A 69,884-nucleotide genomic window follows, 5' to 3' on the forward strand; every position below is an offset into this window, starting at 1 on the left:
CTGGGCAGCTGCAGGACTCTGATACCCCTGAGGTGAGATGGCACGCTTACCTGATCTCAAAGGTTTAACCCATTAAAAATGTTGTGCTTGAAGTTTGTGTGATAGTTAAACTTGGAAATGTAGTACATTGCCCTATATTTTAAGCATTTAGACTAATGTTTGTTTTGTTTGTTTGTTTGTTTTTGTTCCTTTACTGGGCAGGCTAAGAAGCTAGCAAGCTGCTTCCCTCGGCCTGCAACGCCCAAGGGTAGGAACCTTCGCTCCACGTCCAACAATTCTGAGAACATCCCAGCCTCTTCAGTAAGTATCCATTATCATCCCTCTGCCAGTCAGTCCATGTAAATGTATGTAGTGGATTGCATAAATGTACTTTGATCTGGATGCTTTCCAGAGCAGGATTATGGGATGGTTTGCCTTTACTGACAGTGATCACTTGTGTTAACAACTGGGGAAAATGGAGGGAGGGCTGTAGGGCGGGTCTTGGTCTTGATTTTTCTTCTCTACTTTTGTCTAGTCTGATCGCAGGCAGTCCATGGCGTTTGTGATTGATAACACCCCTAAGAAATCTGGTCGAGGTGACAGCAGGCTACAGAGGGGCATCAACAAACTCCGCAGCAGTACCCGCAAGTCCCCCGCCTCCGGCATCCGCCTAGCAAGAGCTGGCACCCGTGCCACAAACGGCAGGTCCCCCCTAGTGAGCCGCCCGCAGGCCAAATCTCCCCGCGTCGCCAGCACGAAGTCACCAAAGATCCCCACCAGCACAAAAAAGGTACATACAACTCTAGGCCATAGGTCAGTGCATTTAGTGTGATCTGGGGACTTTGTGGGCTTCACTTATCACAGTCATAGGAAGCCGTGCTGTCCGCAGGCCAGTGTTTCTAATGCTCTAGTGCAGAAGATTCAGCTCCCCAGATAAATATAATGTCCTTCACGAGCAGAACTCTGCAGAGTGGTGGGTCCCCATGACTGTGATTCAACAGCATTAGTCTGGTTGGTAATCAGTCAAATCTTAACCAGAGCTTTGTGTTCAAACAGAATCTGGCCTTTGGAGGTCTGCTTTAAAAGATGCAGGTAAAAGGGTTTTCTTTGTACTGATTTGAGACAACCTCCCACGCTGCAAAAAATAAAATGCAGGGGGCTGATCAGGGGGCAGCACTAAAGAGATCATGTTATCAAGCGCCATAAACACTTGGTGGGAATGCTTACTTATGCAATATAACGGTCATGCCTGAGTTGTGCACACTTGGATCCATGGTCAGAGTGAAGGGATTTGACTTGAAAACCTGAAATGGAGCCTGCACTTTGAGGAAAATAATGCACTGCTTGGTGTCCTGGGGGTACAATGTGCGGAACAAAACAGACACCCTTGACTAATTCACCAAGACAAGGATGAATCTGTTTTACTTTTTTTTTATTAGCAGTTGTCATTACCATCACTGTATATCAGTGGAGGTGAACACTACTGTGAAGGTTGACTACAGGGTAAGTCACTTGTATCCAAGTGAGCTACACATTATAGTTGCTCTACCTTGGTTGCACATAGGTATGTAGTATGCCAGCTTTTTTAGCCTGAGAAAGTGTGTACATTCTGCTTCCTTCTTTTGCAGTTAGTTTGATTGAATAACCCTCTTTAGTGTAAGGCACCTGGAGGAGTAAATCAACTGTAGGTCTTTCTTACTGGGTATGACTAGAAGAATCCACAGTTTCACTCAGTTTTTATTTATTTACCCTCTGAAGATGAGCAGAGGAGATGCAAAGATGTTTACCAAACAGTCAATCTTGCTCACAGCACTTTAAAATGACAGCACTTATTGATGACTAAATTCCACAGACTTGTAACACTTTTTACAGTAATAATTAAAACAAACTCTTCCATGTAGGGCTCTCCTGGGTTTCTAGAAGCCTTTATCCTCACTCTTTGATTCCACTGAACTTTTAAAGAACTGATGCATCTTTGATGGCAAACTTTGAATTTTGGGATTGCGAGCTAAAGGATGTAGAACTAAGGATTTGTAGAAGAGAATTGAGAAGAATCTCCTTAGATATGTATTTAATAACCAGTTTGAATCATAAACCAATTTTAAAAAATGCAAGTTAGGTTGTAAGAGCTGCTGAATTACAGATTATTGAAGATTGGTATATATTTCAGAAAATGTGAACTTGTGGTTGATCTATATGGGTTTTTAAGGGCCAGGGCCAATGTCAATATTTAGCGAGCAGGGCAAACAATGGCTAACATGTATAGGGCCAATATCACAACTGATAAAAAACAATAACATAATTTAAAATGATCACTAAATCAATATCCACAGCTGCTGATGTAATTAAGTGTCAACCAAATCAAAGCTAAATAGCCAGTCTAAGTGATGGAGGATATATGCAGGCTGTGCAGGGTTGTTTTTTGTTTTTTTTTGTTTAATTTGTTCTAACAAGTGGTGACAACAATGGTAGAGCAGTGATAACTGTCCCACACATAGTTAAGCTGATTTATTCAAAGCTGGTGTACGCACATGCAGAAACTGTAACTGTTAGCTAGAAGCCCATAACATTTTTGTTACCAAAAATGTTATTAAGTTGGTAACATTAATGCTAGATTTCAGAATTCTGTTACCGTAAACCAACAAATTAAATCTGCCATTAGCAAATGCAAGCGACTGCAACTTGCGCTGGGTATCTTCTAACTATCAAATCAATTGCTTATGATGGGCCTGCCAGCCGATACATTGGTCAACCACTAATGTGATCTATAAATACACATTTTGAGCTGAAATTTGAGAACATGAAGGCAATTTGAATAGCAATCCAATGTTCTTCATATGTTTGTTATATACTTTTGTGTTCAGCCCTATTGCTTCTCCATATTATTAATAATGGAGTGACTAGTTAAAATTGAAATTCAGTTTATTTAATTTAAATTTTCCAGTTGACTTCTCTTTTCTTTTTCTCTCTGACAGTTGATGAAATTCAGGATGAAGATGTGACTTGATCTTCTGACATATATTAAATAATGTGCAATATAAACATCCATGTTAATGTTTGTACTTTTGGGGATTAGGAATATTTAGTGTCCTCCCCACCTTCACTTATTTTGATGATTTTATAAATATTGTTTTTGGAATTTGATTTTAAAGTTTAATTTGGTTGTAAACAATTTTATAAATGTGTACAACAGTTTGTGTGCATCTCTTGTGCCTCTGTATTTTACTTTTGTTTATCCTCCAGTGTTTTCAAACTCTGCCTCAATTTTCTATATTCCCTTATTTTACAGATGAATATTTTATCTTGTTCACTGAAATTAAACTTTACAAAAAAGTCATTTAATGTTTAGCATTCTTCATTGTTTTTTGGGATGCTTGAATGATTTAGTGAGTTTGTCATGTTGCAACTCTTGCAGGTTGTGAAAAATGTAAAATGTCCTTTTAAAGAAATTTCCCTTCAATGAAGCCTGGAAATACTTCCTATTTTGGGATTTTATTCTCTGAACTGTGACCAAGTGCAATAAAATGAGCATGGGTGAAAAGTTGGTCCTCGGTGAGGAATTTTCAGGCATTTTATTTTCAAAAAAGTGCACAGTTTAAGATTTATCCTGCTTTTTGTAATCCAGATGAATATGAATGAGTGCCGGTTCTGTTTTAGTTTATTTAAAAACTGAAAAGGGGTATTCTGTTTTGTAAGGCATCCAGCAGCCTGTATTTTGGAGGGGAGATGTTGGGATTTAAAAGTAAAACTAAAACTCTGACGCAATGAAACTGCGACAGCTAAAGTTAAGGCGGCGCTTGAGTGGGTAGTAATCGGTCATTGTCGACCTAACTGGTGAGTTTTGCCTTTTCAAAAATGGCAAATGATCTTTGACTTGGAAGCGAAATTAATCGTTAGGGTTCGAAATTGGCTAACTAACTATGCTACTACAGCTATTTTGCTGAGTTGTAAATAATCTGACGCTGAACTAGGCCAAATGAGCTATATCTTGCTAACTATTTCTTGCTAGGTTAAGTAGCTAAAAGTTGTTCAACTTGAAATTCGTGATGACAGTTGTAACCCGCATGCTCTCTCTTTTAAAGAGAAATATGATCATCTGTTTTTCTGCATTGTGAGGGATATTCAACAGCTTCAACATCGGCATGGCAGGGAACGATAGTGACTTAGAGGTGGAAAGGTAAGTAGGTTACCAGTATTTTAAGATTACATTTGTATACTGTCATTTTAGCTACTTAGATGGTTAACTAGTCAACTAACTGTCGTAAACCGTTTGTTTAGCCAACTAGGTAATTATTTGTCTTACATGGGGTTAGGTAGCCTACACGTCGATTTTCGGTTTGCACAAGAGCTTTTATTTTTGCTATACTAACACTAGCTAGCTACATTAGAGGCTTGTGTGTGGTCTTTTATCGAAACTCTGAGGCTTCGTGGACTCGTTTGCACCTCGATGAATTTAACAGGAGCCAAAACCTTGTCTACGTTAATGATGATAATGTTTTAACTTATAATTAAAGGATATTAAAACTCGTAAGACGAATGGAATGGCGTTTGTTGTTTAGTTTGCTCTTAAATTGGCAGAAATATAAATCCTCTTAACTGAACTCTTGGAGGTGATGCTTATTCATGTAACAGAGTCGTGCTTGACCTATGAAAATCAAGCGATTTTGATGCATTACGATAGCTTTGAGAAATAGCCTTTAATGAAGTAACTGTAGCGGCATTCATGTATTGCGGTTTATTCAGAATAATGCAGCGGCCGCCCAGTAGCTACGGCTCAATGCGGAGTGATGACCACGAAGATGATGACGATATGGAAGAATCGGCCGTACCTGCCAGTGAAGTCATCCTGCATATGCCCGCAGTTACTACAGGGTACACACGCATACAAAGCCAATAAGCACTCACGATACTTACATGCGCAAATGCATCATAGTTGTGTGAATGGTTCATTAGTGTGTCTGTATATGCATCACAGGATCAGGCTGCACCGCCCAGACTCACCAGAGACTGGCATTACTTCGATCACTCAAGGACAACAGTCCAGCATCCATAAAGAGGGAACATTCCTTAATCATGTCGGGTAGCTACATGCAAAATCTCTCACACACACAGCGTCTGAACTTACCTTAACAAACTCAAGATAAATAGGTACAGAAATGCAGATATCCTAGCTTTTGTGCATGCATATACAGTTGGAGGCTTTAGGGTATTGTTTATTTATATGATGTACTTTTACTTGAGTGATTATTTGCTTTTCAAAACTTTCTGCTAGCCAATATAGCTTCATCAGAGTTGCACTGCTAACACAATGACTCTCAACATGCTCTTAATAAGTGTAGGAAATGAGGAAAAACACATTTGTTAAAACTAGAGCTTAACGTCACCAAATAATTCTGGTTGGTTCCATAAATGGTTATAAATTGCTCATTTATGTTCAACATGGGGCATTTAAACTGCGGAAATGATTCCTCACAGTGTACTGGACAAACTAGTGCTTCCACTGACACAAAAGGCTGTTCAAAGAGAAAAAGAAAGATGGGCTAGCTGCGTCTGGTTGTATTGGATTACATCATTGGTTCTTGCCCTTTTCTAGTTAGCACTTGTGAACGACAAGGTTGGGTTCCCAAACACCACCCTTTAGTATGCAATAATGGATCCTCTCAAAAATTGTACAAGTTAGTCAGTTTTTACTGGTCAATTTGCTACTTATAAATTAATTAAAGGGATGCAGTTTTACCTTGATGGATAAAATAAAATGTGAAGGCAACTTAATTTTGTGGTAGTGAGATTATTCTAGAAGTTGCTTGTAGAACTAAAATGTATGGTGGTGCACTTTAGACCCTCAACTGGCTGAACTCCAGTGACTGCAGCATGCCTGGGGCTAGGGTGTCTCTATACTGTTGTCCCCTTTCAAATTAAACACTTAGTAAATTAAAGCATTGATTGATTGGCACAATTACATGCATTATTGCCACATGGTCACATTAAAAAACAATTACAAAAATACAGGCATCCTGCAAAAAGTTTGAAAGAAATAGATGTACAGTACTTTTTTAAAAATTTTGCTTTGGACACTTTTTTTGCGACAGTAATATATAACAAATAAAAAATAAATATTTTTATAGAGGACATACGAGGGTTTTCTGAATAGAAGCTTTGTGTGTGTGTGTGGCATTTTTTTTTTAGGCTGGAGCAGAAGCCAGCAGGCATGGAGGAAGTTCCAGACATTGAAATGTGGAAAGAGAAATGGAGAAAGATGCAGCAAAGGATGATAGCAGAGCAGGCCCCCCCTGAACCAGAACAGCCTCCCCTTCCTCCACCAGAGGGTGTTGGCCTGCAATCAGGGATTGTACACCCAAGCCTCAGCCTGCCATATGTATTTAAGGTAAGGGGTGCGAAGAGTTTGTGTAGAGAAGATGCGTGTGCCAGTTAGCTTTCTGTGTTGTACAAGAAAGCAGGATAGTTTAATACTGTTTTGCTAGTTGTTTAATAGCCTGCTCTGAGTGTACAGGCTAGTTGGTAACTTAGTTATCTGGCATAAAAATACAGAATAATGGGTAGGATCACTTCTAATATGAGACTCTATTTAGTTCATTGTGCAGTGAGTGGCTCTGCATTGGGGGAATAAGCTTAACAGCTTTTTCCAGTCTTATGCTGCTGCTGGAGTTCCTTTGCACTGCGCATTTGGAATACATTATGTGCATCCAGCACACCAGATTAAGATGGTTAACAAGCCCTTCATTAGTTGTAAAGTGGTGTGCTGGAACATCCACTTTAAAATTGAACCACAGCTTTTTTCAGTCTATTTTTCAACTGTTAATCTGTCAGTTTTATCTTTAGGTGTAGACATATTAACATTTGTCATTTAGATTCATACACTGTGTGTGTGTTGCAGGCCATGCAGGAGTGCCTCTCCATGCTAAACCATCAGGAGCTGTTCTGGTTTAAGCGTGGTCTATGTAGTCAGTATAAGAAGCTTTTTGAGCCCTCTCTGCTGAAAGACAGCGACGTGCTGGACGTGGTGGACCGCATGCTGGAGCGGCGCAGTAAGGGCGAAGCCGTTCGCATGGCTGTGCGTATCCTGCAGGAAATCCGCAAGCAGGACGTCGCTGACAAACTCGAGCATGCCTGCAGGAGAGGTAGCGTGGACATCATCAGCAGTCTAGTTCTGTATTATAGATCATTGGTAATGGAAAGTTTCTCATTGTTACATACAGGTGACAATACGCATAAAAATGCGTGACACGAATACATTATTGCATCATCAGTGCAACTGGCAGCTATGCGACATTCCAGTGTGTCACTGAATGCATTAATTCCTGCAGATCTCTAGATGTGTTAAGCAGTGGGTTGAGCAATGTATTAAACTAAGATTGCAAGTATAGATGTGTGTGTTGTCCTGCTGTATACAGTAGATAACACACGTGAATACACCCCTGTGCAATATCACTTACAATTTTGAATCTTTTGACATTTATCAGTAATTGCACTACTTGTATATTGAACAGTAGGGTATTTTCTGTTATATTAAAAATACTGGCTGCACATTAGGAACTCCAATGCAACAAAAGTCTGTACACCTTTCATTATGTAAATTACAATCTATTATTTTTCAACACTTTTATATTTGTACACCTTTTGTGGACTCAGTGCTGCTCAGCATTGAGGGTACCCATGTAGCACAAATTTAAGGAGAGATAGTTTGGCTTTTTTCTTGGACACATTTCATACAGGTTGACTATGAAATGTCCTTCAGACTGTCTGAGCCATCACAGAAAGATTAATTTCCATAGTGGGTGACGGACAGAGGCATAATTTACATTGGGCCATGGCCCTACAGCTTTCTGACATGGTTGATTTTGCTCCTGCCACTTTTTTTAGCTAGTGTACTCAAATATTAATATTTCCTGTTCAAGCGATCCTTGTTTCCTTTATTCAGTAATAACATGCTAGATGTTGTCAATAAACAAAAAGTAGGCCATGCAGTTAATTGATATTCTCTCTCTCTCTCTTCCTCCCTCCCTTTGCTCCAGTTCTGGTGCAGTATGAGTTGAGGTTGTGCCATTTGAGGCGTTATTATTACCTGTATGAGGGCACATGTCGACCGGGACAGCAGCGCTTTGTGAGTGACGTCTATGTAGAGCCACCCATATTTATTGGCGGTGACCAAGGCATCAACACGGAGCATGACGTTCACAGGCCTAATTTCATCTGCAACCAGGGGACCCCTATACGAGCCAGTGACATTTTCCGGCCACTAGAGCGGGAAGAACGGGTCCGGACGGTCATGATGACGGGGGTGCCGGCTATCGGGCTCACGGTGGCCGCACAGAAGTTCATCATGGACTGGACGAAGGAGCAGACCAATCAGGACTTTCAGTTTTTATTTTCACTTCCAGGCCGTGAACTCCATCTGGTCAGGGACGGGAAGCAAACCTTCCTGGAGATGCTCAATAGCTTTTACCCAGAGGCAAAGCATGCCGACTTCCTGGAGTGCGAGGATTGTCTCAGCCTGTTCGTCATTGATGCTGTGGAGCTTTGCAATGAACCTCTCAACTTCAGAAACAATTCCACTATCACGGACATCAAGACACCAGCAACCGTGGACGCCCTCCTGACTAGCCTGATCAAGGGCTCTCTCCTGCCTCATGCACGGATCTGGATCACCGGGCACCGGGCTGCTTCCCGCAAGGTCCCCCCCGAGTATGTCAGCAGGTACGTGGACCTCAAGGGCTTCGGGGACGCGCAGAAGGACGAGTACTTCACCAAGAGGATGAAGGATCCGGCGCTGGGGCACCGCGTTCTGGCCCACATCAAGCGCTCGCCGGCCCTCTACAACATCTGCCAGCTGCCACTCCTCTGCTGGATTGTGTCGTTTGTCTTCGAGCGGCGCTTCCATGAAGAGGATTACAGCGAGCACCCTCCGGCACTCACTGCCTTCTACGCCCAGTACATGATCGTGCAGACGAACCGCAAGATCGAGCGCTACGTGGGCACGGGGCTGGAGGCGTCACGCTGGAAAGACTGCGACACAAACTTTCTGCTGAAAATGGGCGAGCTGGCCCTGCGCATGGTACAGGAGGAGAGGGACGTCTTTTACGAGGAAGAGGTCTCCGCCCTGGACCTGGAGGATGTGAGCAATCGCGGCGGGATTTCCACGGAGGTGATGCGTGAGGCAGGGTACCCGCGTGGGCGGGCCTTCAGCTTCGTGCACTACAGCGTGCAGGAGTTCATGGCGGCGGTGTACACGTACGTGAGGTTCCGCACCAAGGGCAAGAGCGTGTTCGAGCAGCACATCAAGAGCAAGATGGCCAAGCTTTTGAAAGACCGCCCTGTCGTCGACCTCTACCGGCAGGCCATCGACCGCGCCCTGGCCAGCCCTAATGGACACCTGGACCTCTACCTGCGCTTCTTGTTTGGCTTCACCACGCCCGGGACAGAGGAACACCTGCAGGGCTACCTGCTGCCCCATTACCATCCCGAGCCCAAGGGCATGGAGGAGGTGCTGAAGTACGTGAAAAAGAAGATAAAAGAGAATGCCTCACCCGACAGGTGCAGGAACCTGCAGCTTTGCCTCATTGAGCTTGAAGAAGGGAAGAAGCGCAGATGAGGGCGAGAGAAGGGAGAGCCCAGCGAAACAGCACTGATGCGTTGGGTCTGTGCTTCGAATATGTTAAATGTATTAATGTGAGCATGTGACTGAGAGACAGAAGAATATATGTGCTAATCCTTATGAGTTGCTTAGTTTCCAGTTGTGAATTCTAAACTCTAAATTGTGAATCCTGCTGCTGAGTATAAGCAAACCTTTCTGCATGTAGCATCTGCGGAAATTAAAGTATAATGAAACAATGTCTAATTACAAATGCACACTGACCAATTAGATAAAAATAAAGATGTGGCCATGGATCAAGTTAATTCCCATAGAGTCAGGATGCAGAAGGAGGGTTTAGCTTTGGTATGGGTGTAAAATCAAGGTCAAAGTATCCTACTATTACTTCTGTCTTACTGTGCATGTGGGTTTGAAGGAGAGGAATTTCATATCTATCTCATTTCTTTCACACATTTTGTGCCTTTTAGTATTTAAACATTTTTGAAAGAGGGATGAGTCATTTTTGTACCAACAAAAATGAGCAAATCATATTTATGAAAGTGATTAATTTTACTTTTTATTTTTTTCTATAAAGTGCAATTCACATGAGATTAGTCCTCAGATGGATTTCTGAAATGTATTTTAGTCCCAAAATTAACCAATTTCAGGGTATCAGTACTGTATTGCCATATGAGCCAGTGGTTCACTGAGAGGAATTTGTTTTAGTTACCGCTCAAACAAACAAACATCCATGTATCTGACCAATCTGGGTTAATGCTGGAGGTGTTCATGTTTAAAATAAATTCAGTACAGAATATCTGAAATGTCCAGGAGAATAAGTGTCAGTATTAGGGTTCTTAGTGTGAAAAGGTATGTTTCATCATGTGAAGAATCATCACTGGAAAAATTACTCATTGTTCCTTTGTTTTCCTATGTATAGTCAATGACTAGGACAATGGGGATTATAAATGTACCAAAAAATAAGAGCGACATCTGTTTCATTGTTACTGCATACACAAATGCATAAAGCAGGATCCGACATGCTTCAGTAGATGTAGGCAAGTTTTGGGTGTGTGTGTGTGTGTGAGAGAGACAGTTGTTTACAGGTGTTACCAAATGGTCACACTGTTTAATGGTGTGAAAATGGAGAAAATTACCTCTCATGCACACTATTGAGTGTAAATCACAGTTAGTTAAAAAAGGTTGATCATACATCCTCTTTTTCCCCAAGACATGCCGTTTTGGGGACTTAAAAAAATGTATGGCCAGGATTTGGCTCTCCTTTCCTGCTGACATTTCCTTTCTACAGTCACCATACACTGTGTGGTTATTTTTGCATTGCTTCAACCATTCCTTTAGGTCCTGCCTTCTTGTAGCGCTACAGTTGGTCAATCATGACATACACACAACCATTGGTCAGATTGCTTCACAGTGTGTGTGAAGCTGCATCACCGTAGTGTATGGCCAGAAAGGGCATGTGAAATTTATCTTCTGTATGGTCTTTTGTTTGGTACCTTAAAGCCTAAAATGCCCAAACAGTGCTGATATACATTTGGCATTGGAAGCATTTGGCTTGTGTTTCTGTGATGCCCATTTTCTATGTACAGAAGACATGACAATATTTTCACAAAAATGAGTCTACTTATGCTCAAATCACTAATCTGTAAATGACTTTTAAGGCTTTTACATCTAATAAAACAAATAAAATAAATCAGAATTATGGATGTGAAGTGGCTAAAGTTTGTGTGGAAGTCTATTAGACGACTCCCACCTGTGGATTGCACATCTGCCTTGGTGAAAATTACATTGTTGCATGTAAAATAGATCTGATCTTTAGGATATGTACTGCAGCACAGCAGATCTACTGAAGTTTCTAGTGAAAAAGTAAATGTTTGTGGCAACTGATTTTCATTCATTCTGTGACTATGAAAATGAATGTTGTTGTTTTTTTTTACATTTTATTTGTAATGAACAGCCAAATGAAGAGGAATAATCGTCTGAGGTTTAAAACCTTCAGATTTGAATAAAATGTTTTTTTTAACGTTTTGCTTTACTATGTAATAAAAGATCTAAAAATGTTAATAGCCAGCTTTCGAATCAGAGTTCAACGCCTGCACTAGGGCTGCACAGTGTCGGCCGAATACTCTCGAATATTCACGAAGCTACGTCAGACAAAAGTTCGCGAAATTTCGCGAATGCTCCCGACAATTTCCGCGAGACATCCCAACGTGAGAATCCGTTGATCGGTGTAGGTATGAGTGGTAAATCTCGTCTGTCTTGTGTATCTTAAGATACCTCAAGAGTAAGTGTGATGTTTGATTACTTGTTTCTGTTTGTAGGTTATATGTCCGGCGTCATCAGCTATGTCTGTTCTGTGTTATAACAAAGGTTGTGGGCAACGTTTTGACCCAGACAACAACCCAGAGGGTAAGTTGCTCTTTTGGGTAGCAACAAGGTAGCAAATGTTAGCTAACCTAACCAGCTGGCTCGCGTAGCTAGTTAGTTAAATGACCGGCTTGTCTGCTACAAAGTAAAAGTGCAGACTTTGAATGACTGTAGGCTATCGTTAGTGTTGGCAAGAACACTAGGCAATAAATATATATCTACTGCTAACTAGATATGTTTAATGTAAGATTTATAGCTAGCTAGCTACCTGTATACCGGTACAGAATTTACTACAACGTAAGATGGCTATCTTCAGGTTACGTAGAGATCACTTTCACTTTTTTGCTTTGCGCATAAGCAAGCTGGGATCTCTAGCTATATCTTAAATTTAATATCTATAACTTATATATGTACATATAACATCCTACCTATGCTTGTTATCTAGCTAATCTAAGTCAGATGGCTTCTTGCCTCATTTCTCATTCATCCGGTGTACCATTGTGTACAGCGTATTGGACTACTATTCTGCTACAAACAAGCCAATGTAAGGTGGAAAAAATGAGTGATGGAAATATTAGTTACTTAACGCTAAGCGCGTTAACAACAAAGAAAGTAGCACACGTTTAACAAGATCTACCCTGTGGGCTAGAGCTGTATTTAGCTAGCTAACCTAACGTTATTTGATATCACCGCTGTTCCCGTAATAAAGGTGTAGCTAATGTTGCCAAGTGGGTTAGACAGCTAGCTAGTTCGCTGCGTTAGAGGTACAGGCTGACCAAACCGCTATACGGTGTCTGCGCTGACCAGATTCTGGAGCTGGCAGAGGACAAGAACGCCATAACATACCCGTCAGTAGTGGCGCTGGTGCTACATCTGTCGACTTGCCGCGTGGTTATTAGTAGATTATAACGTTCCTGACTTTGGGGGTATACCAGGGCTAGTTGGACTTTGATGTCTATCGGTTAAGTTTATGGAAATTATCTTTCTGCAGATGGGTGTACCTACCACCCTGGAGTTCCAGTGTTTCACGACGCTTTGAAGGTAAGCTCCCCTTCCAGGCCTCTTGCCAATGCCTATGGCATATTTTCGCACTGTAGATAGCTATAAAAAACAAAACAAAACACGGTTAAGCACTGTTTGGGTGGAGATTGCATATCCTCTCTTCTTAACCACCCCCCCCCCCCCTTTTAAAAAATTTTTTTTTGTGCCTGGGTGATACAGGGTTGGTCCTGTTGCAAGAGACGCACTACTGACTTCTCGGATTTCCTTAGCATTGCTGTGAGTAGACCCTGTCTCTGAGATGCTTGCAGTGTACCAGCCCTCATCCATAGCACTCATCTTGTATTAGTTTTTGAATATCCGCCCGTTAAACATCAGTCTCTTTCTAAAAGCTAAATGAGAGTCTGGGTCAACTGCAGTGTTAAATGGTTGTGTGGTTATTTCAGGGCTGCACTAAGGGTTGTCATAACAATGAGAAGCCTCCTGAGCCAGTAAAGCTGGAGGTGAAGTCTTCTGGAGAGAAGAAAGAACCGGAAGATCTGAAGCCCCGGTTTGATGAATATGTCATTCAAGCTCCTAAACCACTGGAATTTATCCAGAGACCCAGGTAAGTTGAAATAAACATCACTGTCTTTTCTAAAAATGTTTCTGTCTGTAAAGTGAATAATGCCCTGTTGTTCTTTTTTATTTTACGTACTGTTTCTAAAACACTTAAATTGCTGTTTCATGTTGTCCTTGCTTGTTTTTTCAGTTCTGATGAGCCACTTATGGAACTACAGAAGAAGGTCTCTCTCTCCCTTCGACAGGCACTTGAGAAACTCAAACTGGCAGAGACCAGTCAGAATGCAAAGAAAGGTAAAAATCAAATTGGTAGTTTGAACATTTTGGGATATTAGTGCTGTTTCTGGCATTAAAGTTACACTAAAGTGGTTACAACTGGATACTTTTTAAATGAGTGTTGTTTTGCAGAAGAAGAGGAGGATATTGAGGTAAAAATTGGAACAGCATGCAAAAATGGAGGCTGTTCTAAGGTACTTTATGCTTCCGCAACACCTTTTACTATGAGCTCCCACAATGGTTGAGAATGTTGTTGTGAACTTGCACAATTCATTTGTGTTTGTAACAGTGATGATTTATGCTTAATTTGGTTGTATGTTATAGACTTTCTGTGGACCAGAAAGTGATGAGGAGACATGCATGTATCATGTAGGAGTTCCAATCTTCCATGAGGGGTGAGGGGAGAGCAGAAACCATCATACATACTCACTCACACACATTCTTATACACTCAAGTAAAGTTTGGAGCCCTCTATTGAGCTGTATAGTGTATGTGCATCTGATGGCATAACTAGGTGCCATCTAGGGAAAGGTACGACCACCTGATGAGGCCAGTCCCCTGTATTGGTACACCCCAATGTCAGTATATTGTTACATTGGGCCAAATTCATAAAACCTACCGCCAGATTTAGCATGTTGTTAACAGCAATAGTGCTGTGCTAACATTTCCTCATTCATAAATGTGGATTGCCAGCATATTTTCCTGTTTGTGTGATATATAGTGATGTTGCTTTTTGTACTCATTTACATATTGCATTAGCAAATCATAACAAAACACCACTCCGCAATAATACTACCTGAGTCTGATGGTAAATGTCCCAGTATAAAACCAGTGTGGATTGGATGATCTTTTCTCTGACAGTGTTTGGTCACACATCAAATGACTTGGACTGTTTGGATTGAGCCTGGTGGAAAAATGCAACTGTTATATTAGGAGTATATAAAGAGGAATGTGACTTGCTTGAGCAGAATCTCAGTGCCAGTAGCTTTTGCAATAGGAAATGCAAATTTAGGTGTTCTTGTTTGGAAAAATAACTATACATCGATATAGCTTGAAGAGAGAGAATATTACTGTACTGCCATGATTTAGAAGAAGTGCTGAGATAATCAGTAGTGCACAACCTTGTAGTGCTTGCCCTAACACAAGTTACAAACGCATTACATTTTTATGTAACTGGCAGAACACCACTGGTCTCATGACTGGGGTTAGTCATCTGTCTCTTGGCATGGGTCTTTAAAACTGCACTATATAAGTTTGGGGAATTGGCACCCTTTCTGGTGGAAAATATGTAATTGCATAAAACATGCAGAACAACATTTTGAAATGTGTGTTGTGCTGCATTACATTTCCCAGAGTGGATCTGATGGTTGTGAGCATGTTCACATTGAAAGTATTCAAAGAGAGCTAACTCAGAACTCACTGATGGAAATTTCTTCTAAGTATTAAGTGAATTATCTGCTGTGATCAGATCCTTAGAATAATTTTGCATCTGCATTTTAAGAACAAATGCAGATATGTATGAAAATGCAGATATTTATGAAAATAAATGAAAAGATTCACTTGAGTAGTAGATTAAACTTTATAAGAGTGGCTGGTCAATCTGACAATGTATCTGTTTATCTAAGGTTACCATCATCAGTATCCTGAACAGTTTAGCTAGAAGAAGGTGAAAATCAGCTAGCTAGCTAGCTATATATTTTTTTTCTCACATTTTCAACCAAACACAAAATCAAATAAATATTAAACAAATCTTGCTGCTAAACTAATTACATAACCTTATAGTTTGTCAGGTGGATATGGCAGATTTTTAAATGAGAGTGTTGGCTGACTGATTTATTGTCGAAAATAAATTATTGGATTTTTAACTCAGCAATTATCTCTTATTATTGGGCATGCCACTGGTAGAGGTGTGGCTTTAAGGTGATTATGTCATTAGCAATCAAGTTCTTTATTATAGAATAGTGGTTAGCATGCATGTGTTCTTGTCTTGCAGGATGAAGTACTGGAGCTGCTGTCGTAGGAAGACATCGGATTTTAACACTTTTCTGTCCCAAGAGGGCTGTAGTAAGGGGACTCATCTATGGAAGAATGCTGATGTGAGACAATGTGCACACACGCAAACCTTTTATTAGTGTATTTATTTTACATTCCATTTAATCTTTCTTGTTTTCTGTATTAATTTATTTGGGTTTTGTTTGGATTTCCATAGGGGAAGAAAGTGGTGCCATGTCGGCTTGACTGGCATCAGACTGGAGGTCAGGTGACCATCTCTATCTATGCTAAGAACGCAAACCCTGAGCTATGTTTCGTACAGGCTAATAGCACTATGGTGAGTGAAGGTAATAGTGGCAATAACCAATCTTGGCTTAGAAGACACTAGCAAGATGTCATGGCACGGACTATATTAGGTTACAGAAGGTATCTGCAGACATTCTTGCCCATTTCAACTGCAGCAGACCACTGAGGTTTCTCAGATTGTGTGGTTGTGCATCAGCATGGTGAACCTGGCAGTCCAGGTGTTCCCAGATGTGCTCTACTGGATTGAGATTGAACAAGTTAGTAGGCCAGGGAAGGACACCAAGGACGCTGTCATGCTCCTGAAACCACTCGTGCACCACCCTTGTGTGTGGTGAGGTGGGTTATCCTGTTGATGGGTACCATTATGATCAGGGAAGAATGTCAACATGTACAGGTGCACATGAACTGCTAGGATTCAAGTACCCATTGGCATTCAGACACTCATGCAGTGATATTAGTGGTCCAAGATCATGCCAGGAATACACCCCCTAGACAGACATGAAGACTACACACCACCACCATTTGGCCCACAGTTGTATCCTAGAGGTGGTTCTCATGCGTTTGGCGGCGTATATGCCACCGTCCATCCACCCTATGCAGCACAAACCTGGATTTGACTGACCAGGCAATGTTTTTCCAGTCCTCCAGTGTCCAATTATGGTACTCCCTTGCAAACTGGAGGTGATGTTGACAATGAACCCTAGTTAACATTTGGTGCCTTATATTTACAAAATGTGGAATCACATATATAATTCTGTATCTGTAAAAAAAATAAAAATAATTTAAGAAATTGTCTCTTTGCCAAATGTGGAATTATTCCTATAGTGTGTTTTTCTGATGAGGTGTTTCCCCCCCCCCCCCTCTCCTTTCTCCTTGTGGCAGGTGGGTATCAGTGTGATATTTGAAAGAGAGAAGGAATTTGAGCAGAAGATCAGTCTGTGGGGGGTGAGTCTATTAAACTAAAACTTTAGCCAGACTTTAACTTACAGTTGGAATTTGAATATATCAATCTAGGGTAGTAAGTTTAATACATCAACGTAGACAATACCTGTCTAATGCATATGTTTAAGAATGTAATGTTGCTCTGTGTTAAAGGTAAGATGGTGTCACTTTCTGTGCTAAATCTATTTAATGAGTGATTTTGTATATGGCCTGTTTTCTGGAAGGTGATCGATGCCAACAAGAGTTTTGTTAACATGATGGCTTCCAAAATCGAGATCATCTTGAAGAAGGCGGAACCTATGTCATGGGCTCGGCTAGACCTGCCCCCACTGCCTCCTTCGGGCACCAAAGAGAATGAAGATGCAGTGAAGGAGTCTGTGTAAACACAACAGCAACAAAACCCCCCACCCATAAGAGTGTTATCTTATTCCTTCAAGTTGTATATTATTACAGACCTAAATCGCACTGATGCACCAGACTGGCACCATGTGCAGAGGGTAGTGCCCCACCAAATAGAAGAGGGCGAGAGATCAGTACATCTGTGCAGGCACAGTTCACCTGCTATGAGTCTCTCTCCAGCTATCTCTTAATCTTTCTCATATGTGCTGCTGCTCTTCTCTCGCTCGCTCGCTCTCAATCATTCTTTCGCTTTGACTCTCCATACACCAGCTGAATAAAACCACTTGGAGAAGAAAAAGACGACATCTTAAAGCCTTCATGTGAAGCCTTATGACTGCTACTTTGTAAAGGTTTTATCCAAGTAGGCTTAATCCTTTACAATTAGTTTTTTTCTGTTCCTGTGGAACTTGTAGAGCTCTAGATCATTCTTCTCCTGAACTATTGTCACTTTACAGGAAATATCTGCACACTCCCCCTCTTTGTTATGCTTCCTTCATCTTTATTTATATTTTGTTGTAACATGAATAAGGGTGGTGGTATTTATTTATTTTTTTTTGCTTGCCTTGACTGCCTGTGATGCCCCCTACTCTCAGCTCACGCAAGCTCACACACATTCTCAAAAAGCTCTTTGCCTTAAATAAATCCGTGAATCCTCTGCTGAGCCTGATCCCTCACACATAGCCATGTGTTGATCAGGGCTGGGTTTCCCCAAACACATCACAACACAAAAATTGTTAGAGTGAGTATCCCACTGCACATACTCTCTCTCACTTAAGATCACTCGAGCACTGTAAAGTTTTTGGGAAGTGGGCCTTTGTGTGTTTAGAATCGTCTCTAGCCACCGTTGCAGCCTGGTGGAATTCTGCCAGGACCTAAATTATTTTCTACAAGACTATGATGATGTTTAAAAATCTGACTGGTTGTCAGCACCAACTGTGGATAATGTAGATCATGCTAAAATCTAGACTGTATCATCCACTATTCCTCAGCAAATTGCATTATACCTTTAGTGTATATTCTCATATTGCTTGTGGGGAATGAGCAATATCATAATGACATGCTTGCTGATTGGATAGTAAAACATGTTCCTGACCCCAGCCTACTGATGTATAAAGTGTCTATGGAGAGCAGTGGGATATTTTAATAAGATTAGTGAGCAGTTTGCCATATCTGGTAAAGAGGACAGACTACAATAGTGGTTCCCTAATCAGTTTCTTAAATAATTTGCAAACCCCTCTGCTGAATCCTGTGCGGCAGTCACAGTGTGTTATTGTCTGTTTAGAATTAAATTTAGTACGTAATAATTCACCTCTTTACCTATGTTTTGGTTTTTCATCTAGGAATTCTTTTATTTGCTAATGTTTTTTGTACTATTGATGTTTGCAGTCAAAGCTAACATGACTGGTCTTGTAAAAACATCTGTGGAATGCAGTGGCAGTGGTATGTTTGGAATCTCTATTGTTGATTTCACAACGAAATCCCAACAAACTGAACGTATTTGGGTGTTTTCGTTTATAACGTTCGCTGTAAGACGTCCCTAAAACGTAAATCCCCAAATTAACGTTAATATTGTTACCTTTAGACTACGTTTGAGAAGTAGGCAAGAATCTCGCCGTCCATGACCGGAGCTCACCACCTGTTATTTCAAAATCGTGCTAGTGCTACGATCATATTTGGGCTTAATTTAGCAAACCTGACATTACTTTGGTAACGAAATATTCACTTATTACACCATATATTACAGATTATATGCCCAGGTAAAGTAATGAACGGTACATTTGAACTATTACCAGATTTATCAATGTTTGTCCTAGTTCACAATTTATGAACGCTAAATGATACGTGAAAACGTTATTTGTTTACGCCATCAGCAACGTACGGTGATTTTCTTTTTCCTTATACCAGGTGGACAGCACTTTATCACCTACCACTTTTCATAAAGTTTTCACGTGGATTGAATTTGGATCCAGCGAGGCAGTCACTAAGGAAACCTTAGTGCGAAGACAGCCTCCTTCAGAAGTGGTATTTCGAACATATTCTTGCCCATTCAAGCCTAAATACTGCTGTGGGACCTAAACCACCGCGGTCACGCCATCTGCGCTTCTCAAAATCTCGGCCGTGCTAGCTACACTGACGGTTTGACTGCGCGCCTACATTTTGTATTACGGTAGCCAGTTTGTGAAACGATGTAGGGGGAACGTTTATCGCACTTTTAGTGCAGAAAATCTAAAATGTGTTCTTTAGCTTAATTAAACATATCTTACCGAGGTCTAATGCATCAAAAAGAAAATGTGTTAAAACATATGTAGAAAGGAACTTCAAACCTTCCCAGTAAAATCTATTTTTTCAGTTAAATCCACTATATTTATAAAGATCACTTTCTTAGCTACTCATGATAAGATTTCCTTATGTTTTTACTGTGAGGAGGTTGAGAAAAGATTATAACAATATTGTGCAAATTGCTAATCATTTCACTAGAGTATATTTTCAAATGGCATAAAAATTGTTATCAATTCAGTCCTCTGTATTCTTGGAGAACACTGCAGAATATTCAGACTATGATGTTGAAGTGTTTTTACTGTAGGAATCTTAAATGTCTATTCGATTCACTATATATCACTACCAGAAGCTTTATAAAATCAACAAATTAAATTGTTATCAGATCCCTCTATGAGATTCTTGAAGTACCTGTACCCATGGAATGATTCTCAGTCATTTTTGCTGTAGGAATCTGCCGTAATAGGATGGCAAATTTCTGTAAATTGTCTATTCGGTTCAATATATGCAACATTTGAAGCTCTATAAAGTAGACAAAATTGTTATCAGATCACTCCACTTCTTTAAATACACTTACTCTTATACCCATGGTATAACTTTCAGTACTATTCACTGTAGGAATTTGGAGTTTTGGGATGGGAAAATCATCCTAAATGTGTATTTGGTTCACTATATAATCACTCCTTCAAGCTCTATAAAATAAACTAGTCAAATTGTTATCAGATCGCTGGAAAAGCACTTTCTCATCTACCCATAGTATGACTTTCAAGTGTTTTTACTGAATTTGGAAAATGAGATGGCAAACTTCTGTCAAATGTCTATTTTCTTCACTATATATCACTTTATATCACAAATCAAATTGTTATCAGATCAGTCCAGTACATTCTTAAACATTCAATAGTTGTTCTCATAATTGACTTTCATATGTTTATACTGTAAGAAAAGACTAATGGGGTGGAAAATATATCTGAAACAGGCAGTAATTTTTTACTTGTACAGATAGATTTATTAATTCTCAGTTTCAAAATGAATCAATACCATCACCACTTCCATCACAATCATTACCATGTACAAATGCACACACATAAACAGACTTCAGGACATTTTCTTCCACAAACCTTTTGTTTTTTCACCTGCTGACCTGAAGAAGACTTTGGTGGAGCAAAGTTAAAATGTTAAACTACAGACAACAAGCTTCTAGTATCCACAAAAAATCCCCCACACAACAAATGCAATATATAAAGGTTTCATTCACTGTAAAGCAGCTGAATCATTTAATATTAATATAATAGAAGATAATTTGAAAAGAAATTTCAAGAATGTACTTTAAAAAATGTGTATTTTTTTCTGTTTAAAAATGGTTAACAATGCAAAATGTCTGAGAGCTTGCAGTTAGCTTTCTTACAAGTGATATATAATATAAAAAGTGAAATATAAAGACAACATACACAAATTTGCCATCTCATTACTCCAAACTCCTACAGTATAAATAAATGAAAGTCATAGATGGGTAGATGAGAAAGTATATTTCCAGAATATAGAGGAGTGATCTGATAACAATTTGATTATTTTATTTTATAGAGCTTCAAATGTTGCATATATGGAACCAAATACATATTTGATAGGATTTTGCTACCCTATTATTCCAAATTTCTACAGTAAAAAGGAGTAGTTTGTAGGATGTTCACCAAAAGCCATCAACCATCTCGAAAAGCCTGCAGGACATCACCAGCTACCAAAGGCCACCCCTCCAGACAATGGGTGATCATCTGCTGGGTAACAAGTTTAAACCATTCTACTCCAAGTTCAAAAAGCCTTGCATCACATATCTATTCAACCACAATCCACACCTCATCAACACCCGGCTACCCACTCAGCCTTCCCTGGAGATCCGAGAAGAAGATGTGCAATGACTCTTCAAAAAATAAAAGGTGAAGAAAGCATCTGGCCCTGATATAGTTTCAGCCTCGTCTGTGGGCCTGTGCACACCAGCTTGCACTTGAAATTCCTATTCCAAACTCCTATGCCATCCTATTATTGCAAATTCCTACAGAAAAAAATGACTGAAAGTCATAAATGGATAGATGAGAAAGTACCATTCAAGAATTTTGTGAAGAGATCTGATAACAATTTGATTTGTTTATCTTATACAGCTTCAAAAGTTTGACAGGATTTTGCTACTCCATTACTTCAAATTATTACAGTAAAAACACTTATATGTCATTATAAAGAGTTCGTAAGAAAGTGTCTTTTAAGAATGTAGTGGAGTGATTGATATTAAATTGATTTGTCTATATATTAGAGCTTCAAAAGTTACATATATGTAACCGAATAGACATTTAACAGGATTTTGCTACTTTATTACTCCAAGTTCCTACAGTACAAACACTTGAATGTCATTACAATGAGATAAAGCATATTTCAAGAATATAGTGGAGTAATTTGATAAAAATTTGATTTGTTCATTTTATATGCATTCAAAATTTGCATATATGGTACTGAATGGACTGAAATTTGCTCCAAATTCCAAATGTGCTGTACCATTACTCAAAAATGCTACAGTAAAAATGATTGAAAGTCATACCACAGGCACATAAGATATTGTAAGTGAAGAAAATAGAGGAGTCATTTAATAACAATTTGATCTGAGTATTTTATAGAGACTTCAAATAGTGATATATAGTGAACTGAATAGACATTTACCAGGAATTTGCCATCCCTTTACTCCAAATTCCTACAGTAAAAAAGACTGGATATCATATAATGGGTACATGAGAAAGTGTATTTTCAGAATATAGTGGAATGATTTGATAACAATTTACTTTTGCCATTCCAATAGTCCAAATTGCTAGAGTAAAAATGACTGAAAGTCATACCACAGGTACATAAGAAAGTGTATTTCAAGAATATAATGGAGTGATCTGATAACAATTGGATTTGTTTATTTTATATTGTTTCAAAACGTTTTATATATATATATATATATATATATATATATATATATATATATATATATATACACACACACACATACACACACACACACACACACACACACACACACACACACACACATTTTGCTTTCCCAATACTCCATAGTCCTACAGTAAAATGTAGTGAAAGTCATAACACAGATACATGAGAAAGTGCATCTCAAGTCTTTAATGGACTGCTTTGATAACAGGTTGATTTGATTGTTTTATAAAGCTTAAAAAACTGATGTATAGACAACCAAATAGACATTTTGCCCCCGCCATTACTCCAGATTGCTATGGTAAAAATGATTGAAAGCCATATCATGGGTACATAATAAAGTGTATGGAGTGACCTCATTTTGTCTATTTTATACAACTTCAAATGTTACATATATGGAAATAAATAGACAATTAACAGAAATTTACAATCCCATTATTGCAAATTCCTACAGTAAAAATAACTGAAATTCATACCATGGGTACATGAGTAAGTGTTTTTAAAGAATCAAGTGGAGGGATCTGAGAATAATTTGATTTGCCTAGTTTATTGAGCATTAAATATAACATATATGAACCTAAATTTAACAGGATTTTGCCATTCTACATATGTAGATTTTTGCATATTACAAATTCCTACAGTAAACGCACTAGAAAGTCATTCCATGAGTACAAGAAAAAACATTTAATGGAGTGATCTGATAATTTTATTATTTTATTTTATAGAGCTTTAAATATTGCATATATGGAACCGAATGGAGATTTAAGAGGATTTTTCCATTACATTACTCCAAATTTGTACAGTAAAAATGACTGAGGATTATACAGTGAGTTAAGGAGTAAGTGGCCTTCAAGAATATATTGGAGGGATAGGATAACAATTTGATTTCTGTATCTTATAGAGCTTGAAATATTGCATATATGAAACTGAACAGACCTTTAATAGGATTTTGCTATCCCATTACTCCAAATTCCTACAGTAAAAATGACTGTGAATCATGCCAAGGGTAAAGGAGTAAGTGTACTTCCAGAATCTACTGAAGTGAGCTGATAAAAATTTGATTTGTGTATTTTATAGAGCTTCAAGTAGTGATATATAGTGAACCAAATAGACATTTAAGACGTCCTACAGTAAAAACACTTCGTCATATTCTGAATATGTCGGAAAGTGTTCTCCAAGAATATAGAGGAGTGAATTGATAACAGTTTGATTTCTATATATTATGCGATTTTAAACCATACGTTAGTGAAATGATTAGCCATTTGTACAATATTTCTGCGATATTTCTTAACCTTCTCACAGTATAACCAATGAAATCTTATCATAAGTAGTTAAGAGCGTGATCTTTATCAATCGAGAGAACTTAACTGAAAAGAAATAGATTTTACTGGGAAGGGTTGAATTTTTCTACATATGTTTTAACACATTTTCTTTCGATGCATTAGACCTCGGTAAGATATGTTTAATTAAGCTAAAGAACACATTTTAGATTTTCAATGTCTTCACTAAAAGTGCGATAAATTTTCACCCTACACCTTTGCACAAACTGGCTACCGTAATACAAAATTTAGGCCGCACTTAGGATGTCAGAGTAGATGTCTGACATCCTAAGAGTAGATGTCTGACATCCTAAGTGCGGCCAAAATTTAGGCCGCACTTAGGATGTCAGAGCAGAAAGTGTTGACGGCGGTCCAAAACCGGACGTTCTCAAACGTTGTCGAAAGGTAACAAAATGAAAGTTATATAATATAATAAAAAGCTTATGAAAGCCATGTGTACTACTGCAATTTCTCCAGCTACAAGGAATTTATTCTAACGGGGATCAAAATACAGTTTCTGTTTATCTAGGTTTCTTAGTAACCTGTTTGTCCATAATACATGTGATAGGAGTGTTACTTTGTGTCATTTGCATTTTAAAATGTACTTTTTTTACTAGTCTACAATTTATAGAAGCAGTTGAAGTTACTCTGTCTTTTATTTTATCTTTCAATCCTGCTTATGTTTGTGTGCTAATCCATAATTTAACTCTTAACTGTAAAGAAATAACCAACTAATTCGAGGTTTACAACGATTAACATTTGAACAGGTTAATTATAAGATGTCGATTTCGAAGCAGCAGTTTTCATGACTTTTATAGAACAGGATACCTACCTGCAGTAATTCTGTGTGTACACACAGTACACACAATAAACGCAATTTCGTCTGTACACACAATATCCTCTGTACACGTAATTTCGTCTGTAAACGCAACACTATCTGGACACGTAATGTCATCTGTACACGCAATATCGTCTGGACACGTTATTTCGTCAGCACACATAATTTCATCAGTATACACTAGCTAGCTACATTATTTAAAATAAACCAGTTTAGCCATCTCCACATGGAATAACCAATAAACATTTCAAAGAGTACAGACAACATCTGTGCAGTAAAGTAAGATGAGTAGGTAAAGAACAAGACTAGTAGTTTGTCCTGAACTGAACATTAGGCAGCTCTGATTACCTGCAAGAAGTTACTGTTCACGTTCTCTGGAATCTTCATATAATCTTAATGGAAGAGATTATTACTGCAGGTATTAAATTAAAGATATAAGTATTCATAGAGCCTTTTATAGCAATCAAAATGATTGAGAGCGTAGCCGTAAGTAACATTTTGCAGAGATCAGATCTGAGCTAAAGATTAAACAAACAAACAGACGGGGGACCCCCACAAAAAAAACTATGCAAAATCCTGCCAACCAGGTAATCCCAAATCTTTTTTACTTTGACATGTTTTGTATGTAACACAACATAAACTAATACAACACAATGCCGTAATACCTCAACATATTACTGTAACTGCCATAAGCCTAACGCAACTTGATTTCTCTGACAGCAGTTGCAGAGGTGTTTTACTTTCATACACTCTTAAATGTTATAGAATCAAACTGAATGCCTAGTTTAGTCAAGTCCTTTCTTCACAGTAAACCCAGATGTTAAAAAGCTACGTTTCCATAGCATTTTAAATGCTGGTGCATCAGCTAGTTAGTGGTTGTAATGGTAAAATGCATTACAAATCTTGGAATGGGTGACTTCAGTTCTGAAATTATTTATTTAGCAGCCTTGTTCATTCAGTACATCTCATCGATATCCTCAGATTAAGCCTTGGACACACTAGCACCATCTTGCGGAGAGATGAATTCACTGCAATTCGTCAGTGTCTTCAGACTAAACTGTACCGCTTTTAATCCAGTCCAAAATGCGTAAAACCTACCTTACTACAAGTTATTATATGCTATAATTATATAACCATGATTATAAAGAGATGTTTATGAACTAAAGTTACAGCGGAGCTCCAGTAATCAATAGCCGGTGTTCGGTGCTTCAGTAAAACAAACTTGGATATTGAACTGAGAAATCCTGTGTGCACACACACTCAGCAGTCTGAAATTACATCAACACACACACAGGCATCAGCTTGGCTCCTATATCAACACTCACACAGAGCGGTTTTATACTAAAAAAAACCAGACACACTTTGAATGACTTCATGCAACAGGGTTAAGTGTGTTGCTGGCGGCGTTGACAGTGAAGGCCGCGATGCTGATCTGGCGCTTCACCTCGTCCCAGGCCCTCGCCGGGTCCACTGCGCTCTCGATGTCGAACAACGCGTCGTAAATTCCGGGAAACGACTCACCGGCATATTTGTTGTGGCTGCTTGGAGCGAAGATGATGTGTCTGGCAATGGGAGAGAACACGCGAAAACACAAACGTGACATGATTATGGATTTAAGAAATGGGCAGGAGCACCCTCTCTACACTGTTTCCTTTACTGTTTTTTCATAACCTCGCCCGTAATTCTCTGGTTTGGCGCATCAGCCTTTTTGACTGAGAAAAGTAGCGCTTTTTCGTCAAACATGCGTCTGACTCCCATCTCTGCTCCTAGTGTAAAACGGGCAGCCATGCAATACCCACCCCTACGAACTGAACGTCACCAACTACATAATTGTGCTACAAAAGGAAACAAGAAGCGGGGCTCACAATGTTATGTGGTACGTGAGTGCTCTCCTGAGGCCTTCCAGACATCGCTAGACACAAGCAGTTCAGGATACGCCATCATCTAGTGCGGTTAGGGCTGGCAAGGTTTTGCTTTGCACTATATCCAGAACCTCCTTTATCCCACTTACGGTCAAACTATGACCGCTTCAAACAGCAGAACCGTTTAAAAACCATACACACGATAACCCGTACCAGAGTCCATGTTTTACTTCTTCTCTCCCCACATAATTAATCGCAACGCCCTTTAAACACTAAACTTGGGCACACACAAACACCCATTACACTCACAGGTACTCCTACATACAGTTTTCGGCACAGAAAAATTGCTTCCTAATTCAGGAATGCATTAAACACTTAACTAGAGTATATATAGTTCTTAGAATAAAAACAAGTTAAACATAGCTATGAAAATGTTTCAATTCAATTATGCATTATGTTCCATATACGTTTATGCTAAGCAACCCCTCGCCCCCGACTTTGAATAGTGTAGTCCCGAAAGCGAGTTCCCAATAAGCGGACCAAAGAGGGCGTGAAAGCTCATATCCGATGTTTAACTTTATTAGTTTTTAGTCTACTGTAATGTGACATAACTTTAAAACTTAGCCAGCGATGTCTTAAAATATAGAGGAATGATATCTTATGCACCCATTCCAACACACACACACACACACACACACACACACACACACACACACACACACACACAAAACTCAATCGCCGCTGCTGTGAAATAAGTAAGTTTAAATAAACACTCATACCACTATAACACTTTGCAGAGACTTATTCAAATACAGGCAAAAGCAGACAGGCATATAGATAATGACCAATCATTCTGAGTGATTTTGGTGAGAAACCTAGCGCAATTAGCACGCTACAGTGGAGGATCACCACAATTACTAACTGCTTTAAGCAAAACCCTTGAATTACTTTTAACGATTAGATACACCACAAACCCAGATATATCTATAGCTAATGTTATCTATGTGCAACTGTTGGCTAAGGCTGAAATTATTTGGAACAACAAAACTGTGATTCACATCAGATCACTATGAAACAATGCACGTAAGTGCACAATGCCCGTCACAATGCAACTGACACAATCACGAAAGTGATTGCAGGCCCAATTCCTAGCCACAGATGGCAGTGACATCGCTTGGATTTGAACCCCCAGTCTCCAGCTGAGATTTCGATCACCACTACAAAATGGCTGACACGCCACGTAGTGCACTGTTTTGGTAACGGGGCTGATTATGAACACAGCCAGTGTGTGTCCCTGTCCTTAGAGCTAGACTCTTCAGCCTTTTAGTTGCTTTTATGTCACTTTTTCACACACAGCACTGCATTGGATTGTCTGATGCTTGTTTTGGTTTTAGGATGTCAGGGTTCGCCGTTACCTGTAGAAAGGTCGATCAGGCAGCCCCAGAGGGTCAATGAATGCTCGCTCCAGATACATCAGCTGATCGTTTACCATCCGAACTGCCAGAAGACTGAGAGAGATTGTGAGAAGGGGAGGGAGAGAGAGAGAGTGAGAGAGCGAGGGAGGAAGAGGGGTGGAGGTGTGTGACAGAAAGAAAATTTTATACAACTTTCTGAGTTTGATCTTTAGTAAGTGTGTGTGGGTGCATGTTTGCATGATTCTGCAGCATGTCAGTCTTACTCTGTGGTGTCCACTTTCTTCAGCCGCTGGTGAAAATCGTTTGCTGCGTTTGTAAAATTGTTCACGGCAGAAAAAAGTGCATCTGGCAAAAAAAAAAGAAAAGTGAAGTAATATAACTCATGCAAAGCTTGAATGAGGCAGCTGCACAAATAACAGCGTGTGCTTGTCAAAGCCAGTCCTTCAGCCTATTTGCATGCGTAATTGCACTGTCCCATTAACTGCTGAACCCTGTGTGTGAGTGAAATAGAGAATGCATGAACTAAGGAAACCAAGGATGTGCAGTACAGAGACCCAGGAATAGGCTCAGATTTCAGAGGTCAAAACGCTCCCAAAGGTCAGAGGTCCTAACCCCTGCCTGAGAGTTGTGGTGGTGCATCTCACCGAATGAGACGGTGTAGCGCTGCATAGCCTCCGGATGTTTTTGGGCGATCTTCAGGATGCCGTGGGCGTACTGGATGAGGGCGTGGGCGTACTCCAAACAGTTTAGGGGGAGGATGGGGGCATCGGCCAGATGGAAGATCAGCCCCCCCCGCACGCGGGCCACGGCCAGCAGCCGCTGGAACGTTGGGTCGTAAAAGTGCTCGACGATCTCATATGTCTCGTATACGCTATGGTAGACGGGGTAATTGCTGTACGTGTCTTTCTGAGGGAGGATACATCCACCCACCCGCACACACACACACAAATCCGCACACAAACACACAGAGGTCTGCCACTGTACATTTCTGAGCCACAGCATTGCTCAGTTCTTCTATGTGATCACGCTATACACACATGATACAGGATTCTATGCACTATGTGCACACACAAACACTGTTTTCTGGGAGTGGATACACTCACCCACCCAAACACACATACACACACCCACACAGGGCGCTATACTCTATGTGCACACACTTACTCTGTTTTTGGTGTATCTTGCCCTTGCAGATGCGATTCCCAATCTAATAAAATATGCTTCAAAATCACTCCCAGAGCCCAGTTTGTTGATCCTAGAGATAATATGCACATTTCCAAAATCATAAAAGCATTTCTTGCAGAAAAAAACATTATTGGAAACATTATTGGAAACACTGGAAAACATTATTGGAAAGGTCTGAAATGGTACATGGTAACCACAATCCTTTTTCTAAGGTTCAGCATCTTGCTTTTACCCACAATTCTCTGCTCTCACCGGGGAGCATCTCGGTTGTCGGTCCAGTTGTCCCGTTTGTGCCAGCTATCATATAGACTCATACCCTCCTCTCCCACCTCGGGGCTCCCAACCTACAGATAATAAGGCATGTGTAGCTGACTAAAATACCAGTCTCAGAAAAGGGACTAAGTCAAATGGAAGCAACCCACAGCTTACCTGTTTGGTGACATCATAAACCAGTGTCTGTAGAGAAGGAGTGCAGTCTACCCTCAGTGTATACATTCCTACTCAGACACATACACACACATACAGTTGAATACATTTGCAGAATATATTAATTGATTATTGTGTTTCTCATTGAGCTCAAGTGTGTTCAAGTGGCTCACCCTCGATGGCAGAGTCTGCATTGATATAAGCTACCGCTCTGTCCTGAAGTATTTTAGCATTGTCCTAAACACACACACACACACACACACACACACACACACACACACACACACACACTGAGGTACTAATAAACAAACATGGATGATGTCTCTATCTCTTACACATCACATTCTCATCCTCTATTTTCATTCTTTCTCTCTCTTCTTCTCTTTCTCTCTGTAGTGTAGTACCTCGGCCCATTCTGTAGAGCCCAGCAGGCCAAACTCCTCTGCATCCCAACTAGCAAAGATCAGAGTGCGTCTAGGTCGCCATCCTAATACACACACACATACACCAAGGCATACACAGAGACAGAATGTCTGAACCAAACATTCGGATCAGAGATGTTGGGTTACCTCATATGTGTGTGTGTGTGAGTAAGCAAGGTATTTTGTGTATGTTAACATCACACCTCGTTGCATAAGTTTCCCAGAGGCTTGAGCAATCTCGTGCACCACTGCTGCTCCGCTTATAGGATCGATTCCTCCAAAAACCCATGCATCACGATGCCCGCCCAGGATAACATACCTGTCTATACACACACACAGACACAGACACACACACAGACACACACGCGTAATGTTCGTATCAGCATACACACATGCACAAGAAGTAATGATACATTTCCACAAATAGGGCCATTCTGTCACAGTGAGGGATGGAGGAATGGTCATTACTTCAACTAGGGTAGCTCAACTGTGGATTTGCCAGATGAATCTCAGGGCTGTTGGCTAGCATGACATTACACTAAATGATACCACGGGTGTCCAGACCCCTTTAGCTGCATTAGACCCAGCCGCACTGACTGGCTGACCTAAGCGCTGGCTCGTGTATTTCCCGGTGCTGAACAGAGGGTGGGGTCAGGGGAGGTTCTGCTCTACCTGGCTCTTGGGCCCCTCGGATCTTGCCAATGACATTATAGATGCGCGTCACCTGGTTGTAGGTGTGGATGGTCATACGGACTTTACTGAGAACAGACAGTGAAGAAATGTTGATGAAAAAGGTGTGAGTAAAAGGAAAACAGCAAAACATCTAAACACAAACCCAGAAAACAGCAGTGAATGTTACGCCCCACTGAGTTCATTAGGGTCTATAGGGAACGAAAGTGTGTATGTGATTCTGTATGAGTTATCTTCTGCATAGATTGGGTATTATGAGAAGAAGGGCATGCATCCAAACTTAAAAGAGAAGTAGAGGTTTTGAGTGCGTGTGTGTATGTGTGTATGTGTGTGTGTGTGTGTGTGTGTGTGTGTGTGTGTGTGTGTGTGTGTGTTTGTGTGTGTGTGAGAGAGAGAGCAAGAGAGACGTTCTGCCAAAGTAAAGTCTAAAAACAACCTTTACTGTTCCTTTTACTACTAAAACCAAAACCTCTAACACAAATACTTATTATAGTAAACAGAGATGTGTGTGTGTGTGTGTGTGTGTGTTTGTGAGTGAGGGTTTTAAGAATTTTGCATCAATGTAAATACTGTAAGAACAATGCAGGCAGATTTAGAAAATGACAAATTTAAGTTTGTAATTACTAGGAGAATGCACAACAATGACTGAAGTCACAAATGCACGTGACAAACTTGGAAAAGGCTGATGTTATCAGAGTTTATTCTGATAGCACTTCCATGCATTAGCCAAAAGTGGCCCATTACCAGGCTATATAATGTATCAGATTTAATTTCAGTATCAAAGTATGTATACTTTAAATGATTATAACACTGAATCTACCTCAGTCACGTGATAAATGTACCAGTGGCCAAGGAACAACCAAATGCAAAGACCAGTAGATATGATTTGGTGATGTAATTTTCCAGGGACCACCTGAATACAGCATGAGGAATAAGGGAATATTTCCAATGCTGAACTGGTTTATAACTGGGCATTATGGGGTGGATGGTGTCTCACTTTTGTTTGAACTCATCGCTAAATCCAGGCCCAATATTGTATGACACGTTCAGAGCTCCTTTCCAATCAGGAGGCGAAGCAGTCCCACCCATGTTCCTACAGGAAGTGACAGACAGATTAGGATGCAGGTGAACATGGTATTCATCTGACTAAAATAGCAAGGTGAGAAATTACTGCAGGTTTAAAGTGGTTTAAAGTAACTACCGGTCTCTGTTATACGATGTCAAATAATGTTCATGTTTTTACACAGCAGTGTGTAGCTCTGTGTTATCTAGTGCGCAAATTTAACTCATATCGTCATATGTTAAGTTAGCATGACATGTATTTGCTTTTACTGCTCCATTGTCTTTACTGGGTTCCAGAAAACAGGAGTAAAATTTCTGAAAGTTCACAGACTCATAAATATGAACTGTGATGGAAAATGACATTACATTTGTGGCACAAGCATGTGAAGCAAACAGTTTTTCTTTTTGCAACCTCTGTGCACATTGGTAGAATAATCTGCTAATTTGGCTTCTTAGAAGAATGCTCTGTTGCGGGGCAGATTACGCAGACAGGAAGGAAACCAACCCTTTTTAGGTGTTGTTTTGCTCGCTCGAGAGTGCCATGTGTAACATAAAAAGTGCAGAGGAAAAGAGGAAAGCCGCTTTTCCCTTACAGATGCCTTGTGTGTGTAACTGACATGCCCTCAGGTTGATACAAACAGTAAATTATAATCGCTTTTGCTTTACCCATTTGTGTTTGGCTCATCGTTATTATAAGATTGGAGATTTCCACCACAGAACCTAATATCTACCATGTGGTATCTGTATTATTGATCTATAGGAAATATGTAAGGTGTATTTATAAACCTATAAGCCTAGCCAGACTGTAAATGTTTCAGGTTAAGAAGTTGTATCGGTTGAGTTTGACTGTTAGCGAGGAGTAACTCACTTTAACAGTCGAGCAGCATCATTATAGCCAATAGGGTGCACTGGAATTTTGGGGAGTCCCAAGCCTTCCTCTGGACTAAATCTGTAAGTATACTCTAAGGGCAAAAAACAGAAATTCAGATTCAATTATAATAAATTAGAAATTATAATAAAATACATAAATACAAACAAATGCATACATAATATACACAACCTAATATAACTGATGGCTATTGCAACATCCGAATGCATACCTTTAGCAGGGTATCCTGGAGTGAGGGGGTCTCCTGCCCCATTCAGGTTGAGGACATTGCCTCTTTGCGCGCCCCCTCCTGGCAAGTTCCATCCAGCAGGATATGGTTCTACACCCACAGCAGAATAATCCGCTGGGTCAGAATAGAGCACAATGCCTTTGGCCCCTGCTAGCATTGCATTCTTCACCTGATACACACACAAATATGAAATATTTTACTTTCATATTTCTGCTATGCTACTGCAGTGTTGTAGACCAGGGATTTTATTGCTTGAGCCTTGCTTAGAGAGACTTCAGAGATGTTCTGTATGGGCTGAATTTATAACACCTGAACACAGCTTAATGTTTTTTTCTGTTCTAAGAAAACCTGACTCATAAACTGATTACCAAGCTAATAAAAAGCGAAATCAGTTATTTAAAAGCCTGGAAACACACACACACACAAACCTGTGTGGTGCAACTCCAAATTTGGAGCTGAGAACTACAGTCCATTTGAACTGACAGTAATGAAAGGTATGGTTAGTGTGTTATGGTTAGTATCTGCGGTCCATGTCTCTCACCTTGTTACCTCGGAATATTTTACCATATCTGGCTATGACGATTTTTCCGGTGCAGTTAATTCCCATCTCTCTATCCAGCTTGAAGAAGTCCTCTGTCCTGCCATAGTTCACATAAACCAAATCTCCCTGAAGACATGAAACATAGCTCAGCGTCTCTGTGCATGGTAGCGCACACTTGTATGTGGGTGTGGGTGTGTGAGCATCATCACCTCTGGTTTTCCCTGTGCAGAGAAGGCGCTGTAAGGGGGTACAATGTCAGTTAGGTCTTCATATCCCTCTGGTACTGGTTCAGCCAGTAAGGATTTAAAGAACTGTGGGAGACATATGTACAAACGCAAGCCTCATTTATGGTGCATACAGAGCGAATGCTTGAACAACAACAATCATATTATGGATCAGTCATAGTGTGAACAGAATTTTTATCTTGACTTGGGAGGATCAAGGCATTAGTGGTGCTGAACCAAACAGCTGATAATAAGAGTTCAAGACAGACCGGTACTGAGGTGCAAGGTGAGATTCCTGAGAATCCTGAGATGCTGGGCAATTATATTCACACACCAACAGCCCCTCCCCACTGCTGTACAATCGCATTCGCACGCCAACATACCCTTCCACATCACTGTCAAATCACATTCACATACCAGCAGACCCTTCCATATTGTTATCCAATCACATCCACACACCAACATATCCTGCCACATTTTTGAAGAACTCTGTAACTTCTGCTCACTTATACTTGTATCTAAAATTTGTTACCAAGATGTGATAAGACTAAACAGTTATTTTAGTGATTATTAGGTAATCATAACCTAATTATAACCTAACTGTGTTCATAACCATTGTATGCTTAGAACAGTAACTGCTCACACTTCACCGAGATACTTAGTTTGCCTCCATTATCTGTGTCTTTATCTAAATAAGTCTTGTGACATCTACCTGCTGCAGTAAATAATAAACTCAATTCTCTCTCTCTCTCTCTCTCACACACACACACACACACACACACACACACACACACACAATCATGTGGCGTTGCGTAAAACAGCACAGTAAGCATACTGGCTGTAAGTGTTTACTGAGTTACTATAGCCAAGTCCTGCTAACTGCTAATCCATGCCTACCTTTCTCTCATTCTTAATTTTCCCACAACATTACCATCTCTTGTTTTCTCTTTCTCTCTCCCACTTGCTTTCATTTTTCTCTCTGTTCTTCCCATGAATACGTCCCCTCCCATCTCCCTCTTCCTTATATGGCAACATATATATAACCTGATCATTTACCCGAACATAGCTGTGTGCAACAACGTGTGTTTATATATATGCCTGTGTGTAGGTGTAAGTGTGTGAGTGTAAGTGTGTGTAAGTGTGTGAATGTAAGTGTGTGAGTGTAAGTGTGTGTAGGTGTAGGTGTGTGAGTGAGTGTGTGTGTGTGTGTGTGTGAGTGTAAGTGTGTGTGTGTAAGTGTGTGTAGGTGTAAATGTGTGTGTGAGTGTAAGTGTGTGAGTGTGTGTGAGTGTAAGTGTGTGTGTGTGTGTGTATATAAGTGTGTGAGTGTAAGTGTGTGAGTGTGTGTGTGTAAGTGTGTAAGTGTAAGTGTGAGTGTGTGAGTGTGTGTGTGTAAGTGTGTAAGTGTAAGTGTGTATGAGTATAAGTGTGTGTATGTGTGTGCTGCCTCTGCCCATATCTGATACACAGTGAAAACTTATGAAGGGAAAAAATGCTAATCAGTGTTATGCTGTGTCATTTAATGGCACATGAACCATTAAACTACAGTGGTTATCCACATGACACTTACTATATAATTACTTGCCCTAGTCCTATTACACCCTAGTCCCAAAGCTCATGATAAGGACAGCTATTATGTCATTCAAGGGAATACCTCACAGTGCTAGAGCTGCTAACAGTGAATGGAAATCAGCAGGAATTCTTTAGCAATATGCAAATGACACCATGCTCACTCACCCCAACCTGCTTCAGTTCATCTTTAGCTACCTTTATATTGTTAAAAATTTGGGGTTAGACTATAGGCCTATAGGTCAGGGGTTGGATCAGTCAGTAACAGCTGAGGAGTGGTGGATGGATTCAGAAGTTTGTACCTCTTCTCCATGTTGATCAACTATGGAGATGTAGTTGGGTTTGGTTCCATTCGGATATGACAGCAGAACATCATACCAGACCAGCTCGGCTGAGTCCAGCCCAAACGCTAGCCACTCCTTCTGAATCTGCTCAGCCAATCTCAGGTTCTGCAGCGTGCCTGCCAGATGCGGCAGACGTGTGAACTTCCTGTTTGATGTAGATACTCATTTGAGAAACTGTGATATTGTATTAAACAGGCAAAACAATGTTCAGAAAAATATTTTCACAGTCAGTATTACACACTAGGGAGGACTGCTCTATAATTCCATAAATGTCTAAATTACCTGAACAATAAATGTTAGGCATGTTATGGACATAGACGTGTGTGCTTGTGTGTGTGTACCTAAGATGCTCTCTGATGTTCTCTGCATGCATTTCATCGAGGAACTCGTGGAGGTAGCTAGGTGATGGTTTCTCATACTGTACAGGCATGGGTTTTGCAAACCAACCTGAGACAAACAGGTGACACGTATCAGAACACAATACTGCTGGGATTACAGATGACTGGCCATCAGGCAAACAGATGACAAGTATTAAAACACAGTACCGCTGGGATTACGGACGACCAGTCATCAGACAAACAGGTGACGTGTGTCAAAACACAGTACCGCTGGGATTACGGACGACCAGTCATCAGACAAACAGGTGACAAGTATTAAAACACAGTACTGCTGGGATTACGGACGACCAGTCATCAGACAACCAGGTGACAAGTATTAAAACACAGTACTGCTGGGATTACGGACGACCAGTCATCAGACAAACAGGTGACAAGTATTAAAACACAGTACTGCTGGGATTACGGACGACCAGTCATCAGACAAACAGGTGACAAGTATTAAAACACAGTACTGCTGGGATTACGGACGACCAGTCATCAGACAAACAGGTGACAAGTATTAAAACACAGTACTGCTGGGATTACGGACGACCAGTCATCAGACAACCAGGTGACAAGTATTAAAACACAGTACTGCTGGGATTACGGACGACCAGTCATCAGACAAACAGGCGACAAGTATTAAAACACAGTACTGCTGGGATTACGGACGACCAGTCATCAGACAAACAGGCGACAAGTATTAAAACACAGTACTGCTGGGATTACGGACGACCAGTCATCAGACAAACAGGCGACAAGTATTAAAACACAGTACTGCTGGGATTACGGACGACCAGTCATCAGACAAACAGGTGACAAGTATTAAAACACAGTACTGCTGGGATTACGGACGACCAGTCATCAGACAAACAGGTGACAAGTATTAAAACACAGTACTGCTGGGATTACGGACGACCAGTCATCAGACAACCAGGTGACAAGTATTAAAACACAGTACTGCTGGGATTACGGACAACCAGTCATCAGACAAACAGGTGACAAGTATTAAAACACAGTACCACTGGGATTACGGGCAGCCCTTTTAGTCACAGTTCTTACTCTGTATTTATCTGTATTTAGAAAATTGTTCTTAATCTATTTACTACCTTGAATTTAAAATTACAATTTAGGAAAAGCATAAATCCTGCTTAAACTTAAAAAAAAAATCCTTTTAATTCAATCTTACATGTTTAGGTGGCATTTGTATCTCGTTTGTGGATAATGTTTAATGCAGGGTGAGAGTATTGCCTACAGTCTGGACTTTGAGCCACTGCTGTCTGTCAAACGTCTGATGGATCTATTGCACCTGTGCTCTGCAGTTCTCTTCCAAAGCCCATCCTGCAGGCGTTCGCTTATTGTAAAATCAATACAATATTGGCGACACTGCTTCAGCTTGGTCTTGACAAGTGAAGCAGAACGACAGCCCCCCCCCCCCCCCCCCCCCCCGCATAATGCAGTAATGTAGTATCGGACGCGAGAATATACACATGTATATAAACTCACCAATGATAAAACCAACGAAAAACAATATAACGAAGACGATTGCCCACTGGATACAGCGGACTCGCCTTTTATCAGCTCCCATCGAGTCCAGAGAGACTTTTTCTGAAAGAAGTACTCCACAAAGCCAGCGCCAGAAGTCGAGTTGCGCAGCAGATAAGTGAAGTGGGGGGTGCACGGAGCAGGCGGTTATAAGGGAGAGGAAGAGCAGGTCACGCGGTTTTCTTGTTTGGCCAGTAAGTCGTTTAAATTGTCGTTTTAAAGGCAACAAATGAATCAGGACAAAAATTCAGGAATTAGGAAAATCTTGAGAGTAAATTGAGTAAAATTGAAAAAAAAAATTGATTGCGATTGAGTAAAATGAATGACTGCAGAATTTGCGCATATGCTTATTATTCTAATATTATTCTAATTATTCTGCAAATGAATAGTTCCCTGTTCGAGGTCTTTGAACCGTTCTTATGCATGAGGGAGCGAGGGACTCAGGAACATGTCTACGGGAGAGACTGACTGTTCCGTGGTACGTTTAGCACCAGATGGCGTTAATAACCAAGTGTTGTTCAGTTATTGTGTATAGAGGATTCACAATCCTGTACAGAAGATTTAGTTTAATATTCAGACACGTATTTAGACGTTAGACACCAGTGACATTAGTTCAAATGCAGTTTTATTCATCGTTGCTGTAGAGTCTGAATGCATTTAAGTGTCTTCGGCGTAACAGAGTATCTAAAGACGTCTGCTGCAGTTGAGGGGAGCACCGGGGATTCCCGTTTCCGGGGGTTTGTACGGCCCTTTGAATGCGTCCCGTCACTGGCGGAAAAGTAGCCTAACCCCTCCTCGCGCTCAAAAGCACGCGCCGGGCATTCGCGAGCCCAAACGGGAGCAACGGCATGAGCGCCGTAAGAAAGCCAAGCGGGGTGTAAGCTTGCAGCAGGAAGGCTTCCTCATGGCTCGTTACGTTTGTAAGCGGATTTGATCGTGTCAGCTGCAGTTTGTGAAGTGTCAAGCCATGGGTCTGTCATTAAGGAGCTGGATAGCCAACGAGGGCGGGAAACACTGTATATTAGTAAGATACTTTATTAAGAACGTTTTATCACATCTTTGTTGTCTTGTCAGACAAACAAACAAACAAACACTTTTTGAGACGTTGTGTCATTGTTTTTTTTTTGTTGTTGTTTTGTTTTTTTAAACTAGCTTTTCTTCTCCCCTAAATGACCAATTTTAGTCATTGCGCTGGATGCTTGGTCTGTAATGTTGTGCATTTGTGCATACAGATCACTTGGCTTAGTGTTAGCGCTTGGATCTTTTGGAGGACATTCATACTGTACTGCAGCGGAGCGGAGTACCACTACCTACACAAGATGCTGGGGGTAATACCGGTCTATCTGTAAAGTATATCTGTATAGTAGCTATGCATTCTCTAGATGAGTTAAGAGCAGGAGCGTCACTAGAAATATATGAATGGCTGGGGGGGGGGGGGGGGGGGATTGTTTAATCCAAAAGTCGTTTTTAGTTTGCTTTTTAAGTAACTTTACTTTAGCATTTGTTCATCAATCATCAGGGTTCCTCTGTCAGTTTTAGTCTTCAGTTTTTCAGTCTTCACGAACATTCTCTGACAGAGACATTCTGTCTCACACACAGCGTGACACAAATTGGTTGAGATTTTAGGGAAGTAGAGCAATAGTCAACGGGAGAGGCATCAGTAGAGATTTGAGAATGGGGGGTCTAAACCCTCTAGAACAACAAAAATGGAAAAAGAACAAGCCATCCATTAACTCCTTCCCTAAATGTAGAATTGTTTAATGCAGAAGTCATTTTTAGATTTCTTTTTTAGTAATGTTACATTAGCATTTGCTCATCAGTCATCAGGGTTCTTCTGCTAGCTTAATGGTATTTTCACAAGCATGTAAATGTGATTGCATTTTGCACAATTGTCACAGACATCCAAATTATGTATTTTCTTTAAATATGTATTTGTCTTCAGCAGCATTCTGAGACACAGAGATCCCCCGTCTCACGCATAGTGACACAAGCTGATTGGGGTTTTCATAAAGCAGGGCAGAGCGATGGTGTCACAGATGGCCCAAACATTCAATCTTTCAGACTCAAATTGTGATTCAGGTTTCATGGCTGTTGTACGCCTCTCCCACGTTGAAGTGCTAAGTATTATGAATTTGTAGACATGATGGCATGGTTGAATAAGATAGAATGAATGAGGCAATTTAAACTAATAACATACATGAATATATAAGTAAGTATAAAAGCATTTGTTAAAGGAACATTCCTTAACCCCGCAGGGTCAGTTAGCTGCATGCGTATTATGTCATTATACTCCTAAAAAACATAATAATTGCAGTCACAAGTTGTCTCACAAACACCCGCACAAACACAAGCAACTTATTGAGTTGCTGGAAAGGTATGTGTTTATTAAAGTATGTATATTTGGATTAGAGTGAAGGTGTGCGTGTTAGAGTGTGTATGTGTTTGTGAGCATTGGAATGTGTCTGTATTTGAGTGTGTGTATATATGAGCGTGAGTGCTCTTTAAGTCCTCTGTCTGAGATGTTCTGAAATGTGCAGCAGACGTGTGACAGCATGCCCATTTTCCAAGGAGAATGCAAGGATCAGACTGCCTGCCAGTGTCTTTGAAGTTTTATTTCGGAACTATTGTATATCACACACGCATGCACGCACACACACACACACACACACACACACACACACACAGAGAGCTACCCTTGTTTTCTCCCTAAATGTTTCAGATCCTCATTTATTCCTTGGGTTCTCATCTTTTAGTTTTTGGATCCGTCTGAATGGAACCCTGTTTCCAACCTTATCTTAGCCCCAGTCGTCACCATTAGCCTAATCCTGAAACCTCAACTTTAACCTGAGTATACCTGTTAACTCGTCCTTTTTAACAAAAGCATGCTTTGCGTCTAGTTGAATTCTGTTCTTATAAGATTTACAGATTTTGTTTTACTTTTAAAATTTCTGCTACTGTGTAGGTCTTTTATGATATACCTCCTGGATTTAGTATTTCATGCCTGCAGGCAGTGCTCTAACACTTCAGTTTGTTTGTTTTTTCAGCTGGGACTGTGCATTAGTCGAGCCTCAGCCACCGTTCTCAACCTCAACTGCAGCCTGGTACTACTGCCCATGTGCAGATCTATCTTGACTGTACTTAGAGGAACCCGTCAGGTGAGAGAGCCTGAAAGCGAGGCAGAGGGACAAATCTAGTGGGAGACAGATTTAGTATTTTCCTGAGTGAAGTTTCTCAATGGAGGGGAATATGCTTGATTCAACTGTAAAATATATTTTCTTGTTCTTGCTTCCTCCACCCTCCCACCTTGCTCAGGTTTCAAGTAAAAAAGCACGCAGGTTGTTGGACAAGAGTAAGACCTTTCATGTGACTTGTGGAGTGGCTATATGTGTCTTCTCAGGTGTGTTATAAATTTATGATCTTTGATCCCCATAACTAATCTGGAACAAAATTATAGGGGTATTCTCAGGTTGGTTATTAATGTACGATCTCTGGTCCCCATAACTAATCTGGAGGAAAATCATATATGTCTCTCAGGTTAGTCAGTATTTGCTCTCTGGTCCCCAGAATTAACCAGGAACATCTATCAAACCAATGACAACTGTTCATATGTTCTCAGGCCAAATCAAACTAACATACACTAACAACTGTTATTCACATCTAACCATGACCAGTTCCCACTAACCTTTTATTTAATCTAATGACAAATATAATCAATTAAAACAAACCACAACTAATACATTATATGGTTAAGTACAGCTATTGACAGCTGAGCACACCTAGCCTTTGCAAACCCAAACCAGATGCAGAGAGCAATAATTCATTCTAAGCAGTACAAACCACTAGACCTGGTCTTTAATAATAGCACCAGGGGCACAGTTGTTCTCCAGGCACCAGATTATTATCAGCTTGTGTTACCAACCACCAGATATTCTTACAGGCTAATGGCTCAGGGTTGTGGTCTTTTCTCCAAGTACCAGCTGCATTTTGCCATTTGACAGGTGTGTAACGTGTGTGTGTGTTTGAGTTTGTGTGTGTGCGTCAGAGAGCGAGAGAAAAAAAGAGTAGTTATGTGTGTGTGTGTGTGTGTGTGTGTGTGTGTGTGTGTATGCGTGCGCGAGAGGGAGAGAGAATGCGTACTGGAACGTGCAGTGATATTTGCATGGTGCATCTTGTTCTTTTAGTCCTCCTTCACTGCCCTTCCCCCGCTACTTCCTGTCTCAAGACATTGTGGCCATGTTCTAATTACAGAGTTCCAAAGTTCTGAGGCATCCTATTACTACAGCAACCACATGCACCTAGCAAACAACCCAATAAACCATAAAGTCTGTCCTGAGAGGTGGGCTTTGAGTGGTGGAAGTGGGCTTGACGTGAGAGAGAAAGACAAGAGACATTGTTAGAGACATTATCAGCTGTTGAGCAGACATAATTTTTTTTTCTCCTGCATTCTTATACCATGCTGTCAGACGTTTCTAAGTGGAAAGTGTGTCTATGTGTGTGTGTGTGTGTGTGTGTGTGTGTGTGTGTGTGTGTGTGTGTGGGTGGGTGTGTACTATTTTGCAGTGGTTCATGTGGGTGCCCACCTGGTGAACGTTGTCAGCTTTTCTGTCAGGTACTCAGATGAGTTCCCCGCCCTCAATGTAGCACATTACCGGGGACAGGTATGAACCCCTGCTCCCTGCCTGCCTTCTGTCATGGCATAAAAACAGGTTTTGATCCGGTTATATAAAGATTAAATGTTTTTTTTTTTTTTTGTCTTATTTCAAATGTACTTTTAACTTCTCTTAATGGTTCTTAATGTTTCTCAATTGACTGCTATTAACTAGCTTTCAAACCCATGAAATTGAATCCATATCTTCAAATCTATTGTTCTAAAAAACAACAACAACAGATCCTGTTGATCCACAGATCATGACATGTTCCACAATATAAAGGGAAGAAAACATTTAGGGTTTGGGTTAGGGTGTATAAACATGGTGTAGAAACATAAAAACAAATATAGTTATAGTTACATGTGGTTTTTATTATGTTGACATAGAATTAAAAACATGCAGTGAAAATGTTAGATGTTTTATGAACTTGAAATTGATTTTTATTTCACATTGGCAAAATATGTATGTTTTTCGCATGGATGGATTTCTATATTGATAACTTGCATGATAAAAGCTGGTACTGTACATGTAGAGGCACAGGAAGGCAAGCTAAGGCAAGTTTTCATACATATTGGCAATTCAAAATGCTTCACATAGCCTGAAGAATTAAATAATAGAGCTTAGTACATTCCAACATCACCTCAATTAAGTTTTTGTCAAAAAAGAAGAAAAAGTTTCATAAGACAATTTATTTTAATAAAATTCATTAAACAAATGCATTTAATAATTGATCACATACAGTTGATTTCAATAGAAAAACAAAAAACAAATAATGAAGTAATAAAATTAATTGCAAATACAAAAGATTTACCTTTATAATCTACTCAAAAGACATAATAATTAATTGCTATGAAATGATAACTGATAAATATTATGACCTTTATTGAGTAAATTTTTGTATACTATTGCAGGATCCTCATCTTCTCATCCTGACCACAGGTTAGCCTCATTCTGCTCACATGCACAGGTGTTCCACTCCAGTCCTGTAGGGGTCACTCTGATTCACATGCCCAGCCTTACTTGCTCCAACATATGTGACACTGGGCACAGAGGACTTGATCATTAACTGTTCAGATCAGTCAGTTGTGAGCGTGATAGTCACGCATCATTGAACTTTGAAAAACATGGAAAGCTGCGTTTGCAATAATTAACTGTTTATTAAAATGTCGTCTCTCCCCCCCCTTGTATAATTGAGTCAGTTCCTGGGATAACAGGTGTCTTGTTGGTTCTGGTATTATTCCTGATGTTTACAGCTTCGTCTCATAGTGTAAGGTTAGTTTGCCCTCTCCTCTTGTCTGACTACGCTTTCTCTTTATTTCTTCTCCTCCTCTCATACTCTGCTCATACTCTCCTCATACTCTGCTCATATTCTCCTCAAACTGCTCATTCTCTGCTCATACTCTCCTCATACTCTGCTCATTCTCTCCTCATACTCTGCTCATACTCTCCTCATACTCTGCTCATTCTCTGCTCATACTCTGCTCATACTCTCCTCATACTCTTCTCTCCTGCCCTGTTCACTTCTCACTATTTTACTTCCATTGTAGAATATCTGGCAGGAATGCCACTGGTATGCACCTTGTTTTGGGCATTCTCCAACAAAAGATCATCTTGCTTTAAATTCACATTTCTTACTTTGATTTTGCATACAGTATATCAGAAATGCTTTGAAGAGTGTTTATAATTCCTCTAGAATCCATATATTTATATTTAATGGACCCTTTAATAGCCATCTGTCCCAGAGCAACCTTGTATCTCTCTCTCACACACACACACACACACACACACACACACACACACACACACACACACCTATAATTACAGCATAATGCACTAGGAGGCTTTGTTTTTGTGTGCTTTGACTGAGCTAGGCTCTGATTGAAGTGCCATTTATATTGGCCTGAGGCTTTTCACAGGAGGCTGTGTTCAAAGACTGCATGACCAGGCTTTCACTGGGGCTCAGTGTCCAGCTCTGGTTAACAGTAATAGCCGTCCCTCCCAAGCACCTACTCTGTCAAGAGGGGCTTTTCCAAATGTTACTCACTTATATTCCATCCCCTTGAAGCAGAGAGGTGAGCCCTTTCTTTTAAGAGTGGGGTCTGTAGCTTTTTTTCAGAATCTGCCTGTTCTGAGCATGTAAACTCCAGCATACTGGGGTTTGTTTCAGTGCCAAAAGTGTAAAGCAGAGTGCAAACTAGTTCCCAGATGTTGCACTTGGTTTGGTCATATATTCTCTTCTGCTTTGCTACGAAAATATCCCTTTATTCATACTAGGGCTGTATAGATGTAGAAAATTACCCCATATGATGAATTATTGCTCATACCGTAGATGTGTGCGATAATAGATATAATATCATCTCACTATAAGAGAAGCAGAAATTGCAATCGTGGATTTGTGTGCATGACGAGTAGCCGCAGAGTTTATAAGCATCCACAGTGTGAAATGACTTATTTGTTGTCCTTGTGTCTCTCATTTCTTTTCTTCCTTTATTCCTTGTTTACATCTGCATGTTACACACTGTGTTCAGCCATATATTAAATAATTTGCCTTCTGTTATTTTGTGTCTCTGCAGGGTTGGTAACTATGAGATTTTCTGGTACACTCATAACCTTTTCATCCTCTTCTATGTTGTGCTCTTGATGCATGTGGTCGGGTGAGTCTTTCACACATCTATCACACATCCTCTATCTCAGTCGCTCTAGTTGGCTCTTTCTCTCTCTGTCTCTCTTTCTTCGTCTCACACACAGGGATGCACACACATTCATTCATGTTACTGATAAAACACATTTTCTGAAATTTAAGACCCATTTTTTCCCAAAACCTTAAACAAAAATCCAAAATTCATTGACTAAAATGAACAAAATTCAATTATTAAAATGCAAACAAAACAATCAAATGCATACTCACTACTTACTAGACACTAGTGTAATAAGTTAAAACACTATTATCAAAGGTACTAAAGAATTAATAGCAATTCTGCTAGGGGAAAAAAATGAAATCCTGAAAAATGAAGTATAAATGAAATATAGCTGTAAAGTGTTATTTATGGAGATACATCTGAAGCATCAGCATGTCAAGATTCTCCATTCATTTATTCATTTATTTGGGTTTTTCCTTTTATTTGTCACCTAACCTGTGTGGTTTCACACTCACCGCATCCCTGTTTTCTCATGGACTGATCATACCTTTTAAAGTTTGTCAACATGAAGGTTGTTCATGACTAAACCATCATGTCCTTGTTTTATTTATGTTTTACTGTAGCGAAATGAGCTTTGTCTTTTAGATGGCAGTTAATGTTTGTTAAATTGTGTTCAGGGTATCAGAATTTGTATGTTAGTTTGAAGTAACAGATATTGAAATATCTGTAATGTCCCTGTAATATCTGCTCTGTAAATATGTCCTCCCGTAGAGGGGCTCTGAAATACCAGACAAATGTTGATGCCCATCCACCTGGCTGCATACCTGCCAATCAGACGAGGGCACATTCAGATACATGGCCCAATCAGGAGGTAGATGGAGAACTGGTGGCTGAGTCAAGGGAAATGTCACTTGTTTGTAAAGAAGATGCCCATTTTCAACCTCATTTCCCCCAGGTTTGTGATTTTAATAACCTGTGTGTGTGTGTGTGTGTGTGTGTGTGTGTATCTGTCTGTTTAATAAGGTGTGTGGCTTTAATTGCTCATATGCATGTGCATGCATTCCTCTATATTACATACCAAATGTATAAATTTATGAATGAAGGGTATTCTGAGATAACCTGTAGAGCTAGAGCTTAGCTTTTTTAAGTATAAAAGATATGAGTACATTGTAATATTAATACATTGGAGAGGCAATATATGTTTGTTAAATTCATTATTTTAAATATATAAAATGCTATTCCTTCAGCATTATAGCTAAACAAATGGCAGTTTTGTGTTTCTAAAATCTATTAATTAAGTCTCACTCCTTCCTTCAGCTTTAGAGCCCCGTCCTCATGGATCGAAACTCCCCCAATATACCCTTTATATAATGAATGTCTGCGTGTGTGTTTCTGATTTGTGTATAATATCTTGCAGTAACTGAATGTAGCATTAGCACCACATCTGAAGCCCCTCCCTCCAAGTGAACTCTTGTTGTGACGAGGTTTTACACCTGTTTTCCCCCTGACCTCTACACTTAACTCTTGGATCTTCAATCCAGTGTTAAATTATATGTGTTAATATTTTGTGTGTGTGTGTATATGTAGACATGGCTATGGGTCTTGGGCCCTCTATGTCTCTACTGTGGAGAGAGACTGTACCGCTACATCAGGTGCAATGCATCCGTCACCATAGTTTCGGTTGTCAGGCACCCCTGTGATGTCATAGAGGTGCGCATGCTGAAGAACTCTTTTAAGGCCCGCCCAGGTCAGGTAAGCCCCACCCTTTCCTCTGCAGTTATGAATAGTTCCAGTGTTATTTCCATACTATGGATTTCATTCTTATCTCCCCTTTATGATTTTTCATAAAACACCATGCGCTCAATGCAAGTCAGTGTTTCCAGTTGTATGTGTGTGTGTGTGTGTGTGTGTGTGTGTGTGTGTGTGTGTGCGTGTATCTCTTATCTTTGTTAGTATGTCTTGCTGAACTGCCCGAGTGTGTCATCATTTGAGAATCATGCTTTCACTCTTACTTCAGTGAGTACATTTTGGACTGTGAGGGTGTGTCTAAGCAAGAAAATACCTGTAAATGTGTGTAAGTGCACACATATATGTCTGTATGTGTGTGAATGTGTGTGTCTGGATTTCTGGATTTAGACTGTATGCGGCTGTGATTTGTTTTGTGGATGATGTTATGGTGCCATTGATAGATTTTGCTGAGTTTCTCAGGGAGTTTTACTTAACATAAACATGCGTGCGCTTGCACACACACACACACACACACACACACACACACACACACACACATACACAGGCTGCTCTCCTACTGGCAGACACTTACTGTTCCTGGGGGTCTGACTGTAATGTGAGTTTGTTTGTTTGTATGGGGGTGTGACTCACTCTGTGTTTTCCCTCTTTAGTGTCCAACTGAGAACAAAGAAACATTTGGCATTCATGTTCGAGTAGTTGGGGACTGGACTGGTGAGAAACACACACACACAAATGCACACACATAAACAGATGGAATCAAAAACTCAAATGTCACACATTTCTGAATGCTAAGAGTAAAAACACAAACACCAATTAAAAATGATTAAAATGACTAAAGTCATATTAAAATCATACTAAAATGTGCAAATTCTGCAGTTACTGGTAGTTTCTCTCACATGCACACGCACATTTTTGTTGACTTTGAATAGTGTTTCCACAATGTCATGCTTTATAGATCAATGGCTGTTGTATGAAACAATCTAAACAATGCAGCTTTATCTTCCAACACACAGACACACACATACGCACACACATGCTTTGTGTTTTTTCCTGTTTTTAATTGAATTTTCCAGTTCATTCTGTTTTGCACCTTAGTAGCTGGCTGCTTCTTTTTCCAGTTGTCTTGATTTTGCCATTTCTTCCCCTTCTCTCTAATTCCTTCTCTCTCTCTCTCTCTCTCTCTCTCTCTCTCTCTCTTTCCCTTTCCCTCTCTCTTCCTCTCTCTGTTTCTCTCCCTCTCTCCCCCTCACTCCCTCCCTCTCCCTCTGACTCTCTCTCCATCTCGCCATCTCACTCCCTCTGTCAATCTCCCTTTCTTGCTCTTTCTCTCTCTCTCCCTCTCCCCTCATTCTCTCTTTCCATCTCTCCCTCTCTTACTCTCTTCTTCCATCATGGATGATGATAGCCTGTTTTTCTGAGCTGCTACTTCCTGACTTGGAGCATTCTGAGATCCTTCCTATGACAAATCAGCGGAGATACCCCAAGTATGTTCCGTGTGTGTGTGTGGGGGGGTGGGGGGTGTATTTATATGTCTGTGCATGCATTGTCTGTCTGTGTTTGTTGTGGGAAAAATGTTCTACCGTTCTGTGGATGACATTATAGATAGTTATCTTTCCGGAGAGCCAAAGTACACAGACAAGGGGGGAGGTCATGACCTATTGGCATTTTCCAGACCTTGAATACTCTTGGGATGAGAATGTGCAAACTACTTGTGTTTTTGTATGTGTATTTATGTGCAAACTATGTATGTGTATAAGAGTGCGAGTCTGGTATGAGTGAGTCTTTTCTTTTGTGTCTAAATGTTTTTTACCCACCAGAAACAGGTTTCAAGGGATATAACAAGAGCATGGGTGTGTCAGTGTGTGTGCCTGTGTTGGTCTCTGTTTCTACATTATGTATCCATGTGTACGTGTGTTTGTACATTGTGCAGATGTATGTGTTAGTTAGAGAGAGGAAACCATCTACCTCTTAAGTTGACATACTTGCACACAATACAGACAGACAGACACTGAATCACAGTACAATCAGGCAGAAATGATAACTTTATGATTACCCTTGTGTGTGTATATGTGTGTGAGAGTGTAGATGGTTTGTTCTTTTGGCTTTTATTGTTTTTTTTACATCCTTTGAGGAAATGCATCCTTTGAGATCTCAAAATGATGTCATATCCTATGTTGTTAGATCATCTGTGCACTGGTTGTTACTGGTAAAGTGCCTATTTCATTAGATGTTCTGTGTCCTGATTGGAAGCTGTGCTGTGCTGCCTGCCCCAGGCTGTATGTGGATGGTCCGTTTGGCAGTCCATCAGAGGAAGTTTTCAATTATGAAGTCAGTGTGTGTGTGGCTGGCGGCATCGGAGTTACGCCTTTCGCCTGTATCATGCATGCTCTCCTGTGAGTATTGCAGCTAGATTACCTGTCTTTCTTTACCTGTTTGTGCTTACCTATGTTAGTTAACCTGTATGTGTTTGTTCATGTGTATCTGTGTGTGACCCCAATGCATACATGTGCGCACACACACAGACACAGAAGCACAATACAGTAAGGCAGAAATGATAACCATTTATGATAACCCTTGTTTGTGTGTTTGTGTGTGGGTTTACTCCTGTGTGTTGGGGGTGGGTGTGCTATCTATCTTCCATAGTGATGAGTGGCGTCGTTATAAACTGCAGAGGTTGTATTTTGTGTGGGTGTGCAGAGAGCTGAACTCTTTTTACTGGTTTGCTGAATTGCTCTGTGGCCTACATCGCAAGGTAACACATAGACACACAAATACACTTTGAATGAAACACACCTGCACATACTTCGAATAAATCACACACATATGCACTTTAATTGGTAAAAGCACATACAGTGGGAAAACAGTGGAAAAACATATTTTCCGAAGCACTGACATAGCTCGTTATGAATGATGCTAATTTAACCTGAAAACATATGTGGTTTACAGCACCACCTGCAGGTTAACTTCATACTGCAGCTCTGCTGCTTTATAGCATTTAATGCTAGAGCTTAGTTAAAGTAATACTTGCACACCTATCCATCTCCCTCTCCCTCTCTCCCTCTCTCTCTCTCTCTCTCTCTAGCTTTGGGAGCAAAATCGTCCAGACTACCTGAACATTCGACTTTACCTCACAACAGCCCAAGAGCTGCAGGTAAATCGACACTGGGCTCTCATCTGCTGTCTCATCTCATTTTCAGTCAGCAGAACTGAATGTTTCTATTATTCACAAACACACTCACAGGCTCTGAGTCAGATAGATGTTCATTCAGACCCATGCACTTACTCACATATACACTCTGTTCACACTGTGTTCTCTCACTGTGCCTCTCTGTATCTCTGTGTCTCTCTCTCTCTGTATCTCTCTCTGTCTCTCTCTGTCTCTCTCTGTATCTGAAAGGGAGGTTTCGCTCCCCTTCCAAAAATCCTTTTATCAGTCTAGATGCTGAGCTCCGGGCTTGTATGTGACAGAGCAAGGCCATATTAGTCTGAACAACAGACACGCACACACACATGGACAGTCATTCATTTTCACAAGCACTGTGAACACTTTCCAGTTTTATGGGCTTTATTAGAAACACTTTTGTAGGTGCACAGTTTGAAGTCTATTTCTTGCAGTATCTGATAGCCACAAAGCCACTCCTGGTTGGCTGGTTTTGGGTAGTGGGCCACTCTATCCGGACATGTAAAAGCCCCAGCAATGCTGCAGTGTCTACAGTATAAACTGTAATAGTACACTTGTAAAATGGCTATATCTAATCAAAATGGCCAGTGTGTGTAAGTACAATGTATGTGTTTCTTCTGGCTACTGAGTCTATTACTTCCGCTATGTTTAAGGGATTGTCTTGTCATCCATTTTTCTAACAATATTTGTACTCTTTCCAGAACCTCACAGATGAAAAGTACCGCCCCCTACATTCTAGACTCTTAATTGGCCGACCCAAATTGAAGCTCCTTTTTGAGGAGATAGGAAGATCCAATCAGCAGTGAGTATAATGCATAATTAACTTAATATAGAATTACAAACAGAATACATTTTTTTGTAAACATTTTCTACATGCACTTTTTGACAAACTTTTATACCCATGAAAATCCCCAAATCTTTTTTTTTAGTTTATATATAATTTTTGTGAAAATTGTCCCAATATCTCATGTATCCTAATGTGAGATATGTTTTGGCTAGTTGTTTCACATCATATCAATACAATTTTTATGTGTGTGAAATGTAAACACTTTACACTGCACATTCATGTGTTTCATGTCTGGATCTTCTTTGGATATACTTTGATCAGATTCCGTTTATACTTACTAAACTGCGTCTCCAGTGTGACCAGATAAGATGTGATTTTACTCCCCCGTGTAAAAAGTGCACCAACACCTTAGGTGTGTGTTTACCTCCTACCATAAACACAGATTCTCACGTGCTATTAGCAATTTATTAAATGCTGTCAAATCCTGGAAAGTAAACCATGTAAAGGAGGTAGTGAATCATCTGCCTCAGTAGAGCGGAATTCCTTGTCTTACAGCTACTTTAGTTTCCGTAGCACTCAGCGTCACTACTGTCCAGGGGACGTTCTGGGTGCATAAGACACGTCAGCACTTGGCAACTGTTTACCTATGTGGATAACAAAAATACATTCCGTTTCCACTCGTTTTAGATGTGGTCAGTATCCATCTCTGACCACCTCTGAATGTGGTTTGAGTGATCTGACTGTAATTCGATCACACTGATTCACTAGGGGCATTTATACCTTGCTTTTCATGTGGCCAAATGAAACCTGAACATCATCAGATCACCAAGTAGGTGTGGAATTTAATGTGGACAATTATGTAGTAAACTCCAGGGTTTGAAGATGCAAATCTGTTTTTATGCTATTTTATTCTTGCGCTCATGTGTACTGTGGAGAACTGAATTATAAAGTGCCATTATTCTACAACATACATGATCAGAACAGTTGAACAGCTCCATGATTCCTGTGCTTGATGGGTGTAGCACTGTTTTTCAGTTTTCTCCTGTCTGATCCCATAATAGGCAGAATTTGTCAGGCATAGTGAAGTCGGTTAAGTTTGGATGTTGTCAAGACATCTGAAGGAAGTTGTGTGTCTTTTATGGAATTTTTATGGCCAGTGATTCTCAATATGTTTTCTTATCTGTGTGTGTGTGTTTGTCCACACTGTGTTTATGTGTCTATTATCCACAGCAAAAAAGTAGGTGTGTTCTGCTGTGCGCCTAAAGGCGTTTCCAGAGAGCTCCACAAACTCTGCAACTCATTCTCTGCTTCAGGAACGGTCTTCGAGTACAACAAGGAATCATTCAGCTGAGGTGCATCAATTAAGAACAAACAAACATCACAAATAGAGAAAAAAAATTAGAGCCTCTTTTTCATTGGGAAACATAGGTGACAAAAAGACATTTTAGACTAAAGCAAAGCAAGAAAGGAGTGAAGGGGTTCCTTTTGAAATCCTCAGATATAAAACTGCCGGAAGTGATGGAGCAAAAGAAAAAAACAAGAGAAAGCGCTGACATCATGCTTTGAGTCAGACTTTTAGTTTTCTAATCTGATTACTGTGCTCTTTGGAATGCTGCCAATGATCATTCATTTAAAATGACATCCTTTTCCCTTTGTTTGATCTCTTTCTTTAACAATCTAAGTCTGTGGAATGAGTCTTTATATCTGTTTTACTTTTTTAATACCAAACCAAATACAGTCCAGAAAAGCTAAGGGTGTCTTCCTATTGTATGGACAGTAGCTTACAGGTTGTTGATGTAAATCCTACTCTGTTAGGGTCGTGCAATGACATTTAATTCTGATCTGGAATCAGTTTGTACCCTTTGTGTCTTAATTAATACAGTATTACTGGTTCACCAAAAGCCAGAGACGATGGGCTTTACAAGGAACTGCAAGGGGTAGAAGAAGTTGTGTTTCTAGCGAACAACTTCCATGTTTGTCATACATAGCTCACTGAAAGAACCTGATCTGTCTCGCACCTATTTAAATAATTGCAAAAAGAAAAGACAGGTTGTTTACAGTGGGTCTAGCAGCGGTGTCTGTGCATGACAGGACCCCAGGCATAGACAGAGTGTGGCGGTGTTGTAGCCAAGGTGTGTGTCCTGTCTAACTAAAGTTATTTATTCTCAGCATCATCTTATCAGTGGAATAAGGGCATTCTGATGAGAAGAAGAATATTCTCATGATATGCTTTCATATCTTTTGATTTGAAAATGTCACAAGTATGTAAGGTTTAGGTATAATACGTCATTCAGAATACTGCACTGCCATACATACACCAGTTAACTGTGTGCACAAACACACAACTATAGTCCTGCTCACAACAGTTATTATGTCTTTTTGCTTTATATTTTTTACTTTTTAAAAACAGTAATGTTAAAAATTGTTTTTGGTGGCTCATTATATTCCACATTCAACTTAATTTCAGTTAAACAATTTTTTGTTTGTTTTTCTGTTTTGTTTTAAAGTTGCACTGCAAATGGCAACAGCCAAAGACTTGTATATTTAATCAAGATATATTTAATTAATCATATAAACACTCATTTACTACCAGAGCAGAAGTCCTGTTTTTATTAAAATAATAAGAGATTAAAAAAGAATAACCTTTTAAGATTAACGTACAGTACAATGATCACCAATAAAACAATGGAACACACTCCAATCTTTGAGTGAGTTTGGGGTATGGCTGAGTGGAGTTTGGGGTGTGGTGCATATATTGTATTTTAGTTGGGCAGGCTCTCCTGTTCTTGGTTAAAACATGCTGGGGGGGGGGGTCAGCAACAGGGGTTTTTGATACAGGGTACTGACTGGCTTAAACAGATATCACTGCTGCCCTCTGCTGACGTGTTTATGAACAGCGTGGCAGAGAATGGACTGGCTTCGGACCTGGATCAGTTTTGTCTGATCTCCCTGAAACACGCTATTTGTGTGTTTGGTGTGTGTATGTGTATAGTTATCTACGTGAGTGTGGTTGTAATGATCTGTGTGCTCTTTCTGCACAATGATCTGTTTGTATTTGGCCTGAGTGTGTATGGCACTGAGTGCAAGTGTATGAGTATGCAGTGTAATTCGGTGTGTGTGTGTGTTTGTGTGTGCATATGTTTGTGTGTTAGGGGCAAAACCATGCATAAACACATGTACAAACATGTACATGTGTGTATATGTGTATTTAATGGTAGACTTGAATAAGGAAATTGAAATGTATGTGTGCACGTACGTGTGTGTGTGTGTGTGTGTGTGTGTTGTGTGTGTGTGTGTTCACAGCGTGGTCTGGTACGAGGTGCTGGCCTCCTCCTCACTGCTACTCAGCAGGGGCTGTCTCTCCCCGTGGCCTGAATGTTTGTTCCTTTTGGGCTTGAGGCCACATGTCTTGGCGAGGGTCACGCCGATGACAGCGGCAATGAGCGCACCGAGAACTCCGGCTCCCAGCAGCCAGGGCCAGATCTGCTGAGCCTGATCCAGATATGGGGTCAGGAATTCCTGCAGGAACCACTGACCTGAAGGTCAGGCACAAAAATGTAAGGATGTGGCCAAGTCATTTATATGTGTGTGTGTGTGTGTGTGTGTGTGTGTGTGTCTAAGGCTCACTTGGGTTGAGGAGGTAGGAGTACTCATATCCCAATGCTTTAGTGGTGAGGAAGTAGTCTCCATTCTGGTACAGTGGGATAAAGGGCACCATGTAGTAGCCGTCATTGTGTCCAATTGGGGCGTTGCTTGCTGGGTAGTGTGTCCGGGCAGGTTGGTGCTTCCGCAACCATTGCTCAAATATACTACACAAAATGACAATTACAGCTGCTAGAACTATACAAGGAAGACTGCTACAGCTGCTAGAACTACACAAGACAGATCGTTACAGCAGCTAGAACTACACAAGACAGATCGTTACAGCTGCTAGAACTACACAAGACACACAGCTAGAACTACAGCAGCTAGAACTACACTACATACAAACCATTAAAGCAGCTAGAAGTACACAACAGACCATTACAGCTACTAGAACTAAAAAACTGACAGACTGTTAAAGCAGCTAGTAACAAAACAAACTGAGCAGCTAGTAATACAATAAACAGGCTGTTACTGTAGGTTTTACATTATACATTGATTCATCTATAGGACTCTGAATATTGGTGGTGTTGAATGAAAGTGTGTGTGTGTGTGTGTTACCTGTCAATAAATGCATGGTGTATCAGGAAAATGGGGTCGTTGGCAGAACCCTGCACTGAGGACATGGTACCATTCATATAGATGTGCAGTGCGTTGTGCATCGTGCTCTGACCAGTTACTGCTATGCCTGTCTGTGGACTCGCAAAACCTACACACACACACACACACACACACACACACACACACTATAACTATAATTCCAATCATTTCTTTCCAATGTTTCTCAGTCCATGTATTTCCTTTGTCTTTCTTTCATGTGCTTCTGTATATTATACATAACTCAGGGTTCACAATTATTCGTTTTTCTCTTTTGCTTACACAGTTACTGAACACTGGCACGTGACTGAACACAACAAAACTCAGGTTCTTTGGCTTTTTATGTTGAGCACTCTAAACCCAACTTAGTGGACTTGACTCATTACAATGGCCTTAGACACTTTTTGCAAACCGGCATGAAATACACAAATACACAATTACAATTTTCATTACAAACTACTGGGCCATATTTTGGTAAACGGAACATGAACATACACTTGGAGCAACTTCAGCCACTGTGAGAGATCTGTGGGGGGTAGCAGCTGTGGGTAAAGGTGGGGAAATATCATGAAAGGCAAGGGGGATTGCAGCATGCGAGGCCACTCTCTCCATTCTTTACAGGAACTCAAATGAGTATTTTCCGTCTCCTGCCCCTGGAAGGTGTTGTACAGCCGTCCTCATCTGGAGGTCAACCACCTGAGCTGGTCTCAGCATTGGCCGCTGCAGTGCGCAGGTCAGGGATCAAAAGTTGTCACATGGATTTTAGTTTGCCGACATTCCTGCGTCGTGCAGGACTGTAATCATTCTAAGTGGCTGCAGCTGTACATTGACATGCATGTACGGGTACACATGATGGCAGCAGTTTGTTGTCGGCGACCTCCTTGCAGGATGGCCCTGAGATCGGAGACACAAGTACTGCTATACTGATAAATATGTAAGGCAGACACTGTGCAGGAGAGCTGTAAATTTAATGCAGCATCATAAATTCAGTGTCTAAAATATGATGGATTCATTCATGTGTAATGACATGCTTTTGGTTCATCGTCTCTTTGGATGAAGCAAAGACATCAGTATTGTGACAACTGTATTTTCAATCCATTGGTTCTGTGTCAAAAGCCTCCATGTGATAAGTGTGTCTAACATTATGGTGTGCATATTTCTTTTCTGTTTTGCTCAGAATATATGAGGATTTCTTCAAATGTGTGTAAGGTTTTGAGGAATGTGTGCAGATATTTTAAAACAGAGATGTTATTGTAAAATGTAAGCAATTTGGAGAAACTGTAAGACAAAGAGCTTTTATCCGGTTCTTTGAATGGTACAGTTGTCACAGGAAAACCTAAAGTTTCTTAAATCCTGCAGTGGTGACACACACGTGCTACAGGAGGTGCACAGGTCAATGTTACCTCATCTGAATCAGTGTGTAGGTTGGAGCATCAGCAGATGTTTGAGTGTACGTGTATGCATGTGTATTTATTATGCAGAACTATCCTTTTCCAAGACAGTATTCATGTAATGAGACTATGCCTATTACAAAAACCAATCCACCTTTTTATGAACCCTCTGTTCTATATTCACATGTTAATTCGCTTAAACACGAAACAAAATCTGCTGTTAATTTACTAACAGAGACTTTGCTAAATGCAAATATTATTGCAGTAATATTCATTAAAAGCTGTTGGTGTTGCAGTAACCAAAATCGGCCTCCTGTTGGCAGCATGCCCTGATCCCCAGTGACTGCCTGCTCCTTTGAAGGCTTTATTTGTCCTAGCCTAATTACAGTTACATTTGTGTTGAAAACATGGTTGCTAAAAACCTTCTGTAGAAAAGAATTGGAGGAAAGACAATGGAGATAATTTAAGGGGGGAAATTTTGCATGATAGAATATCCCCCCTGTATTTAACGTTGTTGTTTACCCTCCAGAGTGTTCCGGAAACTCATGTTTGAGCGACGGTCGAGCGAGTCTGTCTCATAGTCCCTCAGGCCCAGCACGAATTCCACATCGGCTGAGGTGGGCAGCTGGCTCATGCGACTTTGGTCATGGTTGCCAGGGTTACGGAGCAGTGGGCCCTCTGGCTCGCCACTGCACAGCACCTCGCGTGCGTTGTAATCCTGTGGCCTCGTGCAGATCACCTGCACAGGTGTGAACACTTGTCAGCACACACACATTTGCTCACCTAGACTATTGTTCATGGTCAGATATACACACTTAACGAGGCTAGCTTTCACGGTACGGTCTAACACACACAAACACACACATACACACACACCTAACCAGACTATTGGTCATGGGTGGACCCACACACGCACCTAATCAGACTATTGTTCATTGGTGGTCACATACAGCAAGACGTGGGAACAACTGATCTCTAAGTTTTCAGTCAAAATGGAACACTGCACTATTTCCCCTTTAACTGCAGCCATTGGAAGACAGACAGAGAAAGAGAGAGAGAGAGAGGCAGAGAGAGAGAGAGAGAGAGAGAGAGGCAGAGAGAGAGAGAAAGAACGAGTTTCTGCTTGATAATTGACTACTGCTTCTCCCACTCATTTATCCGCAGACATGCACACGCCCACACAGTAACGGCTATTCTGTCCGGAGACACACACCGGAGCCTCCCCAGCAACAGCAGAGCAGAGCAGAGCTGTGTGGGGGATAGCAGGAGAGAGAGAGAGAGAGAGAGAGAGAGAAAGAGAGAAGGAGAAAGGGAATGAGAAGGGAAAGAACTGAGAAGAAACCCAAGGGAGAGAAACAATAGAACCTGGGGAGAGATTGAGAGTAGATAGAGTTAACAGATAAGAATAGGCTTATGTGTGTGTGAGAGAGAAAGAAAGAGCAAGTATGAGTGTTTAAGGCGAGTGTGTGTGTGTGTGTGTGTGTGTTAATCAGTCATGTGATTCTTAGGGTATTAAAAGCTTTCATTCTGAAGGAAAAATATATCATATAAGTTGATTGTGGCCAAGCAATTGTGGTCTCACTAGTGTGACAGGGACTTTGTTCTTTTTATATAAATAAACAAACCAGAGCATGTCTCCACATGTCAACTGAAGTATGACACACTGTCCAGCCTGTTAGCATGCAGCACTGAAGCTGTCTGAGAGGCTTCAGACGAAAGTGGCTTTTGCTTAATTCTCTAAGTGGTCTTGTGCATGTATATGTTTGTGTGCGTGAATGCATGCCCACGTGTGTGCATACGCCAGTACATGTCTTTAGGTCTTTAGGACTCTGTGTGCCATGTGATTCTCTTCCATGGTGACCCCAGTCACATGTGAGTGTGTGAGAACTGAAACAGTGTGCTCGTGGGATATTTTCATGGTCTGTACTCCATAATCTCTCAGATCTGGCAACCCCAGTGCTGCGTCACAAGGCAGACATCCACCTCAAACTCCCATGTAGTGATCTCAATGGAATGCACCACATCAGAGCTCCTGAGGGAACTGGATGGGGTGTGGGGGACATGCAGGGTGCGGTTTTAGCCGGGTCCCAGCCAGCCATAGGGGTGCTCTTGGGTTAGGTGGGTTGCAAGTCCCACTATTCTGGCATGTGCCCAATTCATGCAGCATATCTTTGGGGGGGGGGGGGTTTGGAAGAAGATCCCTGATTTAAGCACATTAACTCATTAACTGCATTCTGTATCAGTGAGGACACACTGAATCATTGCTCTTCACACATGCCTTGTATGTCACTGCATGATGAAAGAAGAAGTGAATTAAGTTACTTCATGGTGTTCAAATGGTGTTAGGTAAGATGAGTAGTAGGACCTGGTTCTAGCCTAGACACATGATGCTTTGAGAAAATAGAAAAGTACGCATTTTCTGTTGTAAAAAGGATGTTGCAGTTTAATCAATCAAACAAACTAAGCATGTCTAAAATAGGAGTCTAACATTCTGAACAATCACGCTTTCTAGTTGTGGTATATGCAGGTATCTTGGGAAACACAGCTACATGTTTTGATGTATCTTGGGGGGTCACCTTGGGCCTCTAAGGCATCATGTGATTACAGTTTTACAGCAAATGATGTCTAAGTATTAGGTATAGAACATCTAGGGATTAAACATTTATGTCTTTGCTAGTAATCCAGAATGTTATCCTATCACTGAAGTACAAAAGCCATCAAGCACTTTGTCCTGTTTGCCTCTAATACGGCAGAAAGCTTTAAGAGATGTAATATTGTGATAAGAACTACTCTACTGTAGACTGCTGTTCACTTTGCAGCTTCCCGTATGGCCTACTCCTGCTCCTAGGTTAAATTTACATAGTCTAAATTGATTTAGATCTTAAGATACTTACTAAGACAAATTTTAATGTTTTAATCAACCGCATAAATCACTCAAGCAAGTTACTACATTTGCAGGTTCACACACTTTTATTACGCTAGTAAACTTTAATCTTCCAAGTAAATTTTCTTTGTTCGTTGGATAGTTTGCCAATCATAAAATCGCCTTTCTAAAATCTACGCATGTAGGGCGGACGCAAACGTATCATGACTACTACAGTAAAATAGAGCAGCAGAGTTCTGTAACAGCTTTCATCTTTACCTTCCACGAGGAGAAGATCGAAGCTGGGCTGATGCGGTTGGGCTCGAGTGGGTTGCGCGCACCCATCAGTTCGTCAGTGCACACCTGGCAGCTCCGCGCGTCTCGCCAGTCCCAGTATGGAATGGTGAAGTTGAAGTCTCCGCTCAGTTTTCGGATCTCGTGTTCCCAGAGCAACAAGAACACGCGGTGCCACGGCAGGAAGGCCGCAGCTTCGTGCGCGAAATCGACGTCTTCCCACACGTTGTTGGGCCCGCCAAGCAGTGCGTCACGGGACACATAGTAGTGCATCCACACGAAAAGGTCGTATACGCTGACCTCCGCGAACATCGGATTCGTCCCGTTATTCATCTGTTTATACGTACCTGTTGCTATCATATAATCGGGGCTGATGGTGTTTTTGGCCAGGTTTATATATGAAATAAACCGCTGCCTGTCCGATCCAGACAGGTGAAGGATATTTTTACGCACCGATTCGCGACTTTCCGCACAGTTAACCCCAAAGTAACCAAACTTGCACTCGGCACAATTATAACCCATGAAGTTGCCAGCGCACTTGCACGTGCGATTGTAGAACACTAGCGGCCACCGTTCTCGGTCGTCCACGTCGCTGTGTGGATACTGTGGACCGTTGGGAAGGTCGGACACCACGACGTCTTGGCAGAAACCTCGACCTGACCGTGCCCCGCACACCGAGCCGTCTCCTGGCCAGACCGGACAGCACTGCTTGCTCTGAAGTGCCTCTGGAGTCGTGCAGGGCCGCGGGAACTGCTGGCGCGAGAGGCGCACAAACTGGATGAGGAAGAGGGAAAGACACAAAGGCCTCATCACTAGCTTCGTACAAAAAGCGGATGAGTTAAGCGCTGAACGGGCACTGCAAGAAAGAAGAGAATGAAAGTGTTAGTAGAGGTAGTTTGGGCGCGTGTGTGCTTTCCACCTCTCTCTCTCTCTCTCTCTCTCTCTCTCTCTCTCTCTCTCTCTCTCACTGTCACATGTTGGGGATAAAACCAAGATGCCTAATCGTAGTTCAGCCTCAGTATATCTCGGGACCGTTTTCTCCCTAAGGCTCAAGCTTGCGGAATGTACCACGCAGTACGGCCGTCTGTCGTTAAACTTTTAACAATTACTTAGCAGCGATTCCATGCACACAGGCACACGGCCATATCAGCACCATCACTTAAACTTGGCAAATAAATTTGAAAAATTCAATAAGACTAATTCAAACGCACACTTGTTAACATGTTTAATCAATTAAATATATAATTGATCATTTGAATGTTGGCTCATTTTAATGTATTTATGATGAATTTTTTTATTTTGTTTTTATGACAGTGTAATCTTGGTAAAATCTATACTAATGGAATCAACTTAGTTACACCAATGATTATAGAGGCTGTCGTTGTCACGGCAACATATAATAATAAAAGAAGACCAATGCACAGTGGCTTTCTGAGTTTTAGGGTTTTTATTCCACTAAAATTCCGACTGATCCCTAGACATATCATTGGAAACCGAAATTTTCAATAGAAAAAGTAAGACCATCCTGTCCATTTTTCTTGCTCTCTTCTGTCTCCTTCTCATTCTCACACACAGAGTTTTGTGTGTGTGTGTGTGTGTGTGTGAGAGAGAGAGAGAGAGAGAGAGAGAGAGAGAGAGAGAGAGAGAGAGACTACATGTGTAGCATTCTGTCTAATCATATGCACGTCACATGAGACCAGAGCGGGCACGAGGTCCACTTATCCTGCTCGAAAGAAGGGAGCGCGCACAGACGTGGAATGAACATCACAGGATTATCTTTTTCTCCCTCACTCACACACAAACCAATCGTAATAAACATTCGCTTTGGCTAAATAGACCTAGTAAACCAAAGCATTTACGAAGACATAATATGGCAATCGACACGCAGATCCTCTATTATTCTATCGTAAAAATAAAAAATTACAACACCTCTCATTTTTGTTTAGCCTATCAGCGACTTCCACCGTTTCGTATGGCTGTGGATGTGGGGTCACACCGACTAAATTAGCGGGATTTGTTATCTGTTCGTGGAGCTGAGATGCAGCCTGTTGTTGCGTGGCTGCGTGGCTCCCCCTTGATGAGGAGGGTGAAATGTGTCCGAACGCAAAGTAACCACCTTAATACAGCCAATACTCATGTTGAGGAGCAGGCCTCTGGTTCGCTTCCCAAACTTGGGCATGCATAGAAGTTGAACTCAGTATCCGCTACTCTGCCACAAGAGGGCAGCGTGCGTTCTGCAGCAACGTTTAGGCAGGTCGTACGTGTCAAAGTAGCATGCCAGAACCCAAAGTTTCCTAGCAGAACATTGCCCAGAGCACAGCCTCGATTGGCTTGCCTTCTTCCCATAGTGCATCTGGATGCCATCTCCTCCCCAGCTAAATGATACACACACACCTGACCATTCACATGACGTAAAAGGAAATGTAATTCATTAGACAGGCCACATTCGTCCATTGCTCCAGTCCTGTTGTAGGCACTTTGGTGGATGAGGTCAGCACGAGCACACCGACTAGTCTGCAGTTACGTGACCCCATAACAAGCAAGCCCCACACCCAGCAAGTTGCCTTCACACGGTAGATCCTGACACTTTTCTATCATAGTCAGCATTAACTTTTTCAGCAACTTGTGCTACGGTAACTCTTCTGTGGGACCAGATGGGCTAGCCTTTACACCCCATGTACATCAGTGAGCTTTGCGTGTCCATGAGCATGTCACTGGTTCATTGACTGACCTTCCTTGGACTATTGGTAGGTACTAACTACTGGATACCAGGAACACCCCACAAGACTTGCTGTTTTGGAGATGCTCTGACCCAGTTGACTAGCCATAACAATTTGGCTTTTTAATGTTGCTCAGGTCCATACGCTTGCCCATATGTCCATCTTCCAACACATCACCTTCAATAACTGACTGTTCACTTGTTGCCTAATATATTCCACCTCTTGACAGGTGACATTGTAATGAGATAACAAATATTATTCACTTCACCTGGTTTTAATGTTGTGGCTGATTGGTGTATATACATATACTGTAGGTCCAGAAAGGAGGAACCACAGACAGTAGTTGAAATCAACAAAACAAATATCCTGTGGGACCCCAAGTCATGATGAACCAACCAGATAGTAGATAAGATGCAGAAAACAAGCAATGGTATTACATATGTCCCAAGAGATGGAAACATCCAGATAAAGGAATATAGGACATTAGAGAAATACCAGGGACGGACGCCAAGGGCGTCCCAGAGCTGAACGTGGCACTCGAGGTTATGACCTGTAACCTGGAGGAGTGGCTCCAACAGATCTCAGGAAAGACAACATTGAACTCAGTCAAGAAAAGCACAAGCTTAGCAGTTTTTTTTTAATAAGAGAAAGGAATAATCGTGATCATGTGAGAAGTGACAAAAGAAGAGAGAGAGGCTGAGGGAAGGGGAGAGAGAAATGGAGGGAGTTTGAGGGGAAATCTCTTCATATCAAAAGCCTCTTTTGATCCATTTGTTCTATTTGAGCAAGAACTGCATATCATACACAAATATATATATGACCACTGTTTCTATGGCAACGCATTACCAAATGTTATTTTGCAATGCCAATTGAATAATTGATTGACTTAATTGTGTGTGTGTGTGTGTGTGTGTGTGTGTGTGTGTGTGTGTGTGTGTGTGTGTGTGTGTGTGTGTGTACATACATGCATATGTGCGAATTTGGGGAATGATAAACAAGCTTTCTATTGTCCACTTTCCTTTCTGTTAAAGCTTTATAACTACATTAGTTTTGTGTGGGTTGGATCAATTTTCCAATTCACACTTGGTACATAGCTGAAACCTTCAACAAACATGGACCACACAGTTCATCACCTCACATAGATGCCTTTAAATCTAAATGAACATGTGAGCAGTAAGAGATTAGCAGAGAGAGAGAGAGAGAGAGAGAGAGAGAGAGAGAGAGAGAGAGAGAGAGAGAGAGAGAGAGAGCGAGAGTCATTTCTTGAAACACTCTGTGCCTATAACCAGAAATTTACTTCACAAACCTTTGTCATTGCTTAATTACATACATAGAAAAAGAAAAAGCCTGCAGTAACCCTATCACTGGTTCCTGTAGCTCACCTGGTAACACATGGTGCTAATAATGCCAGGGGTCATGTGTTCATTTCCCTTAGTGCAAATATACTGCTATAGTGATAAATGTTTTAAGTCTATCTGGATAAGAACGTACCAAAATGCTCCTTGAGCAAACACAGTCTTGGTTATGGTTACTTGCATGAGTAAAATGTCCTAAGATGGTGTATTTAAGTCTGGATAGGACCGTTAAGATATGGATATGTACAGGTCAATGTACTGGTTCAGATGTTACTCCAGCTGAACTCTGTAATAAAACTCTGGAGCTAACATCAGTCCACAGTGACTCACACATCACACATCAGTCCTCGCACGGTACCACCTGATTCTGATGTTAACCTATTATGTTAACCTATTCGTCAAACAGCTGAAGCTGTTTAGTGAAATCAGCTGTGTTGCAGTGCAGAAACGTTGTGTCCCATGATAGAATGAGATTCTATAATTTTTAATGCCATGTAGAAAGCATGCTGTGGGCAGCCATGGAAGCAGTGCACGCAGTTCCACTGGAGAGAATGCCTCACACTGATTTCTGCTTCTCTACATGTGCACTGCAACCTGGGGAGGTCAGGCTAGTGTGAGTGATATATATGTGATCTGAGACTGTGTAGTGCAGTGTCTCTCTGTGTGTGTGTAACTGCTGAGCGAGTGGAGTGTGTATGAATGTGTGTCAGAGGGAGGAAGTCAGGAAGCATTTCCTCAAACCTTTCTTGTTTCAGGCACTCACAGCTGTGTGGTGGTGGGTTGTGTGTTGTGTGTGTGTGTGTGTGTGTGAGTGTGCGTTTTCTTTGCAGAGGGACATTTGAGAGTTGCTATTCTAAGCCTCCTTTCTGGACATGATATCGGTTTTTGTGTTTTTGTGAATGTGTGCAGCCATATGTAGATGTGTGTGTGTTCATGTGTATTTGTGTGTGTGTGTGTGTGTGTGTGTGTGTGTGTGTGTGTGTGTGTGTGTGTGTGTGTGTGTGTGTGTGTGTGTGTGAGCATGTGTTCTACGCTTAACTGCTGATGTTTGAGAGCTCAATTACACTCTCCACTCATAGTGACATCTTGTCATTTCCTCATTTCAATAGCTGCCAAGAGGAGCTGCCATGGCAACCTGACCCTAAAGCCCACCTGGACGATCACGTCTGGGAGCTTCACTGATCCTTTAATCACCTCAGGAACATGCAAAAATACACATCAGCTCATAAAATGCCATTTAGACAGATTGTCAGAACAGCACTCAGTCCCAAAGCTCCCTCAGCTGAGGAAGAGCAGAACTCAGGGCCTCAGTGGAGCAATTCGAATGTGCTGAAGTGGTAGTTTTTTGGGCAGCCTTGTCTTGAACAGAAGACAAGGGGGATTCATCAACGAAAATACATTTTGCCTAGCTGGTTATTAACTAATCAAGATTTTAATGCATGAATTGCTTTCTTTCTACATTCTCAGTTATGGCTTTTTATGACATTAACGTATAGAACCTGAAGGGGGGGGGGGGGGGGTCACGTGACCCTAAATGAATGGACATGAATGGGAGAGCTTGTGAGGAGGTGTAACTGAAGGTTGCTTCTTTTGGAACTGTCAGTGGGGTCATCGGCTCCAAGCGAGATGGGGTCTGTCATCTTAGGGTCAGAGCTAAATCTCCACCTGAGGGCGCATCTCCAGAGCCGTGGCTCAACAACGAAAAAGGTTTCCTGCTCCATTGCCTTCCTCATTGGTCTGTTTGCTTGGGGTATGATTTGAGGGTCATTTTCATGCGTTAAGAATAACCCATGTTGGATTATTAGGGCTAAGCATGGTTTTATTCCAGCACTGTGCGCCGAGCCGGATGACGCAGTGTGGTAGATGCTAAGACACGGTAATGGACATAAATTTGGACAGCTTTTCTCTCAGAGGGCTCGCGGAGCAGTCGACTCCGGCCTGGACAGGGCCGCAGAATGCTAATGCGAATCTCGGTAATAAAGATAATTTCCCCCGTGTCGGAAAGTTAATTTAAACGAGGCCTCGGTGAACTGCGCTCTGTCAGGGCTCTCTGCGCCGTGACGAAAGAGTCTCTAGGATGAATCATACTATTTTAAGTTTGTTTGTGTGTGTGTGTGTCATCATTTGCGAATGTATTTCAGTGAGAAAACTAGAAGGAAGTGCATGTCTATGCAAGTATGTATGAGAAAGAGACGGAAGTGTATGTAAATAACCGAATACAGTAAAGTTACCTGCCTGAGGAGAGAGATTCATGTGTCAAAGTGCTTCTGTGAGTACAAGTGTGTGCATGTGCTTGTGTATGCAAAAAAGCGAATTGTTTTAGAGCATCCACGTAGCTGCAAGCATCTCCTCACTGAAAGCAATTTGAGAGGTTTTGCGCTTTGGATAGTATTTAATCCAGTGCACAGTTGGCGGGCTCATTAATCCGTGCCATATTTGAGGCTTGAGGCAAAGCCTAAAGACACTTCGGTTAAAAATCCACTGCGTTTGATCAAGACCCGCTTCTCCATACGCGCAAAAAGACCGGACAAGGCCGAATCGGAATGATAAACACGATATAACTCGGTGATATAATATCTTTCCCTGTGACGCGCGACCGTAGAGGCGACGAAGACTCGTTTACTGGCACGCCTCTGCGCTCCAGGCACTGTGCGAAGCGCGGGAGAGTGCGAAAGAATGCGCGTGAGAAATTTTAGCACGAGGGGAGAATCCTGCAGTTGCCATGGTAAAAAGCGGATTACGCTGGTGCTCTTTTCTAATAGCTGTCTAACGGGAAATTATTAACAGAAACATGTAGAATTCAAACACACTTAACAAGGTAGGCTTTCCAGCGCTTTAAAATGTTTAATTGCATTTGAATGTGGTTTGACGCGGAATTAACAAACGTAGCGTTACCTTTTCACGGACAAGTTAACTTGGGCGGCAGTTTGTTGACTAGGAAGTATAATTAGACTGCGAGCTGAAATTTGATAAGGGTTATGTTAAGATTTGTTATGCTATGTTAAGATTTTTGTGGCCTAGTTTAAAATGTAGCAGAGCAGGAATATAAATAGACCTGTATACGTTGTGAGTAGTATATACTTTTGTGTATATTTCCAAACGTCTCTGAGTCTGTTTATTCAGTCCAATTTCTTGACCATGTGTGTTATTTTTGGAATTTGTAAACAGAAAGTTATTCGTTCGTGTGTGTAAGAGTACAGCGCATAGAATTAGGCATCCACTAGGGATAGACGTGAATGCAGATTAATGTAGGCTGTTAATCCTACAGACAGAAAAGCAAGACTGTATACCAGAGTAAATATTCCAATATATTGGCGTCATTTTGTTTAAATTGATCATATTTCGTAAAACGTGATGAAAAGCAGCTGGTTGATGTTGACTCGTTCTTTCCCTATTTGAGTGGCTTGTTTGGCCGAGGCGGATTGAAAGACTGAAATACCACAAAACTGGCGTCCTCGGAACTGTCATATAAAGACGGGTTACAAGGCTGGGCGGTGGGTGCGTTTGTATCATCGAGATTTGAGCTGCCTCCAGAAGATGGTAGCCCTTTACTTACGTCCTGTTTTCAGAAGTTTTAACGTACGCATTATAAACTGTGATTATAATGTAGTGTCTATCGGTAGAACTTGTCGCACAGAAGGGTTTGGCTTTGTCATCGTTGTACACATAGATGCGTTAGCGATTAGAACCCGTCACCTACTTTCATTCAAAATCACGACGTAGAAAGTAAAAATCTCCGTGCCCGCGTATTACCATACACACACACAGAGAGACAGGGCCTAAATATTAATTCTAGGGGACTCATATCTCCCACTCTAAAATGATCATTAAAAAACAGAATAGGTCTTGCAAGCATTTGCTTCTAAACATTCAGAAATGTCATGATATGTTCTGGCGTGCGCTGTGTGGTTGACACTTGCAACTGCGACAGCCGGCTCGGTGTGGCTAGGCGCGAGGAGCGCGAGCGGGAGGGGGTCTCGGGACTGGTGCGGGAGTGTGTGAGCACGTATCGGCAGTGTTGGTGTGTGACATTAAGACGAGAAGAGCGTGTGGCTCCGCGCTGTCGGCAGCAGCTTCCCCTGATTACCGACCAAAACCACGGAGACCGTACCTGTGAATGGCACCGTACCTGTGACCTTAGAGGATTATAAGGAGAGCTTGCAGGTAAGGGAGCTAATCAACAACAGTTCGCAGCACGCGGAACTTATCGGCGCAGCCCATTCTTGTTTATAGTTCTCGTACAAATGAGTGATCACACGTTTAAGATGCAGTGGATCGCTAAGAGATTACCGGAACGATATCAGGATTTCGTGGCATGGGCTACATATTTTAACGATTTAGTATTTGTAATCAGAGCTGCACGGTAACCCCCTGCCGCTGAGCAACGTTTCTCTATAAAGTCTGATATCCTAATGAATGGTTGGATTTTGTTAATAATAGACGTAAAAAATAAAACCATCCTCGATCGAGTCAAACAACATGCATTTTCTTACAGTACCGTTTGACAGTCTACGGTGTATCTTAGTCTGTGTTGGAGTCTCGGGGGTGTCTGAAGAAACGAACTCGTGCGTTTGCCCATTGCAGTGTCGTAGAAGAAAACAGTGGCGCTTGCAGTCCGATTAAAAAAAATAAAAAGATTCAGCACCACGAACAGCTCCTACTAACCTTTTCCACCAATGCAGTTTCCCGCCACAGCACCAAGATTCTACTTTGGGCATCTGCGCACTCACTGCATTAGACATCTGACACATGGCAAGGTCGTTTGCCGCTCTCCTCTCACGTTCGCTCTCCCGTTAACCGAGGGATGGTTTACGGGCTGGTGTTTGTGTGCCGGGGGATGCATGTGCTGGTTAAGACGAGGCGCTTAAGGACAGAACTTCATCAGCGTGTTCTCGTCGTGCAATGCCAGCGGGTAGCTCTTTTCCAACCTGTTCTGCAACACTGACCTCTGAGCAGGTCATTCGCAGTTTTGTAAGCCTTAAGTCTACTTTCCCGCGACCCTTAGTGCAGCATGTTTTGATCCGTACCCCTTGCTGTGCTGTTGCGACAGTTTATAATGTAACAGTTTGGCTTATTTCGTACTGACGAAGAGCGCAGCACAGCGCTAGTCGCCTAATGGAGGCCACATAAAACATTTTAACGAGCGCCTCGCGGCCGTTTGCAATCTGGTTTGGCGTCTGAGTGGCGAATTGCCATTTAGTTAAACAAGGAGCAGTTATACGGTCTGATCAATCTCTATTGAAATTATTGAATTTCTAAATAAAACAATTGAACGTCGGGTAACCAAGCTATTAGTTCTAATGAGAGAGAGACCGAGGGATTGGGGTTTACAGAAGTCAGGATCAATGACGGGACATAGAGAGAAGATGGATGAAAGAAGAGTAAGGAGAGAGAGAGAGAGCAGAATATGGTGGGATAAATCAGGCCTGTGTGTGTGTGTGTGTGTGTGTGTGTGTGTGTGTGTGTGTGTGTGTGTGTGTGTGCGCGTGCGCGCGCGAGCATGCATGCACCTGTGCCAGTGCTTTTAAATCAGCTTAAAGCAAAGCTATAATGCCTAACCCAAAAGGGGACCCTTAAAATTTCTATTTTTACATTGTTTATTCTGTTATATTGCATGATTTTATCATAACTTGAGGTTACATTCCTATTTATGAGCTCAGAGAGCAGAAGGGCAGCAAAAGCCAAACTCACAGGTACCTGACCTTTGGTCTCATCTTGGCAGCATACAACAGCGGGTTTTGATCCACTGACCCTGTGGGTACAAACACACGGTATTTACCACTGTGCTCTCCCAGCTGTTACATCATCTGTTACACAGTCAGACTTTAAGGAATGCAGCAGACATATGGGTTGACGGGGCATGGATGTTTCGTGCCACTTTGCAGTGATGTTCCAGGAATGGGAATTTAAACCTGTGAGTTATAGCTGGGGGTAATGAGGGACAAAACGAGTGAAGATGGGAGAAAACGGCACTGCTGAAGTGTTGTGGTCAGTGAGGTCCCTTTCTCTTTTTTAGGACAGCCAAGACACATGAGCAGAGGGCCGGGCTGTGGCGAGATGGAGGCAGCTTGTAGTCTCTGATACAGCGGCCTGCTGCGCTGTGCACTATGAGAGTTGCAGAGGTTCTCAGTATTGACATTGCCAGTACTGACAGAGGAAAGAAGGGTCAGAGGTCAACTCTAATCTCGAAAGTTATCGGACAACACACCTCCTCATGTTATCGCTACTTGTAAACAACCGAGTCAAATTGTTGCTTTGACTTGGATGAGGACGGAAACAGGGAAACAGATGGATTGTTCAGGGTTGAACGCACATCCTTTGAAGTCCAATTAATGTCTGTAAAATGTCTGTAAAATGCTTGAAATATGGATGTGGTATATTGATTTGCTCCCCCGTCACAAA

At 41.1% G+C, this 69,884-nt stretch overlaps 7 protein-coding genes across 17 annotated transcripts in view; 5 read left to right on the plus strand and 2 right to left on the minus strand.

Moving 5' to 3' along the window:
- The window catches only part of numa1 (nuclear mitotic apparatus protein 1), a 16,649-nt gene extending 13,146 nt beyond the window's left edge, over window positions 1–3,503 (plus strand). The window contains exons 20-23 of the mRNA XM_027012136.3: window positions 1–32; window positions 202–300; window positions 515–769; window positions 2,955–3,503. The exon at window positions 1–32 is cut by the window's left edge and continues 310 nt beyond it. Of these exons, the coding sequence (XP_026867937.2) occupies window positions 1–32; window positions 202–300; window positions 515–769; window positions 2,955–2,981 (413 nt within the window). The 3' untranslated portion in view covers window positions 2,982–3,503. The remainder of the gene's footprint in view (window positions 33–201; window positions 301–514; window positions 770–2,954) is intronic.
- A 248-nt stretch (window positions 3,504–3,751) lies between these two features.
- Window positions 3,752–11,290, plus strand: nlrc3l (NLR family, CARD domain containing 3-like). 2 transcript variants are annotated; one of them, XM_027012179.2, is made up of 7 exons: window positions 3,752–3,813; window positions 4,062–4,156; window positions 4,723–4,851; window positions 4,955–5,059; window positions 6,166–6,364; window positions 6,875–7,118; window positions 8,013–11,290. In XM_027012179.2, exons 2-7 carry the CDS (start codon window positions 4,122–4,124, stop codon window positions 9,587–9,589), a joined length of 2,289 nt encoding a protein of 762 aa, XP_026867980.2. In that variant the 5' UTR covers window positions 3,752–3,813; window positions 4,062–4,121; the 3' UTR covers window positions 9,590–11,290. The 2 variants fall into 2 exon arrangements, with proteins under 2 accessions (XP_026867980.2, XP_081556465.1); XM_081700339.1 differs by lacking the exon at window positions 4,955–5,059.
- Window positions 11,291–11,679: 389 nt separating this feature from the next.
- On the plus strand, window positions 11,680–18,083 carry chordc1a (cysteine and histidine-rich domain (CHORD) containing 1a). 2 transcript variants are annotated; one of them, XM_035534211.2, is made up of 12 exons: window positions 11,680–11,820; window positions 11,908–11,995; window positions 12,945–12,994; window positions 13,175–13,231; window positions 13,399–13,559; window positions 13,704–13,807; window positions 13,925–13,983; window positions 14,114–14,184; window positions 15,783–15,885; window positions 15,999–16,118; window positions 16,970–17,032; window positions 17,254–18,083. In XM_035534211.2, the coding sequence occupies exons 2-12, from the start codon at window positions 11,932–11,934 to the stop codon at window positions 17,410–17,412; spliced, it is 1,011 nt and encodes a 336-aa protein (XP_035390104.1). In that variant the 5' UTR covers window positions 11,680–11,820; window positions 11,908–11,931; the 3' UTR covers window positions 17,413–18,083. The 2 variants fall into 2 exon arrangements, with proteins under 2 accessions (XP_035390104.1, XP_026867961.2); XM_027012160.3 differs by having other exon boundaries at window positions 11,681–11,820; window positions 13,922–13,983.
- A 7,336-nt stretch (window positions 18,084–25,419) lies between these two features.
- naalad2 (N-acetylated alpha-linked acidic dipeptidase 2) lies at window positions 25,420–37,728 on the minus strand. The gene is made up of 19 exons (XM_027012139.3): window positions 37,577–37,728; window positions 36,035–36,140; window positions 35,652–35,838; window positions 33,766–33,867; window positions 33,557–33,682; window positions 32,998–33,184; window positions 32,766–32,859; window positions 31,833–31,928; window positions 30,818–30,903; window positions 30,349–30,468; window positions 30,128–30,210; window positions 29,897–29,960; window positions 29,727–29,794; window positions 29,550–29,641; window positions 29,277–29,367; window positions 28,757–29,018; window positions 28,376–28,457; window positions 28,113–28,205; window positions 25,420–26,397 (listed from the first exon to the last, which is right to left on the minus strand). Exons 1-19 carry the CDS (start codon window positions 37,656–37,658, stop codon window positions 26,208–26,210), a joined length of 2,211 nt encoding a protein of 736 aa, XP_026867940.2. The 5' UTR covers window positions 37,659–37,728; the 3' UTR covers window positions 25,420–26,207.
- Window positions 37,729–38,355: 627 nt separating this feature from the next.
- nox4 (NADPH oxidase 4) lies at window positions 38,356–56,741 on the plus strand. Of its 6 annotated transcripts, XR_014117890.1 has the most exons (20): window positions 38,404–38,639; window positions 38,848–38,943; window positions 40,660–40,770; window positions 40,928–41,012; window positions 42,176–42,273; window positions 43,176–43,203; window positions 43,464–43,536; window positions 44,838–44,918; window positions 45,675–45,858; window positions 46,491–46,655; window positions 46,857–46,919; window positions 47,303–47,363; window positions 48,058–48,136; window positions 48,926–49,045; window positions 49,296–49,404; window positions 49,735–49,803; window positions 50,535–50,635; window positions 51,851–51,972; window positions 53,924–54,177; window positions 55,481–56,741. XR_014117890.1 is itself a non-coding variant. In XM_081700126.1 (19 exons), exons 1-19 carry the CDS (start codon window positions 38,583–38,585, stop codon window positions 51,969–51,971), a joined length of 1,665 nt encoding a protein of 554 aa, XP_081556252.1. In that variant the 5' UTR covers window positions 38,361–38,582; the 3' UTR covers window positions 51,972–52,894. The 6 variants fall into 6 exon arrangements, 4 of the variants coding, with proteins under 4 accessions (XP_081556254.1, XP_081556252.1, XP_081556253.1 ...); XM_081700126.1 differs by lacking the exons at window positions 53,924–54,177; window positions 55,481–56,741 and adding an exon at window positions 49,175–49,192 and having other exon boundaries at window positions 38,361–38,639; window positions 49,350–49,404; window positions 51,851–52,894; XM_081700128.1 differs by lacking the exons at window positions 51,851–51,972; window positions 53,924–54,177; window positions 55,481–56,741 and adding an exon at window positions 50,942–51,832 and having other exon boundaries at window positions 38,356–38,639.
- Window positions 53,918–60,695, minus strand: tyr (tyrosinase). The gene is made up of 5 exons (XM_035534478.2): window positions 59,393–60,695; window positions 56,773–56,989; window positions 54,824–54,971; window positions 54,248–54,429; window positions 53,918–54,156 (listed from the first exon to the last, which is right to left on the minus strand). The coding sequence occupies exons 1-5, from the start codon at window positions 60,215–60,217 to the stop codon at window positions 53,918–53,920; spliced, it is 1,611 nt and encodes a 536-aa protein (XP_035390371.2). The 5' UTR covers window positions 60,218–60,695.
- Window positions 60,696–65,942: 5,247 nt separating this feature from the next.
- Window positions 65,943–69,884, plus strand: part of grm5b (glutamate receptor, metabotropic 5b) — a 61,441-nt gene continuing 57,499 nt past the window's right edge. For 2 of the 4 annotated variants that reach the window (XM_027012180.3, XM_081699816.1), the window contains exon 1: window positions 65,943–66,300. The gene's annotated coding sequence lies outside the window, so the exon portion shown is untranslated. The other 2 variants (XM_081699815.1, XM_081699814.1) reach the window with 2 other exon arrangements.

The sequence above is a fragment of the Electrophorus electricus genome, chromosome 17 (genome assembly GCF_041902795.1).
Source record: "Electrophorus electricus isolate QZ-2024a chromosome 17, ASM4190279v1, whole genome shotgun sequence".
NCBI lineage: Eukaryota > Metazoa > Chordata > Actinopteri > Gymnotiformes > Gymnotidae > Electrophorus > Electrophorus electricus.

Bases quoted from the DNA above. Each gene is read 5' to 3' on its own strand.
- nox4 (XM_081700125.1), top strand. From the start codon at position 38,583: ATGGGTCTGTCATTAAGGAGCTGGATAGCCAACGAGGGCGGGAAACAC. The intron at 46,920-47,302 runs GTGAGTACATTT...TTCCCTCTTTAG, and splicing joins ATGCTTTCACTCTTACTTCA to TGTCCAACTGAGAACAAAGA. The intron at 49,804-50,534 runs GTAAATCGACAC...TACTCTTTCCAG, and splicing joins CAACAGCCCAAGAGCTGCAG to AACCTCACAGATGAAAAGTA.
- chordc1a (XM_027012160.3), top strand. From the start codon at position 11,932: ATGTCTGTTCTGTGTTATAACAAAGGTTGTGGGCAACGTTTTGACCCA. The intron at 13,984-14,113 runs GTACTTTATGCT...TGTATGTTATAG, and splicing joins AAAATGGAGGCTGTTCTAAG to ACTTTCTGTGGACCAGAAAG. The intron at 17,033-17,253 runs GTGAGTCTATTA...GTTTTCTGGAAG, and splicing joins AGAAGATCAGTCTGTGGGGG to GTGATCGATGCCAACAAGAG.
- naalad2 (XM_027012139.3), bottom strand. From the start codon at position 37,658: ATGGGAGCTGATAAAAGGCGAGTCCGCTGTATCCAGTGGGCAATCGTC. The intron at 33,185-33,556 runs GTGAGAGACATG...TGTGTGTATCAG, and splicing joins AAATATTCCGAGGTAACAAG to GTGAAGAATGCAATGCTAGC. The intron at 30,211-30,348 runs GTGTGATGTTAA...TGTGTGTATTAG, and splicing joins TGGGAAACTTATGCAACGAG to GATGGCGACCTAGACGCACT.
- nlrc3l (XM_027012179.2), top strand. From the start codon at position 4,122: ATGGCAGGGAACGATAGTGACTTAGAGGTGGAAAG. The intron at 4,157-4,722 runs GTAAGTAGGTTA...CGGTTTATTCAG, and splicing joins AGTGACTTAGAGGTGGAAAG to AATAATGCAGCGGCCGCCCA. The intron at 5,060-6,165 runs GTAGCTACATGC...TTTTTTTTTTAG, and splicing joins ACATTCCTTAATCATGTCGG to GCTGGAGCAGAAGCCAGCAG.
- tyr (XM_035534478.2), bottom strand. From the start codon at position 60,217: ATGAGGCCTTTGTGTCTTTCCCTCTTCCTCATCCAGTTTGTGCGCCTC. The intron at 54,430-54,823 runs GTAACACACACA...CATTTTGTGTAG, and splicing joins CACCATGCATTTATTGACAG to TATATTTGAGCAATGGTTGC. The intron at 54,157-54,247 runs GTGAGCCTTAGA...CCTGACCTTCAG, and splicing joins CTCCTACCTCCTCAACCCAA to GTCAGTGGTTCCTGCAGGAA.